Below are 67,962 nucleotides of genomic sequence, written 5' to 3'. Positions count from 1 at the left end.
GCAGAAGATTCAGGTTCCAGCACTCAGCCCAGTCTGGGTGGGCACACCAGCTCCACTCCTGTACACACACAGCCAGATGCCCACAGCATCCTGGAATCACTGACACATCCCTTGCTGGGGTTTATAAAACCCACAAAGGGCCTGATAGGAGAGCATAAAGGATTTCTAGAAGAGCTGAGGATTCTCACTGCATTGCTGAGTGTCCCATGCAGTTCACAATAAAAGAGGCCGACAGAATATTAGGATGTTAGAGACCCGAGCTGGTGCTGCCCTGGGAGGCCTCAAATAAAGTGAGCCAGTACTGACTTGGCCTTTGGCGGAGCCACTCAGAGGATTTGCATTTCACCTGCCTTAGCTGTTACCACACAGGCCTTCCCGAACCTTCAGAGTCCTGTCTACTCCGCAGGGTGAACTGCTTTAGAAACCAAACGATAAAGTCAGCAGCGACTCATCAGATCCTGCAGGGTGGCAGCGAGGGTTGCAGAAGAGGGAACAAAAGTAAGTGGGATCAGGGAAGTACCTTCCGTGTCCTATCTACGTCAAGAAGATGGAAAAAAAACACCTCAACAACACACACATGACAGTGAATCAAATGGATTCTCATTTTCACAGGGAAGTTGGAAGTCCAGCCAGTTTCTTAAGGCGTAACTCAGGGTAGTGGTTAAGAACACAGACCACATATCAGTCAGGCTTGAATTCAAATGTTCACTCCATCACTTACTAGAAATATGATCTTGGGCAAGTTATGTGACTTCCCTAAGCCTTGGTGCTGTCCTTACCATGTGGTGTGGCTGTAGTGCCTGTTTCCTGTTTTAGGTTTGTGAGCCTAAACGTGTGTATGTAACACAGTTAACACGGTGCCTGATCTGTTGGGTATAAGCCCTCAACAAGTAGTGCTTATGCATTATTTTTATAAGGCGATTTATCACCAAAGGATTTCACCAGTAAAAATTCCTACTCACCTGGGCACTTTACCTGTCTCCTCTCTCTACATCTCCTCATACTTTTGATTCAGGGCACAGAGGTGAGGAATTATATTATAGCCAGAAGTTACAAATTGACTAGAGGCTAGTGACAAAGAGACATAATGATTTCATGAGAGAGTTATGATTTTTATTTGCACTGAGTGGTAAAAGTAATTAGAAATCATCAGTTTAACGGGGCACCAGCTTCTAGAGCCTTCCTCCGAATCTGCCAAAGTAGATTGTACTTTTCTCAAGATTTTTGTAATGCTGTGTGTGAAGCAGGGGCGTTATGAATGTTTGTTGAATGAGTTCAGATGAGAAAGCGCTGGTCGTTTTCGTAGAAGTCATTCTTGGAGTGCTGGTTTTCCTTTCCCATACATATGGGAATAAAAACCAGCATTTGAGAGATTTACCCATCATCAGCCCTGCCTGACCTCGGGCTGGGCAGTCTTCCCAAAGCTTCTGCAGAAAGGATCTATAACCCCCTGTTTTCCCAGAACCAGCCTGAGCTCCACAAATGTACAAAGAAAAATTCAGAAACAGTAAAATGAAGCCAACTCTACTGCACTCCTCTCATACCTCCAGCCATTATGACCACACATATTTTCTTCTTTAAGGCTTATCTGTTGCCTTAAGGGACCCGCACCCTTCGTTTTAAGAGGACATTCACTCATGAGCACCTATAGTAGAATGATAAATTTGTCTTTTCTCAATGCAGATCCAGTAGTTCAACAAGAAGGCCCAAGGTGGGCAAGTGACACCAAGCTGAAGAGGCCAGCTCGAGAAAGAAGAAACTTAGTTCCATCCTCACAGTTAATGACAGTGATCAAGAATACCCATGAGAGAGCCAAAAACGGAGACCCGAGTGTTCTTTCTCAGAATGAGCCACACCCAGGCGTATCCCAGGCCTTCCAAAGACGCAACAGTCCTCAAGTATCGCGCAAGTCCTTGGGGCTACCACTCATAACCGCCACAGTGGGAGGGTCCAAAAGAGTGCCATTTAGGTTCAGAGATGAAGATTTGTATTCTGTTTTAGCATTAAGCCCTGGAGAAGAAAGCGATGACACTGAAGAGGAAACCCACATAGAGGAAGAACTTTCGTTGATCAGTAGGCAACCACCCTGTTCTCCTTCCAACTGGAAGAGAAGTAGATTTCTTGGGACATCAGCCACTCAGGCCAAAAATAAAAATTCTGAAGACAATCCTGAACATTGCAGAGCTAGTTCTATAAGAAGTGGTTCCAGTCATGGCTCACTAAGAATAAGCAATGCCGTGGAGCCAGTGACAGAACAGCCTTCTGTCAGGCAAAGGGTGTTCCAAGACCCCAGGCTGCCTGATGGGGGTTCTGCTAAGGAGAATGACAGCAGTGACAGTGAAAACAAGAAAAAGACCTTTCATTCATGGGACACCAAATCTGAAAGTAGTCTAGATGATGATCTCAGTGCTGAAGATGTATTTAGTGATTGCACTTCTACGGAAGATGGGCCTGGTACCCATGATTATGAAAGAGATGGGCAAACCTATTTAAACAATTCTAGTACTTCTCTTGATTATTTTCTTTCTGCCAGACCAACAGCTCCAAGATCATCAATAAATTCATCTTATTACACTCCTGGATCATTGTTGCATTCTGCCCTGAGAGATGACATTCCAGTGGACTTGTCAATGACATCTACTTTAGTTCACAGTTCAAGCTCAGAGGGAAACTCAAGGTTTAATGTTCGTCGACCGCTGTCCCCCATTAGAAATAGGAATCCATTTGCCAGTGCTGAAAACCACAGTTATTTCCCAGTAAACAGTGCACATGAACTTGATGTCAGGGGAGCAGAAGCTATTACTTTAACAAGGCAACCTCAGGGGGCTCCATTGCATACAGAAGATCTGTTACTAAATCCTCAAAGCAGCTTGTCTTTGGTGGAGTCTTCCAGCTCCTCTCTATCCAGAGTGAACTTACAAGGCCACTTGCATGGGCCTGGGTCCCTGCAAGAAAATACCTTTTTTCCTTTCTTTGCAGTATCTGATTTCCCAAATCAAAACAATAATGGGAACAGAATGGCAGTCTCTGGTTTCACAGATGCACAGGAAGCCACAAAAATAAAGGCAGACCCTGAGAAACTGAAGAAATTGCAAGAAAGGTGAGGCATTTTCATAATTATATGTAAATATGTATATTTTTATTCAATTTTTCCAATGCTGAAATAAGCCGTGCTTTCCTTAGAGGGTCATGGGAATTTTAAATCATAGGTAGGCCCTTCCTTGACATTTTAATGACTGCTTATATCAAGAAAATTGTCTATTTTGTTGCTCTTAAAAATACATTTATCTATAAAGAAAAGTTTGGTGTTCTAACTCAATTTCTTCAGTATTCCCAGAGTGTTTTTCCCTTGAATACCATAACTTTAAGAAAGGAAGTTTCCTAGATGTAAGGGTTTCTTACTGCTTCCTAGACATAAGGATTTCTTCCTGGCAACTAGGAACCAAGATTTTTCACGAAAAGGTTGCTACCTCCCCAAAGAATGAGACATTCAGCACTTGAAGTTCACCAGCTCTCCCTCACGGGACTTTTCGCAAATCTAACCAACAGTTCTAGAATTTGAATCTTCCAAACTAAAAGACTGGTCCCCAACTGTTACCATAGTTACCTCAGTTCTCGGAAGGGCCGTGCCAGGGTAACCACTGCTTCCATTTTATGTGCTCTTTTTCACGCATGGGAGAGAGAGAAATAAGATCTTTTTTTAATTACCCTTTTCTTTGATCTTTCCTTTCTTGTGAGTTGACATTGGGATATTTCACAACTATGAAATTTGATACTTTTTAAAGCCATCATTAAACATCATGTCAGGATTGTACCATTTCACTTATGATAGGTGTTACCATGCCCTGATCTTGGTTTACAGATCTAGAAATCAATTCTTTGAATTTGAGTCCTCTGTGTATATGTTAGCACGGCTCATTTGGGCCATTAATTATCTTATTGATATTTATTTGTCAGTGGGAAAATTACATAGCAATGAATTACAAATGCAAAAAGAAGGGAAAAAATAGGACATAGAATGCATACATACTCCTATACGACTTTTATCCAACTGCAGAAATGAAGCAACTTTCTAGTAAGCCTCACCTTTCTTTTCCTTATTAAACAAGCTACCAGAAAACCCAGCCATAGTTAAAAGCCAAAAGACCTCACACCCATCCGCTCCTCCCCTACCCAAAACTATAGCTTCAGACCCACTTGTATGGAATCTGAACTTCCACCATCCCGAAGTGATATCTTTGAGCTAAAAATGATTTTTTAAAAAAATGCATCCACTTCTAGGTATGGTAATGCATTACACAGCTATTATTTGTGCACTTTGTTTATCAGGCAGGCTCTCTTTTCTGTATATAATCAACCTTATGCTTTTCTTATTTCAAAAATACTCATTTTAGGAAACACTGAAAATATAAACTTAAAAGGAAAATCACCTGTAACCCTATAATACAATGATAAGCCCTGGTAAAAACTGCTTCCAGTCTTTTATCTTTGCATATAAATGCAATTCTGAGTGAACATTGGTTCATATTTTATAATATGCCTTACTTTAATATTTCAAGCCCATTATTCAATGCCACTTACATTCTTTAAAAACTTTCCCTTAGGTAGTTATTTTAATACCTACAAACAAGTATATAACACATGTACACTCTAAAGAACTAGAAACAAAACAAACCCCAGACATCCCTGCGCCCACCTTCCAGCTAAGAGAACACTGCTGGAGCTGGTGAACCCCTCACCCACTATCTCACCTCCCCCCTCATCTCCTTCCTTCCACGGCCTTCCACCCCCAGGAAACCACTCTTACATTGCATTTATCATTCTTTGCTTTTTATTTTGTTGTTAGTTTTTTCCTTTATGGTTTTACCATACGAATGTATGTACTCTGAAACAATAGTGTATATTTTTAAATTCTATAGAACTGTCTATTATTTGTGAATATCGATTCTTTTGCAAAATGAAATATCTATTCTTCTGCCGCCTGCTTTTTCCCCTTACATCATTAGCGAGATGCATTCTTGTTGATATTTTTGGCTTGAAATCGTTGGCTTTCACCATGACAAAGTATTCCATTATATGAATATACTCCAATCCAGCCATTCTCCTGTCGATGGACATTTGGGTTCTTTGCTGTTTCCTGCAAACAGTTTTGCATGAACATTTTTGTAAACGTCTCCTGGTACACATGGCAAGAGTTCTCTGGGATATTATTTATCTAGGAATAGAACTGCTGGGCTGGCGGATAGCACCTCTTCCATCATAATAATTAATGCTAATGTATTGTCTCACCAGTAATGTATACTGTTGTCCATCCTTGCCAGCACTTGTATTGACTGCCTCTTCAAATTGTTGCCAGTCTGATGGAAGTGAAATGATATTGTGGCTTTAATTTATGTTTTCATGACTGTTGACGAGGTTAGGCATTTCATATGCAGTTTTTTTTGTTTTTTTTTTTAATTTATTTCATTTTTATTTAAATTTATTTATTCTTTTTTTTTAAATTTATTGGGGTGACAATTGTTAGTAAAATTACATAGATTTCAGGTGTGCAATTCTGTATCACATCATCTATAAATTACATTGTATGTTCACCACCCAGAGTCAGTTCTCCTTCCATCACCATATATTTGATCCCCCTTACCCTCATCTCCCACCCCCGAACCCCCTTACCCTCTGGTAACCACTAAATTACGTTCCCCAGATTAATTTTCAAACCCCGTCATATGCAGTTTTGAAGGATAATGACCATTTGCGTTTCCTCTTCTGAAAAATATTTATGTCTTTTGCCCATTTCTCTTTTAGAATATTCTTTATTTTGGGAGTCTTTTATATATTCTGGCTACTAATCTAATCCTTTGACAGTTCTGTGTTGGAAATATCTCTCCTAATATGTAGTTTGTCTTTCTCTTTCTTGATGTCTTTTAATGAAAATAAATTCTCAATTTTAACATAGCCAAAAAAGAATGTATCCATTTTCTTTTGGATTGTGACTTGTACCCTGTTGTCTAGATTAAGAAATCCTTCCCAAACCTATTTTCTTCTAAAGTCTCTACAGTTTTACTTTGCACACTAGTGAAATGGGTTTTGGATTTAAATGTGAAGTGACATTTAATATGCAGTGTGAGGTACACTTTATAAATACACAGTTGTCTCAGGAGCTTTCCAGGCCAACGTGCAGGTAAGTCATGTAACATACCTATAAACATATAACTGTTTCAGGGCCCTCTGTTCTGTCCTATTGGTCCTGTTTGTTTTTCCATAATCCAATACCACACTATCTTAATGTCTGCAGCTTTATAAGTTTTGATAATTCATGGTACAAAGCTTCCCTTTCCACTTTGTTCCTTGAAAGTCCTAGACTATATATGTTGAAGAATTAGCATGTTGGGTTTTCATTGGCATTGCATTGAATCTATATGTTATCCTGGGGAGAACTGACATCTTAGAGATATAGAGTCTTTCTTTGATAAACATAGGATATCTCTTCTTTTGTTTGTGTCCATAATGGAAAACTGTAATTCTGTTCTTTTTCATTGAACTTTGCTTTCTTAGGGAGGAAGGTCTCTCAAGACACTGAGCAGTCACTTCTGTATACAGAGCAAGGCTCATTTCTTCCTCTCCTTTGATTTTAGTCTCTTTTAGTTTTCTTTCCTTGACCAGACAGTCCCCAGTCCCATTAGGATTCTAAAGAACCAAAAAGTAGCATTAGACTTCTTAAAATGAACATCAACCAGCTATTCTTCACTCACCACTTATTTGACACGAATATATTTGCTTACATTTTCATGAATTCCGTCTTCACCAGATTCTGGAATGTTGGCATAATTTGTTGGCAAATGTCCTGTTGTTGGTGAGCTCATGTTCTGTTCACTGGTTCATCATTCTTCCCGCCCAGCACCTATTGAGTGATCTCTATGTGCAAATACTTTGCCAGACACCGGATGCCCTTCCCAGTTTCCAGAACAGGTTTCCCATCCTCCTTGCACACAGCCCGCTCACTACCCTGTGTAGCAGGTAGCAGTAGTATCATTATTACCATGACTATACAGAGGAAGAAACAGAGAGCTGGGAAGCTTCAGTCACAGTGGCCATGGCAGGGAGAGGGACTCCTAGCCTTCTCCACAGTTCACCCCGGCAGCCCTTTCCCATGCTCCAGACTTGTGGTATCAGTGCTGGTTCTTCTGGCCAGCTCACCTGTATCAGGCTGATACAAGAATTCATGCACCTATCAACAGTAACCAAACCTAGAAGAACCTTCAGTAGGATCAGAGGGAGCAGTGGGGGAGCCCAGAGCCCTGATAGTCCGGGGGGTGGGTGGGGAGGAGCGGGGGTTGCTCCCTCTCCCTTCGCCTGTTAAGGCCCTGGGAACTGGTGTTTATGGAAACTGCATACGTGTTGACTCCTAGTCACAAGGGTTTGTTTTCCATTTAGTCTCCTGGAGGATGACTCAGAGGAGGAGGGAGACCTGTGTCGCATCTGTCAGATAGCCAGGGGTTCCCCAACCAACCCCCTCCTGGAGCCTTGCGACTGTGTGGGAAGCCTGCGGTTTGTTCATCAAGAGTGCCTGAGAAAATGGCTGAAAGTGAAAATAACATCAGGTAGGTGGGGAAGGAAGAGTGGCAAACGTGCAACAGCATAGAATTAATAAGAGACACCATGGTGTGGGACTCAGAACCTTGACAACAGCTCACTCTCCTCCACTGGGCCAGGACTCTTGCTCACAGCCCTGACAGAGTAGTAACAGGATGCTGTCTTTAAATCATGGGAGGGAAATGAATTATTTTTCATGTCTGAGAGAAGAATCCTGGACCACATGCTATTGAACGTTATACCTGCTCGACACCTGAGCAGAGCTGCTAAGATTGCCTCCCCAGAGGAAAGAAACTAGAAATGGGTCAGCGGTTGAACCTCAGCAAGCACACGGCCGCCATGCCAGCTAGTGGACACCCGGCAGAAACAGTTCTGCGTCTTTTGATTTGTGGGGGAAGTGGGGTATCACCGAAGAAACTGAGCAAAGTTGCCTTTTTTGCAGTAGGGATAGGAAAAGAGCACTGATTGAATTTTCTAGAACCATATTAGACAAAAAGGTTTCCATGTGCTGATTTTGTCAACGCTGTCTTTAACAGATCTGGTAACTGGGTGTAAGGCCCCCTTCTCAATGCCCTAGGGGAGGTTATAACCTAAATACAGCCACATAATAGGTTGGGTGTAGTTTTCTTGGCAGAGAACAGGAGGTTTCTTTAAAACATTGTTTTAGGAATGAGGGCAACTTGAACAAAAAAACATGTAACACCAATGCAGAGAACAACTTGATTAGAAAATAGTTGTGATGTCTTTGACATGCCTCTCCGAAAATTTTCACCCCATAGCCAGATCCTATTTCTCTCCTCTTCCACATTCTCTTCCTTAGTGGCCACCTTCCAGGCAGCCTGGGAGACCTAAGACCTTTACCCTGTCCCCATGGGGTATGGCTGTGCCCCCTCACCAAGCACAGAACATCATTTAATCAGAGGAATGAGCATGTGACATGATCACATTAACTGTCTCCTCCCTGAGGCTCTTTTACCATATATGCATCTTCCTGAGCATGAGAAATCTAGGACCACTGCCCACGCTGCTTAAGTCCATGTCCGTCCTTCAGAAAGCAAAGAAACAAGTGGATTTCAGCTGCTAATGCCTCTGTCATGCAATGTTTGATCTTACTAGAAATTTAGGCCAATTAATCACCTAGCACTGAAAAAAATTACTTATGAAATGCGTGATAAATGTGCTACTAAATGCTTATCAATACTGACAGTAGTGTGGGTGTGTTGAGCAGGATTAGACTGAAAGACACACGGGACACTCAATAGCCTAAAGCTTTACAGAATGATACTTAAGAAAACCGAGCAAACCAAATGCAGATAAGGGATCACTGTTCATCCTTGTCCTTTGAAATTCTCTATTATTTACTATTTCTTTATATCCCCAGTGGGGAAGAGTAGAACTCGGCTCTAAGACTGCACAAATCCTATCTTTATAAAATAAGTGCAGGTAACTAATTCATCCTCTATTCTCTAATGCATAAAACAAACACCAGCACATCATTAGCCAAAAGGCAGCAACTACACTGGGGACAAGACATGTGACAGAATGTTTGCCCAGACAGAACAGCCACAGGTCTGCATCTTCCACTTTTGCACTGGGAATAGGATAAGCAGAGAAAAAATGCTGATCTAGAATGCATGCTTAAAACACACACACACACACACACACACACACACACACACACACACACACACACACACAGCAAAGGAAGCCTTCTCATGTTTCTTTTCCCAAATGTGGCTGAGCTCACAGGCTGGCCCCAGATACTGCTGTGCTAGTTCCCACATATGGCGCCTGGCTCCCTCACTTTCCTCAGGTTGGAAGTCACCTGCGTGGGAGGAAAGGCAGATTTTTAAGCCATTGCTTGAGGATAGCTTCTGCCATTGATTTGGTCCTCACTAATTTATTTCCTTGGACCCATGTTAGGTCTTCAAGAAAAAAAAAAAAAACACAGCAAAAACATAGGTCCAGCATTTCCTCTTTTTGCAAACACCTGTGTTACAGACTCTTAGCCTCCATGTAGCAAATACAATTTTATGAACCAGGGTGTTTATATTTAAACTGAAAGCAAGACCTGTTATTTGAAAGTCATGGGATTTCACTTACATGAAGCTTGCATAATAATGAAAATGATTACAAAGGAAATTTTTTCCGATATCAGATTCAAGGTCATTTTCTACGGAAGCTAGCTGACTTCAAAAAGAAGGTCACTGAAACTCAAAATTCATAACACACACAAAGTTCGCTCTCAAAATGTCAACACAAAAAGACCCAAAGCGTCAACACAAAAGACCCAGGGTCATATGTAACAAAGAATTATTTCCTTTAAGGAGCGGATCTAGGCACTGTGAAGACCTGTGAGATGTGTAAGCAAGGCCTGACGGTCAATCTGGATGAATTGAACGTGACCGAGTTCTACAGGAAGCACCAGCAGTCCCGGGTAAGACACGCATGAGCACACCCACTCTGCCGCCACAGGCTTACATAGGCGAGAGGTGAGAGGTGCGAGGCAAGGGAAAAACTCTGTCCCGGATATAACGAATGTAGACGGGCTGTCTATGCATGGCATTGAGTTGGGAGTGTCCATTTAGCTCACTTCTTTGAGAAGATCTGTTACTAAATTGGACCCCTGGAGGACTGGAAAATCTTGGTCATCCTGGGTTGAGGTCCCACTGCTGTCAGGGACAAAATAGGAAACGTCTGGCAAGCTCTGAGCCCAAATTGGCTGAAGGAATTTATGTTTAGTAGCAACCAGAGAAAAAAACCCAGGGTCTTGGAGGAAATGGTCCCCAATTTATATATCAAGTAACTCCAGGGTAATAAGGAACTACTTAACTCAAGGGTAATGAACATGTAGTAGGCACCTACTGTGTGCTTTTTAACATCTAGTGAATTAACTCTCCTGGGACATTTGGATTACAATTCTAATACTGTGAAGGAGTTAGTTAACCTTGGGTGGGTGGGTGACTTATGCCCAGGGTAATAGTTAATTGCCCAATTCTCGGGCAAACAACCTCTGTTTAGAACTGCACTGCCCAGTATGAAGCTACGCCTCATGTGGCTGATGCACAGGCGGCTACTGCCAATCAAGTTGTGCTAAATACACACCAAATTTCAAAGACTCAGTACAAGAAAAAGAATGCAAAGAATCACATAAAGAAACATATTAATTATTTGTTGAAATGATAATATTTTTGATATATAGGGTTAAGTAAAATATATTAAAATTAATTTCACCAGTTTTTTTCTTTTTTCCTTCTTTAATGTGGCTACTAGGAATTTTCAAATTACAGGTGTGGCTGGCATTTGTAGCTCACATTATATTTCTATTGGGTGGCACTGATCTAGAAGGTGTGTTGCACATTATAAGTAGTCAATAGACATTTATCAAGTGAGAATAACCCACATTACCATTCTAATTTCAGGCTGTCCTCCCTCACAGTGTGATTAGGGAAAAAACGATTAATAATCACGACTGTAAAGCATGTAATTTAAAAACTATAAAATCATTGTTAACCACCAAAATGTCACCCTTCAGAGGAGTCACTCCGGTTCTCAGATCATTAGCCTATATCCAGACTTCTTTTTTTTCTTTTTCTTTTTTTTTTTTTTGGCAAACAGCACAGCTGAGTCAAAAGGGTGCATGTGAGTCTGGGCAATTCTGTAGTTACGTTTTTAAAATCCTAAGGCTGCTGCTAGACAAAAGAATGAACTATTGATAAGAATGGGGATCTCAACAGCGCGACTAAGAAGTTTGATATAATGGACATAATGCCACACCAGCATTGCAGAGAATGGGCACAGGAAGTGGAAAGGAGGACAGAAGGGAGGGAGGGAGAAAGAATTTCCTGAGAATTCAGTATTTTGAGTTCATACATTTTGAGGGTCTTGAATCACTCTGCCATAATCCCCAGGCACTGAGATCTGAGATGAGAAACAGAAGCAGTTCACATTCTTGGACCCTGAGGACACTGGAGTCAAAATATTGAAAGGAACCAGGCCCTCTGAGTGCCTGGTGTCAGGGTGCCAGCCTGGGTGCAGACAGATTCCTTGTGGTCATCTTGAAGAATAGATTATTTCAGGAAACAGAGCCTGTCGGACTTCCTGAGAAGGACGTGTCCAGACAAGGCTGGGTTACCCAGAATACTGCCAGAATGGTCTGTAGACATCACAAATACCCAGCCCAGGGGAACGCCTCGTCCAGTAAACACCCCTTTGGGCCCAAGCATTTCCACATCATTCTCCCTCTGCCAAGTTACTGCTGCCACCATCTACTGTTGGTTTACCAGTGATATTTGTAGAATTGACTTGCTAACAGCAAATGTTTCCATGTGTACTAAAACATTTGCATTCATAAAGCCAGGCAGCCCACCCCACTGAAAAGCATAGCAGCTTTGTCTAAGATGTGAACCTAAATCCTATTCCCTTCCTCAAAGTTGCTGTGTGACCTTGGAGAAACTACACAAGCTCTCTGGGTCTCAGTTCTCTCATCTGTAGGAAGTGGAGATGATAATTTCTATCTGACAGGGTTGGATGTTAGGAAAAGACCTGAGTCCATCACCTAATGCAGCGCCTGTGCGGAGAAGGCTCTCAGTAAATAAGAACCGCCATATTACAGCCACAGAGACAGCTAACATCTTCGGCACTCCAGGGAGAAAGCTAAGTGCACCAAGACCAGGCTGAAGTCCCTCCCTGAACCAAGCCAACTGGCCCATGAAGGGGTCATACCCATATCCTTAGCCTCTCTGCATCCTACCAGCTGAGATAACCGGCTATAAGCACATGCTAAGAAGAACTGTGAAAGTGATTGTGTCAGCCATTGTCCGGGCAGGAAAAAGATGATGGCACACTCACAAGGGGTGAGTGATGAGAGCTGAATGAAGGGCAGAAAATGTGAGCAGTGAAAGAAATGAACTCAATGACTAAGCATTTGAGACTGCCAAATGGGACCACCCCTCGGCCTGAACTGACACGGGGAGGGGCAGTTACCAGGATCAGGAGGGCGGTAGCTATAAGATCAGCAGCCTGTGACCTTCAGGAGAGGGAAGTAACCACTGCTGCACCAGCAGAGAGGGAACAAGGGGAATGATTACCCCAGCCTCTCTCTCCTCCTACTCTCTAGTCTCCTGCCAGGACCTCCCTTTGGCCAAACCCAATGGGAAGCCAGAGGATAAGGAGCCTAGTTAGTGCAATCCACTGAGATCAGCCTCAAGGCCACAGAGCAGGGTGGCAAGTGGACCTGAAGGGGAAAATGGAAAATATCCAGCCCAGTAATTACTCCACTTGGAAGCAGAAAAGCACTGAAATTAGTTTCAGTAAGAGCTGGACAGGCCACCAGAGCCTTTTGAAAATGCCCTTTATTATAATCACAGGTAGAGACAGATTCACAGACCCACCCTGGTGGGAGAACTACGGTCCCGAGAACCAATGAGCAATATTTATCTGCTGCTGGAAAGCAGTGGAGGGCTCACTTTGACATCAGTTCTGACTGTTCCAGTAGCCCACTGGGAATTTAACAGTGTCAGTCTGCTAAAAGTCTGAGTTAAACTTGAGACACTAGAGAAACATGACTTAGACAAGTTCAGGAATGCTCCATAGACCAAACCTGAAGTGCCTGTTGTTTAACACAAAGATACAGAAGAGGTACTACAACCTCAGCTGGTCCCCCGTTGGGGCGGCCCCCAGGCCCGGGCATGGAGTTGATGTGTACACCTGTGCTTCTGCGGTCCAGATCCCCCCGATTCCCACACCTGGGCTCCTCTGAACCCTCTTCACCAACCCTCAGTGTTGTTCACCCCTGGAAAACAGGTTCCTTTATTGAGGTAGGGTAGCCCATGCCAAATACAGACATGTACAAAGAAAGGGACAAAACCAGAAGAAACCTAGAACTTTAGCTTTAGCTCAGTCTGCCTCTCACTTGGCCTCAACTAACTAGCTAACTCACGATTTTCTCATGCATTTTTCCCATTGAGATTTTTATTTTGCTTTTAATTATAAAAATCACAGACACACAAAAACATCCCCTAATTAAAATTAACGTTTAGCTGCGTGTCTTCTTTTTTTTTTCTTATTAAAATGCTGATGCCCCAGAGATTCTGATTTAATTGTCCTGCAATGGGACCGGGTATCAATTTTTGTTAAGTGTGGCAAAATACACATAATAAAAGTTTAACTTTTAAAACACTTATTGAGTGCCTATCGTATGTTAGATACTGGAGATACTGTGGTTCCCCAAGACTAATAGTCACTGCCTTCTAACGGGGAACATTGTAAGTGAACGATGAGAACAAGGGACACGTTAGCCAAGCTGTTTGAACAGCCACAGTGGGGTCTGACCTGCTCTCCGGACCAGAGAAGTCCTTCCCGTGGAAGAGATTTTTAAGACCAGGAAAGAAAAAGAGTGAGACCTCTATCCATATGACTTTGAGGACCAAGTCTGAGACATCTGAGATAGATCCCTCAGTTGGGGTCTGACCACCGATTGGGGCCATGCCTGTTAGTCGGCATTGTCAGCCGTCTTGGGGGGGGAGGGGCTTAGGTCAAAGTATATTTTCCTGCGTTGGTTCAATGCGCCTGAGTAGGAGCAGAGTGAATGCTTCCCAAGGGCCCTACAGGACACTGCAATCTAACTATCCTTACAGCTCTCATTGTGTGGTTCCCATAGGGGCCCCGTGGGTCTCAGAGCGAAGGCTTCTTAGTAGGTTTTGAGTGACTAGATTAGGCTGCCCTCTAGGGTGTCTGGAGAGGGGCCGCAGGAGGCCAAAGCAGCTGTGGGCCCAGGACCTGGACTGAGCACTATGGGATGCTGGCAGCTGATGGCGCATGCGTGGGCCTGTCAAGGTTTGCTGTGGTTCCGCTTCCCTTCTCTCCTTACTCAAGGACGCCTGAAAATCAAGCCCAACAGGCCCAGCACACCCACTGCCCATCTTTTGGTAGTGTTGCCTGTGAAGCAACACTCCACATCTCCCCCTGCGTGTGTCGTCTTTAACCTGAAGTAGGCTCATACCTGCTTCTGGTTGGCACACTTGGTTTCTGAGTGGAAGCAAGAACTCCTGGCTGGTAACATTCCAGGCTCCAAAATGGCCCAGGAGAAAACAGGTCTGAGGAAAGTTTAGTTCACAGATTTTACACTCAAATGCCATAGAGGGCAGGCAGGTAACAAATGATCAGAATCGTCCAAGTGTCATCCAATAGGGAGTGCTGGCAAAATGGAGAGCACTCTCTCCAACTAAAGAGATCCATTTCCTTCCCTCTTTCCAGCCAGGGCACACCCACAGGTCAGATCCAGCTTACTGGCGACCCACTGTGGAGCCTTAGTTTAGAGCAGTGGTTCTCAAAAATGGTAGCATGAGTATCACCTGGAACTTCTTAGAAACGCACAGTCTTGGGCCCCACCCCAGACCCTCTGAATCAGAAACAGGGAGAGAGGGAGGCCGTGCCCAACAGGTATGTTTTCAAAGGCTCTTTCAGTAATTCTGCTGCATGTCAAAGTTGAAGCATCAAAGGTTATGACTGAGTTGGCCACTGCCTGGTCTAAAATTACAAATTTTTTTCTCCTTCCATCTGTACGTATATTTACTGAGCACACTATGTACTGGGCTCAGGGCTGGGCACTGAAAGCACAGAGGCAAACACGGCACATGGGGTCCTTGCCCTGGATCCTATCTTCAATTCTCGGCTCTTGTAGGACGTTTTCATTTTGTAAAATATCGTGCCCACTAGTGTTCCTCATTTTGCCATAACGCCTTGGAGGAAACAGGCAGAACAGCAGTGACATCTCCCCTTTTATAAATGGAGCCACTTTGGCCATGCACAACTAAAACTCTTTGCCCAAAATCGTAGCCCGTGATGGCTCCAGGCTGCCTATGCCAGGGCCCACGCCCGCTGAGAGATGCACAAGTGCTTCTGCCATCTTGGCACTACAACTCAGGAGGGTCTCCGCGGGGCTCTGGCTGTCACTGCGCCGAAGCACAGGCCTGGCCTCGCTCCATCGCAACCGCGGGCAGATGTCCTTGGACACACGCAGTCACCTAATCACCCTCACACTTGGGAGCATCTCTCGAACATATTTGAAGACTTGATAGAACATTCTGCCAGGCTGCCCGCTTCTTCAAGTGGATTAAATTGAGAATTTCCATCGGTACCAAATCTTTCTCGGTTGAAATGAATATTAACAAAATGAAGAGGGGGCAGGAGAAAGAGAAACATCTGGCAGGAGGGCCGAGCACTCCAGAGTTCTTGACCACTGTCACATGCTCTCCCTTTCAAGCCTTCCCATCCGCTTTTCCCACCCCCCCCTCCTCCCACCCAACACTGCACATGGACATCGAAATGAGATACAGTTGGGTCGGGGGAGAGGTAGGTCAGGAGGAGCCGAATAAATAACACTCCCGAAACCTAGGTCATTTGGCTCTGGCCGAACAAAACTCTTCGTGGAACTCTTTCTGATAACCAATCCCTCCCACCTGTGGCTCGGAGTATAAGGACGACTTGGCTCATCTCTGAAACGCCTGCCCGGATTGGCTGGCCCGGCCCCTTTGTGAAGCATCACACACTCTGCAAAGGGCCACATAAAGGAGCAGGGCCACTGAGATTTATGGCGCCGTGACAGGCTCCCTCCCACAGACCGGAGAAGAGACACAATCTGCTAGAAGTGACTTTTCAAATTATCTGCAGAAAACATTAGTGGATATTTTCCCATCTGCATGCCTCCAGGCCTTATTGAGTCATAAAAAGTAAATGATTTCCCTGAATGCTTTGACAAACCTGATAGTTCCAAGCCATTTTCTAGCTGATTGATTTGCCATTATGCTTCCGAGTGTCTCTGAGAATAAAAGGCTTACTGGCGAAGAGAGTGAGGGAGAGAAAACCATCGGCAGCTCGTAGAAAGCTACCACTGTCGAGAAAAGCAAACAGGGGACAAGGTTTGGTTTGTGGGGAGGAGCTAAAGGGTAGGTTAGGAAGGCTTCCCAGAGGAGGTGGCTTGAGAAACAGACCATAAAGTCGTCACCAACTCATATGGAAGGTGGGAGGAGTCAATTAAAACAGAAAAAAAAGTGAAAACAAGCAACTTCTCTGCCTGCTCCAGGCCAAGGTCAGGAGAGCACAGAAAACATGACGAAAGGCTAAAAAATAGGAGGTTGACTGCTAAGGACAATTGACGAGAGCCTTTAAAGATGCGTCTGCAGGGCGGTGGAGCGACCTTGAGCAGTGACTTTGGGGCCAGTGGTCACCAAGATCTGGAGTTGGCCCTGACTCAGAAGTAAGAGCAAGCAGATCATTCCTTGCTCAACTTGGGCACCTTTTCTGGCAGCTGTTTCATCCTGAATGAGGTGTGTTCTGTGCCAGCTTCCTGAGCTGCCCTTGAATGAATAGGAACAGGGAGATGGGTCTGTGAAGCACCTCAGGCTGCTGTGGGAGGAAGGAAGAGGTGCTGAGGCGGTCGCTGTGTCAAGTCCAAGCTTCAGTTATCCTGGGAAAACAGTCACAGTTTGGACCTTTCCCAAGGGGGATGTAAAGGGCCATGCCCTCTGCTGGGGTGCTTAGTCCCCTGGGGCTTCCTGAGCACCGTCTGGCTCATTCCCAAGGCCTCCCCCCAGTGAGGGTTTGGCATGAGGACAGATGGGGGATTGAAGTGGCAGAGGGGAGGAGTGGCTGCTAAAGCCACTAATTTATTGAAGGTCAACGAAGCATCCCCAGGGTGAGGCTTTGCAGCGCAGACCGCCAAAGGAGTTGAGGACAGAGGAGCCATGGTCGGCCAGATGGCCAGATCCTCCCCACGTCCTAAGCACCAGTGAGGAAACTAACACACAACCCACCCACCAAGAAAAGGCAAACACATTAACAAGTACGAGATGCAGTATGCGAAGTAAAAACAAACGCTTCAGAGTCGGGGGCTAAAGGAATCATTGGGACAATTGCAAGGAGGTGACAGTGTGACAGTGGTAAAAGAAGTTGTGGACACAGCCTGGCATTCAAACCAGAGGCACAAAAACAAGCCAACAGGTCAAATGAGGAAGAGTATAAGCAAAGGCCCTGAGGGTCACAGTGCCATCCAAGCCAGGCACCCGCTCTCTGGGGGTTAAATAGTAATAGACCAGCCTGGGCGGAAGGCCTTAGGTGAGACCATCATTAAGTCCAGTCTTAAAGGGAGATGCCCCCACGGCATCTGGGTCCCAGATTCTCCCATGGAGAAGTTTGCTTTCCTAAGACACGCATCTCCTCTGCTCAGAGGCCAGCAGCTACATACATGCATACAGCATGATGTCCACACTCCTTACTTCTGCCTAGTATGGTCCCACTTCATCGGCTCCCCTGCCCATGCCAAAACAAAAGTTTAAGTCTGCAACACCCCACCCTGGACTCCAGACACACCAGTGAGTAGGGAATTTGGCCCAATACACTCTCTGCTCTCTCCACCTCTATGCCTTCACTTGCATTCAGTATCTCCATTTGAAAGGCCCTTAACACCCCTCAGAGCCACCTACCAAAGTCCCATCCTTTAAGGACCGTCAAAGAAGATTTGTCCCATATCAAATTCAGTGAGTCTCTTTCTTCCCCTTGCATCTCCCTTGGAGCACTTGAGTATCCAGCTGATACAGGAGCTGTTTATGAACGAGGCACTCCCTCCCACATCTAGGGTTTCAAGGCAGGAATTCCCACCCATTCTCAGGAATCTTTTTCACTTTCCCGTTCCCGAATCCAGAGATATAAACTGTTTTCTGTTCCCCACGATGAATCGTTTCCACAAAGTGACAGCCGATACTACCAACCACCTGGGTTCAAGGAGCTGATTTTCCCGATTTCCCAACCAACTTTTCTCAGGATTCGGGAATGGGAAAGCGAAAATAATTCCTGAGAACGGGTGGGAATTCCCGCCTGGAAACCCTACCCACCTCAGATGATGGGGTCCCAGCAGGGAGCTGAGGCCTTTTGCCCATGTTCCCCACAACACCCAGCTCAAGGCTCTAACACGTTGCTGCTCAATAAATGTTCATGGTATGGAACTGAGTCTGGGGCACGGAGCTCTTCCAGGACGTCCTCCAGCAGGCTGTAAAAAATTCTCGGATGGCCCCCTGCTCTGTTCTCTGGCCCTCCAGGGTAGGCCTGGCCTTGGGACTTGCACTCCTGTCCCATGTCTTGTCACCTCTTGGCTTTATTACCCTCCACCCCATGGTTTAGATCATGAATATTTTGTAGATGAACTCAAGAACTTCCTCTTCCAAATTCAGGTACAGTATGAGCTGATGAATTCAGGCTTGTACCTGATGTTGCTGCTTCACCTCTACAAGCAGAGGTTCGCTGAGCTCGTGAGATGGAACTACAACCTGCTGGCGAGAGAGGAGGTAAGTCTGGCTCTGACCCGGACCAACCGGCCGCACGCCCCAAAGCCTTGCAGTGCTGTTTACTAGATGTGCAATCTGTTGAGGTCCTTACGGTCACTCGGTAGGACATGGCACTGGCATCAGTAGGACTAAAACTTAGTGGCTGTTGGTTAAAAAGTAAGTGACAATCACATAACTGCTTACTGTTAAACATGAGTGGTCGTTCAATGGTCATTAATGGTCATATAGGTGAGTGAGTCTCTAGGGATATTTGCCCCCAGAATAGAGGCCAGCAAGGCTGCTGAGGCTGGGTGAACATTATATGTGGGCATTTCCACTGCTCAAGCATGGAGGGCCCGTGAAAATCAGGGGCCTTGCCCCACAAGAAAGCTGTTTATTTCGTTTTGGATCCCAGGGTACATTATTCTAGCATCTGTGTGTGAGTGCATATGCCAAGAAATAAAGGTGCTGATGGTGTTACCATTTGTCATTAGAGAAGTGACAATGTGTTTACCAGGAATGGTCACCTGTGGCTATCTTTCCTTTAACACGAGAACCAGGGGCCCTCTAGGAGCTTCATGGTGTTGAGGGAGAAGCCTGGGTCTGCTACTCACTGGAGCCTGGCCTCAGCCAAGTCAACCAGAATGTAGGAGGAAGTGCACGGGCCAACCTCTGAAGTGTCTTGGTCATTGTCAAGTCAGAACCCTAAGTCCCAAGGGACTCTCCTCTTGGTTAAATATCTCTCTGTGTCTGGGCCCGCAGAGAGCACTGGCAGGTGAGGGCACCTCCCTTATCTTAAGGTCATGCCAGGGGCTGGTGTGCTTTGTGTGTTGGTTTCCCAGAACAGCCCCTGAGGCTTGGAACTTGACCTTCTGCAAGGTAAGCCAATGTGGCGGTGAGCAAGCCCATGGTGCCATGAGGCAGTCTCGGTGATACTCTGCCACACTAGCCCATGTACCTCTCTCCATCTCTCTGTCTGCTCCTCTAACCTCAAGTGGGCTAGAGGCATCTGCCAGCACAGTCACTGCCTGGAGACTAGAATCCAGTGATCCCACGTGTTGCTTACATTGCCGCAGACCTTGCATGACTGGAGTCTCTTGCGATCCATTTGGAGCCATCTCTATTAAAAATGCCTGGTTCAGACCGTTAGTCTTAAGAATTCTAGATTTCTCCTTACGTTTTTTTTCTGGCTGAAACCCTAAGCCCTCAATTAAGCAAAGAGCCTGGGTCTTTGCCAAGCTATCTCCTCAGGAATCTCACCCTCTTTTTGACCCAGGCCTGTCCTTCCTTTAACTCTTCCGTAGTTTTAATGGTGACATAAATTCCTCAGAGAAATACATTTTTTAAAAAAAAGTAAAAATAATGGTACAGGAAGCAGGAAGTGATCCTTTGTTAACATTTCTGTAACCTCATTTTCATGATGCCACATCTTTTTAATGAAGTTTTTATTGCACATTGAACTTCAAAGCTCCCAGGGTTGACATGGGTTACAGATGGCCACAATGTCAGCAAGCTAATGCCAGCAACAGCAGCCTCCGAGACAGCAAAGCAAACATGAGATGACAACAAAGCAGTACCACCCAATGGATGAAAACCAAGGCTCTCAAGTACTGACTCTGAAGAACCTTCGGGTAAAACTATCCTAGAACAGGAGTAAGGAGTAAGGAACACCAGGAGCGAGCTGGGAACCAGGACGGAAGAGAGCAGAAAGGATAGGGCAACACACTTCTCTCACCACAGTTTACATTTAATTTGAAAACCCTTGAGGTAGACCTCACCCACTAAACTACCAAGCAATTGCCAGTACAAATCACCAGTTAAGAGGTACACGAAGGATAGTAGGAAAGCGAAGGACTTATGTCAAATTCACACATCTGGATTTGAGTCTCAATATTTTCTTGTAGAAAATACTCAGGATCTGTGGGTAACATATAGCAAAAGAGAGGTACTACGGTTTGGAGAGAACCCTCCTTCCCTCTCGCTTACCTTCCAGTACTGGAGAACCCATTCCCACTGGGCTTTTTGATTTGTGCCTCCCTAAGGTGCCCAGTGATAAGTGCCTGTCAGTGGTGATGATCATTCATTCACTCATTCATTCATGCCCTGGCCTGTATCAGGTGCTGAGACAGGGATCAGGGAGACTGGCTACCAGACATGATGCCATGATGTCCCTTTCTCTGTGGAGCTTATGATCAAGTTGGAATTTATAAAACCAGGAAATACTATATTTAGAGAACCAGAAAATAATTGGAAAGTAGCACTTGGTCAAGAGAACCCGTGGACCCAATGAATTCCCAGAAGCTGTGAAATGGACAACTCCAGGTCTTCCCTGGCTAGATTTTCAATGATCCCATAAATGAAAAATGTGTTTCCCAGGTGAGGTTGTGAGCTATTTGAAGGCAAAGCCTGGCCTTCTACTCTGTCTCTCATGATGCTGTCACAGAGTGAATCATGTTTGACTCCTGACCATGTCCCAGACGCTATGAATGCCAGGAGCATGGATTGATTCCACAAGTGCTAAATGACTGCCCAATAAAGACTGCATAGGGGTAGGGGTGAGGTGTTCACTGGTTACTTGGGCAAGGAACCCTTATCTCTTTTGTACCCCTACAGTCTTCCAGTGCCTAGGAAATGCCTAGCACATAGTAGGTGCTCAATAATCTTTGATGTTCAAACAGTGAGTCAATGAACAAAAATCTGGAGGCTAGTCTTGAGTTATGTTTTAGAGAAAGTGATAGTACAAAACTGTGGCTAGAAAGGTACTCTAGGTAAAGGAACATCCAAGTTCAAGGTATATTTATTTATTCATTTTCTGTGTGCCTACTATGCGCCAGGTTCTAAACTAGATTCTGGGAATACAAAGATGATTAAGACACTCCTTGCCTATAAGGGATTCAGAGTCTAAAGAGAGAACAGACATGTAACCAAGAGCATCAGAAACGTGCCTTGTGTTATGCAGAAGATTGAGCCAGATGTGGGAGAACATAGAGCAAAGTTAGGTGATGTGAGGAGCCGCCATTCTTGCCCCCTCCTTCCATTCCTTCTCCAGGATAGACTCTCCAGGCAGGGTCTTCAGGGACACAAGCCAACATTTCCAAGGCCTTGCTTTTTATCCAAGTAGGTTGTATACTTTGCCATCAGTCCTCTGGCTGCGTTGAGAGCCTGGTGGCCAAGCTGCTTCCCTTATTGCTCTCTTCAGCTGATCAGCTGAGGAGGTACTGTTTGCACTGCATCGTGGAGATGGGCAAGGGCAGGCGGGAGGGAAAGGGCATCCCATGCAGACGGACCTGCAAAGGCTCAGAGACCTGAAAGGACGTCCGTGTTTGGGAAAGTCAAGGAGTCGAGTGTGGCCACGACTGGCAGGGAGTGAGCCTGGAGGTGTCGGCAGGGAGCAGAACGCGAAGGGTTTGTGTGCAGTTCTAGAAGGCCACTGACGGGTTTTTATCCTGGGATTAGCAGGCCAGGAGGGCTGCATTTTTGAGAGATAATTAGAGCAGCCATGAGGTGGGTGGGCTGGAGGGGGACGAAACCAGCTGGGTAGCTGTTGCAACCGTACAGGGTAAGGGGCTGAGTTAAAAACCTGGTCACCTATCCCAAAGTATGAGCAACTGAGGTGCTGTCATATAGAGAAAACTTGGAGAAGGGCAGGTCTGGATGCAGAGACTCTTCGCATACCCACTGCATGGGATCATTGGGAAAGCACTGGAGATGGGAAGGACAGACTTGGTGGGCACAGAGTGAGGGATGGGCTGAAAGAAGGACTGAATGGCATTCTCCGTAGTGCGCAGCAGGAAACTGGCCTTTTTCACTTTAGGTGCTCATGGTAGGAGCACCTCCAGAGAACACAGGACACCCCCACTCATGTGACCCCACTTGGCTCACCCTGTGATGGGGACACAGGGCTGGCCCGTGAGGTAAAGCTAAATGGATTTGCCTTCTCTCCTCTCTCCCTTTCAGCACCCACATGGGGCACTCCATTATTCAGGGCTTGCTCCCCCAAAGTCCCCTGTCCTGGGCATCCTCGGCCATGCCATCGGTCTTATCTCTACCACGCTCACTATCCCACCCAATGAAATGTACCTATACCCTGAATTTTTCTCCCTGCCTGCCCATGGCAGGTCCCCTGTACCTCTTAACAGCCTAATTCGCTAAACTCTGTAAAACAATAGAGAGCATCTGTGTCAGTGTGCTGAAAAGCAGAGGGACCCCAGGCATTCCCCACCATTGCAGTGCCCTCCTGGAGTGAGGCCCACCTTTGTTTCCTGACCTAGCTGTGCTTTGGTAACACTGCACCTACAGGAAAATCTTCTGTAAGAAACTAGGGGGAGGGGAGTGCAATGTCTGGCCTGGGAAGCAAGTAGGGTCTTTAAGTAGCTTTTGAATCCCATTCATCCATTTATGTGTGAGGCTGGGTGAAAGTTCTGTAGGCCTTCCCCATTCATACTGTTTCTACAAAACCCAAACTCTCACCTCAAAGGACCAAACCTACCCAAAATATGGATGGCTCAGGTTTGGCCCACACTCACCAAGATGGTGTTTCCTGGTGGAGTGTGAGAACTGGTTTAGATAGATGTGATCACCTGGCAGAGTCTACAGGCAGAATGAGCTCATCCCAGCAGCCCAGCCCTGAGACAATGGAAGCCATGGTTAGCGCAGTCCTGATATATAATTTACCAGGTAACTGGGACCGCTCCTCTACAAGAAATTCCATCCTTCTCCTGCCCTCTTCCTGGCCAATGGGTGACAGGCACCCAGGGGCCAAAGCTGCCTCCACACTGGCTAGGCAGTTGCCCCAGTAACAGTGTCCAGCACCCAGCCTGTCACAAAACCCCTCTTTTCCTGGGGGAAGAGCACCCGCCCTCTGCACTGAGCTCACATCCTTGCAGCCTGGCACAATGGGCTCCCACGGAGTACACAGTGTTTCTTATTGTGGCATAAAATGCCATAAAGTCAGAACAAAGAGGGAGTCCAGAGCCTTGATGTGCCTGCTGCTTCCTGCCAGGCAGAGAATACAAGCGATTGTTTAAAAGCCAGTGGTGAGGCAAGTGGCCAATTAGCACGGCCTTCACCCCCTCGGCCTATAAATGTGATTCGGACCATCAGAATGGGATTCTGCTACTCAGATCAATTGCGGAAAGGAAGCAAGTGTGCTCACACTGCCAAATATAGAAGCCCTGAACCAGCAAAGGTGACCTGGGTTACGCTGCGGCTGTCTTCAGGACGAGGATGAGCCCTGCAGGTGCTGAATATCAGCATATGCCCTCAGCACCTCCGCCCATTTCCTCTGCCCCTTTAAGGTGATGTAAGGGATTCCTAGAACATTCCTGAGACTAGGGAATTATACATCTGTTCACAACTGCTTTGGAAAAACAATTCATTTTTCATTGTCTTCTTTCTCATAGTTCTCAAGAAATTTCCCACAACCCAGTCCGGAAGAAAATCAAAGTAGGTTGGGGGGGGTCAGTCCTACCATTTGAAGGATATTTGCTAATTTACTCTTTTTGGGTCACTGTGTTGAACCTAATACCGTGGAAGGAAGTAATGACCACCTCCCAGAGGCAAAAATAGCCCCACAAGCTTGGGAAACTCTAGCTGCAGCAATCAGGAAGGCAAGTCCAAGTACTCTGGACGCAAAGCAGATAAGAATTTTAATTCATCCTGAAAGCAAGGAAAAGGGCCAACAGAAGGGAAGCCGGCATTGTGCTTGTAGGATGCCTTGCTACAGGTTTTTTCCTTTTCCTTTGCTGGAATTCTCCAGCTCTAGTACTTGGGGAGCCTCTCTGGTTATCTCCCAAACCTTGGAAAGGACCACTTTCAATCACAAGCTGGTGGCTTTCGTGGGTTTTTCTCACCATTGGGCCCAATCAAGTGGGTCTGCTGGATTCAGAGGCTGAACAAGAAAAACAGGTCTCCTGAGAAAGGTCCCTCAAAGGAGACAAATCTGTCTTCAGACAGGCTCATTATCCCATATGTAACCCAACCAGAGAAAAGATGCTTAATTTAAAGCAGGAGGACTTGCAGTCAGACTCAGGAAGAACTTCTCGATCAGTGGGGAGAATAAACATTACAATGAACCTAGGGGATGAGACAATTCCATCCCCAGAGGCTCTTCTGGGGAGAAATTTTACAACTGCCTGCCCCTGAAAGGTTTAGAACAGTGATTCCCACACAGGCTTTGCCATCAGAATCACCTGGGGACTTACCAAAAGCAGATTCCTAGGCCCCTCCCAGAGATTCCTGGTTAGACCATGGGGTGAGCCCCTGGTGATCCCGACGCAGCCGGCAACAGGGATGCTTTTGGGAACCCCCAATAGACCTGCCTGGAGAAGAAGCTGAACTAGCTCCAAATAGCACAGAGTAGGGCCCAGATGACGACCCTAGAGAACCCAGTTTACTATTCAGGACACGCAGTCCTGAGATCCGAGTGTGCGTGGGGGGCCCATTTTCAGAGATGCAGGGAGGGCCCTTGCCTCCGTTCACAAAAGGAACCCAGATTCCCAGTCCTGGGCGCGACTGTGTCCAACGGAGCCGGACGAGGTCCCAGTGCCCCCTCGCGTCCTCCGGCGGCCACTCTGGGCTGCCGCCCCCGACACCTAGCATAGTCGCCAGGGCCGACCCAGAGCGGCTGCTCCCCCTCCGGCAGCTGGGCAGCGAGCGAGCGGGAAGGGAGCTGCACGGCTGAGAAAGACCTTTGTGTCGCGGGCGCACACACCCCGTCTCGGGGAAAATGCCTCTGCGCCGCACCTCCCTGGTCCTAATCGCGGCATTTGGCGCGAGCCCCAGCTCCGGAAAGGGCGCGACATTAAGCCGACCTCGGGCGCGGGGGAGGGGGGGCGGGGGACTCCGGGCCGGAGCTCAGGGCAGTGTCTCGGCGCGGTGCCGGCTGCGCCCCTCCCTAGCCCCCCGCCCGGGAGGCGCCCGCGGCTCTCCCGGGTTCTTGGAAACCTGCCGCAGCCGGACCCGTCCGGGCGGGTTCAGCTGGGCAGGAGCGTCCCCTAGTGTTCAGCGCGTGCTGGTGCCTCCCTGCTGTCCCCAGAGGTGCAGCAGTGCCGAGCCTTCCCTCCAGGAGCCTGCAGGCCGGGATGGGAGGATGGGGACGGGACACCCCAGCCTCCAATCCCGGGCCCCAGGGGAAACTGATGTCTCTGGAGGGCAGGAGGAGAGCATCCCTGGGTGGTGCTTTAAAAGGAGTCTCCACGGACAGGGCTCTAGGGGCCCTTCCTGCAAGTGCTCTGCGCTGCGACGCTGCCCTCACGTGTTGCTCGAGAGAGATGTCATTTGTCATCCCTCTTCGGGAAGCTGGGACTAGTTCTAGGATCCACCCACTCTCCCACACCAGCCTCAATGTGGGGGCAGCCAGTTCTCCCCTGTATATGTAGGTCTAAGCTCTCTCTACCTGCCCCCAGCCTGGGCTCAATCGAAGTGGGGAAGAGTCCTGCACAGAGGGACGGTCCTGGCACGCTGGTCACATGCAGCCCGTGCCTGGCTTCCTGCTAGAGCCATAATCAAGAGAAGAGCCAAGGCAGCCAGAGGCAGATTCACATGCCTTTTGCCCTCCTGCGGGCCACACTTTCTTTGATCCCCAACAGTCAGGCATGACTCACCTGGTTGGCAGCACTTTAAGTTGGGTTGCCAGAGCTGAGTCACAGCTGTGACCTGCCACCCTAGCTTAGTTCAGGTAAACAGGGAGGGGAAAAGGCAAAACATCAGGGCCCACCAGGTGGCACAAAGCAATGCCAGCCTCTTTGTGGTTCTGTGGTGCCCATGCCAACCTCCTCACTAGCACCCCTCCCCTGCACCTGGGTACTGAGGCCACACACACATGCCACAGGTGGCACCAAGGTAAGAACAACTGGGGAGTGTCCCCGGGTGGGTGTGCCCAGATCTGGCAACCTGTCACATGGCTCTGACCCAGTCCCCCTGACAACTACTTCCCAGCTGGCATAAATAACTGTCACCACAACCAAGTCCAAGGCCAGAGAGGGAAACAATGCCTCCTACCGCCATCAAGACAGGTATGGATAGTCTCAGGCATAAGGGTCTTTAGGCCAAAGGCTGGGCCTCCCCACCATATGCACAAGTCAAGGCAACTAGCTTTAGGGGAAAGAACAGGATGGGTGAGGGAACGGGGGCAGCTGTGGGGCTGGGGTAGAAGCTGAGAGGGTCCAGGTAGGGATGGGAGATGTCGATTACTCCTGCTCCCTGTCCTTCAACAGTCAGAAACCGTTTGTTTCCTAATAGTCAGGGAGCACTCACTCAAGCCAATGGGAAAAGAAATATACTGAGAACAAGAGTTTCCCCCAAAAAATAAAGAAGAGCCCTCTCACCCCAGTTCTACCTTCTCACTTAGACTCCACTGCCATCCCAGGGCCTCTTTGCCCTCCCTCTCTGCCATCACCCAACCCTCTGCTTCCAGTCATTTGATCTCTGAAAGACTTCTTTAAAACATAGGTCAATTCCCCCCTTCCCAGCCAAGTTAAGGAAGTGAGAGCATTATGTGGGGCTTTACCCTGAGAGGTTCCTCCAGCTATTCTTCCTGCAAACATTTGCTTCACCAGGCCACGTGGGGATGTGGTGATGACTAAGGTGCTTTTGTTAAGGGACTTACAGTCAAGCTGCCCTGGCCTGGCTGAAAGCCCAGTGGGGCAGTCTAGGAATTCCCCAGCCCCAGGCTGCAGCTGTTCCCCACACTGTTCCAGGCACTGCAGCGTGTGTGTGTGTGTGCGCGCGCGCGCGCGCGCGCGCGCGCGCGCGTGCGCACACGCGCACACACTGCCAGGGTTGGGGGGCGGGGGGGCCAGGAGGGGCAGCAATACCACACCCTCCATAGCAGATCCTGCAGTCTGCTATGGCTCTACAGCCTGAGAGAGCTTCTTGCTTTCCAGATTCTGAGCTGGGAGATGGAAATGAAAGCAGCATTTGTCAAAGCAACAGCCGGGTCGTCTAGCAAGAGAGCTGGCCAAGGAGCTCGGGGGAGACCTCTCCCCCAGCTGCCCTTTCTACATCCCCATGTGACTCCCTTCCTCCTCCTTTTTACTAAAATTGAAGCCAGCGTGTCCACAGTTACCATTTTCACTTTATGCCACTCTCTTCTTGGGGTCTGGTTTGAGCATCTATGGACAGCGACAGCAACCAGCCCCGCCCCAGACAACGCAGGCCAAGCAGCCTGGGCTTGCTGAGCCCCTTGCAGGGTGCTCTGCTGCTGCCCCTCTGCCCAGAAGCCGCAGGGGACCCAGCAGCCCTGACAAGCCCAATGGCCTGGGGTCCCTCTGCTGAGGGTGCCTATTCAGGCCTCACTCCACTCTGAGTGGAACTAAAACCACATATTCAGTAAACTGTCTTAATTCACCCAGTTTTGCTTTGTTTACTGCAGTTTCTATGGACAAAGGCTCAGGGCCTCCAGCTGCAAGGAGGGGGAAGCAGTCCAATAGCCCCCACCCCACCTCCACTTCTCCTTGCTCCTCACCATCACTGTCACAAGGGATGTCACAGCCTGGACCCTCATGGGCGGGGACAGCCGGATGGCCAGCTTGCCCCTGTAGGTACCCACTTACATGGGACCTGTTTGGTGTGTGGACTCCATGCTTCTCTCCTAATTACATCTTAGGGCCCCCAAGACCAGATCAAACTTGGTGTGCAAAAATGTCAGAGAAGGTTTGTGAGAAAACTGTGTGTTTTTGTGTGTGTGTGTGTGTGTGAGAGAGAGAGAGAGAGAGAAAGAGAGAGAGAGAGAGAGAGAGGTCAAAAAATAATAAAAGGTGGCTGAATATCACTATGGTCACCTTCGAAGTACTCCCCGGGGGAAGCAATGCACTGACGCCAGTGCCTAGTCCACCCTTCAAAGAGATTTTGAAACTGTTTTTCTCGAATGGCCATCAGAGCTGTCATCATATTACCCTTGATGTCCTAAATGTCATTAAAATGTCTTCCTTTAAAATAATAATAATAATAATAATAATAATAATAATAATAATAAAAGGTGGAACAAATTAGTGATATATGCGGCCAGCCTGGTGGCTTGAGTGGTTGGAGCGCTGTGCTCCTAACACTAAGGTTGCCGGTTCGATTCCCACCTGGGCCAGTGAGCTGCGCCCTCTACAGCTAAGTACTGATACGTGCAAAAACATGATGCTAAGTGAAAGAAGCCAGACACAAAAGACTCCATGTTGTATGATTCTATTTATATGCAATTTCTCGAAAAGGCAAAACTCTAGACAGAAAGATCTTTGGTTGCCGGGGTTGGGACTAGGAGCGGATGTAGACTGTAGACAGCTCAGGAGGACTTTTGGGAGTGATGAAGAGCTTCTAAAGCTGGTTCATGCTAATGTTTATACAACTGGATGAATTTACTAAAGTTCATTGAACTGTGCATTTAAAATGGGTGAACTCTATGGTGTAACTGTAAAATATGCCTCAATTAATTTTCTGAAAACTGGAGGAAGGAACAGTGAAGGGTGGGAGAGAAGAGCGAAAGAGAGAGAAAGGTAAAATGAAGAAAAAGAGGTACTTCTCTCTCCCACACTTAAGACCCTCACTCCTTAGACCAGGAATGGCCACTGTAGATTTTGCTGTAAAGAGGGTTTCACCTGAGATGAATTATGGTGCCAACAAGGTTTTAGGAAGACTAGACTCGAATTACTTCAAAATCTTTGTCCCATCCTTCTATGTCCCACAGTTAAGCAAAGTGACTCAAGTACTACAAACAAGTAGATTCAACCAGGCAGCAGCCTACATCCAAGATCAAAGATCAAAACAGACGTCTTTGGTCTTTGCATGTTAATAAAGCCTAGAAGAGCCATTCAAGTCGAAAATATCTCATGAAGTAAATAAAATTCCTAAAACCTCAAATTCCTTCATTTACAAATGACGCCCCCAGCCCTTACCATTACATGAGAAAAAATGAGCCTTTGTTTTTTAACTGAACTTTAAAGTTGACTTAAAAGATCTGTCCAGGAGACAATACTGAGAAATGTCTAAGAAGGGACAATGCATATTTTAAAAGTTTTATAGAGAGCGGGATGGAATTTGAGTGGGCTGTGTAAACATCCTGACAGGTGAAATCCACGGTAAGATGTGAAGTGTCTGAGGCAGCTACACTGAGACCATCACAGGTTTACATCAGCCAATGTTGGGATTTTGAAAACTATGCTCTTTCTACAGAAAACTATTTTAGAGATTTGCCAGCACAAGCAGGAGTGCCTCCTAAGAGGTCTTATAACTACCCATGCCATCAATTCTACATTGCAGCAGCCCGCGGTCTGCCTACGGGGCATCTCATGGCCTTAGGTGCCATAAAGGAGCAAGTCTTATTTATTAAAAGACAGAGATGAAAAGGGCTATCTTTCCCCTCTACGACTGTATAAATAGTGCCAGATCTATGAGAGGCTGAGGCACAACGGCTGGGACACAGGGTCTTTCCAAGCCTTTGCCTCTCAGGCAGCTGGCATCATGACCCTCAAACATTTATCAACCATCCATCAACTGTGTGCCAGGTTGTGAGGATACAGGAAAAATGACAAGGCTCATCCCTTTGGAGATTAATTGGGTGACAGGATACATATAGAAAAAGCCAAATGGAGGTAACATGAGCCTCGGGGTGCTACTACCCTGTTTCCCTAAAAATGAGACCTAGCCGGACAATCAACTCTAATGCGTCTTTTGGAGCAAAAATTAATATAAGACTCGGTATAATATAATATAATATTAGTACTGGGTCTTATATTATAGTAAAATAAGACTGGGTCTTGTATTAATTTTTGCTCCAAAAGACGTCATTAGAGTTGATTGTCCGGCTAGGTCTTATTTTCGGGGAAACACAGTACGAGGTGGGCCTGGGGATAAGCATTTTACTTTATCTTGAATCTTCACAATAAACCTGTGAGGCAGATATTATTAACCCCATGTTACATAGGAGGAAATCTGTATTAGCGTTCTCCAGAGAAACAGAACCAGTAGGATACATCGAGATATATAGGAAGAGATTTATTATGAGTGATTGGTTCACACAATCATGGAGGCTGAGAAGACCCCTGATCTGCCGTCTGCAAGCTGAGGACCCAGGTGAGGTAGGTTCCAGTTCAAACCCGAAGGCCTGAGAACTATATGAGTCCATGTCCAAGCCTGAAGGTCTAAGAACCAGGAGCCCTGATGTTCAAGCGCAGGAGAAGATGGACAGCCCAGCTCAAGCAGAGAGAAAATTTGCCCTTCCTCCTCCGCCTTTTCGTGTATTGCTGCCCTCAATGGATTGGATGATGTCCACCCACACTGGGGAGGGCAATATTCTTTACTCAAGCTACCAGTTCAAATGCTAATCTCTTCAGGAAACACCCTCGCAAACATACTCAGAAATAATATTTTTTACCAACTATTTGAGCATCCCTTAGCCCAGTCAATTAACCACGACAAAACCCAAGCTCAGGGAAGTTACATGACAGGCTCAAGTTTACAGGGTGTAGTAAGTCTGCTGGCCACGGCCATGCTTCTGGCCTGCCTGAGAGGATTACCTCCATCCTTAACCAGCTCCAGAAGTCAGGGGAATAGGTGGTCACTAGGGCCAATGGATGCAGCAAAGATCTGTTGGGGAGAAAGGGCTTGAAGGATGGTGGAGCCCAGGTAAGCAGAGAGGCGAGGGAGGGAAGGACAAGCGAGGAGCACACACAGATGTAGGGTGTGTGGGAGCAGCTGGTTAGAAAGGGGTCATTGGGCAGGGGAGCCAGGCGGCCCCTGAGGCCAGGTCAGGGAGCTGAGGGGTCACACACAAGCTGCACGGAGCTACCAAACGCCACCAACCCAGACTGGTGAGATGGAGGAAGTGGGACTGGAAGAGCAGGTAGCAGGAGAGAAGGGGACAGCACCCTGTTGCTCGGCCCGCATCTCACTTCTATGCCTTCTATACAATTCTGTGCATCATATCCCATGGTCCTACCCAAGTCTACCCTGATACAAGTATCCCCTGCTTTTCCAAAGTTCGCATTACACCACCTCGCTTTTACAAAAGACCTACATTACTACCTGTTTTCACTAACCGAAAAACATCCAAAGTAGATTTTCACCTTCATGAAAAAAGACGAAAAGCGAAAATAAGGTACAGAGTTTTTTTTTGCCTCAAGCAATTTAAAGGCAGTGTGCCACCCCAGGCATCAAGAGTGGCTGAGCCAAGCTCCTTCCTTCCTTCCTTCCTTCCTTTCCTTCCCCTTTCCTGTCTTCCTTCCTTCCTTCCTTCCTTCCCTGGGAACTATACTCAGCGACTCAGCATCAAGCCTCCAGAGCTTTGAACTGTATCTGTGATCATCTGGACTTTATCTCGATTTATGCTGTGCATCCATGAGCAAGATGTGTCCTAAAGTATCAGAAGAGCCTGAGAGAGCTTGGAAGGGTGTTACAATTAGCGCAAAACTGGACATAATTAGCATTTTAATCATGGTGGACGAAATAAAGACACTGTGCATGCATTGAATTTTGGGTCTTAGAATGCTCAAAAATGTTTCCATATAAATTAATGGTAATTGCTTCTTTGCTTTACGCCATTTCCATTTATGAAAGGGCTCGTAGGAATGCCGTACTTTTGGATAGCGGGGGGCACGTGTATCTCTCCTCCACTGCCTCGGAAGGGAAGCCATCAGAAGAACAAAAGAAAAGAGATCATTTTTAACCCTTAAACTGAAAATAGGCTTCTGAAGCTCAGCAGAGATGACAGGTTCAGACAAAGTTCTTCAAAGAGTCTGAGTCTGACTGCACGATCGCAGGGGGGGCTTGCCAGTGCTTGTTGCCCATCCCCCCTCTCCCCAACACTTTCTATAGTGCAGGGAGGGTGGAGGAGAGGTGGCATGGCAAGTTCTCTTTGTTCCTCAGTTTTCTCATCTGTAAAGGGGGACAATCACACCTACCTCATGGTGTGTTGAGAGGACAGAGTTAATTCACAGTAAGCAGTGAGAACAGGGCAGCACATAGGAACTACTCAATAAATATTTCGATTATTACAATTATGGAGGAATGGCTTGTCTGAGGTAGTGTCCTAAGTCCCTTGAAGCTCACATATGGGGAAAGACACCATCCAAAGTTTCCCAAGTCCCTGAGAGAGATACAGACGGGCAACAGAAACGCATCTCTGCACAAGCCAGGAGGGACATACAATGATGAGGACCAGATCCCTGGACACTCAGAACTTAGAGGAAGAAAGGAGAAAACGCTGGCTGGATGAGAAAACCTTCGTAGACCAGGATTTCCCTGAAAGGGCTAAAACTAAAGTTCTGCCAACAGCTGCTTTCAGAAGATAGTCCATTCTTTGCACTGACTGCCAGCACCAAATCCATTTCAAGCAGGAAGTACCTGCTTGCTGCTTCACTCTGTTCCTTTCTGGCAGCCCACCTGCTTTTTCAGACAAGGACGGAAATCTGCAGCTCAAGATGGAAGTCAGCCTCTTCCTGGAGCTCCTAGCAGCCCAGGCCCCTAAGATAAAGACCATCAGGCCAGGCCTGAACAGCTGGGCACTTTCATCTCATGCTGGTTCCCCTTAGAGCTGCTCCTTTTCTCTTCCAACTCCTTTCTCTTTTCCTCCCTCTTCCTGCTTTCCTTTCTGGGGGTCTTCCCTCAAGCAGAAATCTTTACCTTGTGCCTGCAACGGACTCAAGCCTTAGTGCCCAAGGCAGCTTGGCAGGGTACGGGCAGCTCTGTTCCAGGCGAGCCATGTGGTGTGGCTGGCTGGCTCCTCACCCCTGCGGCCTCACAGCGCTGCCCACTGGGCCAGGCCAACTCTGCCAGGACACCTGGGAGGAGGCATCTCTGCCCTGACAAGAAGAGGTTGTGAAAAGCCTGACACCATTCTCTCATTCATTCATGGATTTGGCGAGCTGTCCCTGAAAGTCCAGGTGGCCAGAGCTGGGCCGCTTCAGCCCTGCCAGTTCCTAGCATACAGTACCCTTTGCGCAGGCCCATGGGGATGGGTCTCAGGGCATCCCCCACCCAACAAAAATGGCACGTGGAGGTGCTTAATGCTTAGTGAATTGAGCCAAAAGAAAGGAAGCTCTCTCATGAGCTCTACTAGAGCAGCGCTAGAGCCAGAGGCAAATAGCCAAGGTCCAGAGCCCTCCTCCTGCTCTGACAGGGCTGCTGGAGCGTCCCCTTACCCTCCTCTTGCAGCCCCCCCCCCAGCAAAGAGGCTGGGAACCAAGTCTGTGGGGCACCCCCAGGGCCTATGACGCTGTCTGAAATGCTTGCAGGTGAGGGCAGGGCTAGGAAAGGAGAGAGCAGTGAGGACAGGTAGTTCTGGAGTGATTTAAACCTCTGGACACTACCAGCCACTGCCCTCCAGACAGCATTGGTCATTTGGGTCCTCACTTCCTCAGCTGCTCCTGCCACCCCAGGAGTCAGCCCTCAGCTTTTCTTCACTCCCGGGGCAAGGGCTTCTGCCCAGGGTGACTCCCTGTAGCCAAGCTGTGGCCAAAGACTCACAGATGAAGCTGTTCCTGAGTTTGGAGAGAGAATCACTTCAGGGTGAAGCGGATTCATCATTACGGAAACTGACTGGATTGGGGCTCCCTCCCTAAAGTAACAGAGTCCTGCTGCTGCCATGGGGCTGCAGAGCGGAGAGTTGGAGGAAAACTGGAGGAAGGCCAAGCTGCTTTTCTTGGGCTCAGCCTCAGAAAAGCAGCTCACAAACCCCTGCTGGGGCTCCCTGACTCAGTAAATGGCACCCCACTCACTCTGCTGTCAGGCCAAAAGCTTTGGGGCATTTCCTGACCCCTCCCTCCTCTCCCACAGCACATCCAGTCCCCAGCAAGTGCGTCTGCTCTCCCTTCAGACAAATCTGTCTTTTCACACCAACAGAAAGATGCACAGAAACTAAGAAATCGTTACCTGTCGGGGCAGGGGACACAGGTTGCGTAGGGACAGGGTGAGGCTCCTCAGTGTGTACCTTTCTGTATCATTTAGGCTCTGAACCACGTGACGCTATTACCTATTCACAGAAGTAGAAACTTGTTTAAAAAAATCATGAACAAGGCAAAACACGCACGAACGCGCACGTGCACAGAATCGGACCACTGCTGCAGTCATGAGCCAAACCACCTTCTTAAAAGGTTAATCAGATTAGCCATTCCCACTGTACTTAAAACAAAGTCCACACTCTCTACCACTGGGCAAATGGCCCGCCCCCACACCTCCCTACCCCCACCCTACCTCCCTCCCCACCTCAAGTTTCAGCCTCCCTGCTGGTCCCCTGAAGCACCAGGGACCCCCACAGCAGGGCCTGGGCTATTTCACCTGCCTGACACCTGGCCTAGGTGTTCACATTGTTCACTCCTTCACCTCCCTCAGGTGAGACCCTCCCCAACCCATGTCCAAACTAGCACCCCCGCCCCTTGGGCTGCTTTAGCCCTCCTCACAGCACCTGGCTGACCTGGCAGAGCTGAGCATCCTCTGTTGGCAGGGCTGTCTCTTTGTTTGCTGCTGTATCTCCAGCTCAATTATCTGCTGAGTGAAAGAGCGGATGAGTGAAGCGGGTGTGTGGGGCAGGAGGTCCTGTGATCCATTCCCCTGCTCTGGGTGGTTTCAGAGCCCAAGCTCCCAAGGACAAGTGTGTGCTTTTGCGAAGCTCAAGGCAGGTATGATGGCTACTCTGGAAGGATGGTGATGGGAAACCCCCACCCAGGGCTGGCCTCGGCACCACAAATGCTCCCCCAGGAGCCACAGCCCAGAAATAACAATAACAGGTGGCATTTATGGAGCACATACTACAAGAGCTCGTGGCACTTGCTAGTCTGCTTTGCACAGATGATCTCACTTAATCCTCAAATACCCTTAAAGCAACCCTAGGCGGTGGGCCCTGTTTGCCCATCTTACACCTGTTGAAAATTGAGCTAAGTTGCACAAACTTACACAGGTGTCAGGTGGCTCCTGAGCTCTCTCACCCACATACAAATCAAGTAGAACAGAAAAACAGAGGAAAGGGTGAGCGGGCCCAGAAAGGTGAGGTCCTGGAAGAACAGAGCAGGGTGAGTGTCCCGTGAGGACCAGAAGATAGAAGCAAAATGGTGCACTGCAGAAAGAACGCACGACGCGAGCTCCAAAGACAGCATGTATCTCTCAAGCGATAAGAGGAACGAGGCTCACAACAGGACAAGGCAAGCATCCTCTCTCAAGCCTCTTAAAGGTGTTTTATTTGTTGCTTTTCTTTTTTCTTTTTTTTTCTTTTGACAATAATGGCACATTAAAAAATTAAGAACTACAAAAAAAGGACCATGTCTTTTGAGTCCATGTTCACATTGTCCCGCGCCGTGGCACCAGGACAGGTCGTACACTTCCACTGGGGCTGGGATTCCGGCCTCTTGGAAAGGCACTGGGTCAGCTCTCTGCATGGGGCCACTCCAGGAGCGTGGGCACTGTTCCTCTGGGCCCCACTAGAGGGCGAGCACCTGGAGCCGTCCCAAGCTACCACTTCTCTGAGGCCCCCAGGACTCTGGAAACCCCCTTCTCTCTCTCTCCAAACCAGAGCCAGGAGCTGGAAACACGAGGAAACTTATTTTGGTCCCCACAGGGGACTCTTTAGGGACAGAGCCCTCCCCCGACCGGCAGGAGATGACACCCCAGCCCAGCTCGGTCACCCCCAAGAGGTTGGGTGTCTCTCCCCAGTCCTGTCTCCAGCCCAGCTGACACCACAGCGGTGCCCTGGCCCCTCCTGTCACGCCCAAGGGCCACCCCAGCAGGCACAGGAATGATGAATGCTTGGACCCTTCAGCTGACCCCCCACCAAGAGCAAGAGGACTCCCCGAACCGCAGGGCCTTGGCTCAGAAGGAAGGGCTGGGTGAGAAGTGGGAAAAGGGGCTGGGGTGAGGGGCTCAGAGCTGAGGCTGCCAGGTGGGAAGGAGAGAAGCGACAGAGGCTGGCTGAGGGCTCAGCGGAGGCTCCTCAAGCTGTGCAGTGAATAGGGGATCCTAGGACATGGATCAACAGGCCTAGGCAGGGGGGGTCTGGGAAGAAAGAGGCAGAAAGAGGCTTCTGTCCTGCCTCTAGTTACTGTAGGGGCACAGGCCCAGGTGACAAGCCCTCAGGTCCCCCAAAAGGCAAACACCACGCTGCTCTCAGCCAGGTCTCAGCCCAGCCCTCATGGGAGGGAGGGACCCCACCAGCCCAGGCCCTGCCCAGCCCCACCTCCCATCAGCAGCTCCCAAGGACACCCCTCCATAGCCCATCTTGGACTGGTAGCTAGTGGGGGGCCCAGCTGACCCAGCTCCTCCTGCCCAGGCCCTGACCACGCCCTTGGCTCTACTCCTGCTGCTCGTTCATTTCCATGTCGGACACCAGAATGTTCTTCTCTGTGGCCTCGCCGGGACCGGAGGAGCTGCGGCTGTAGCGGGCGCCCTCAAAGGCCCCACGCTCCACGCTCTGTCGCCGCCGGTAGAGGATCAGGGCCGCGGTCATCAGGGCCAGGAGCAGCAGCACTGCCATCAGCACCACCACCAGCGCCGCCGGGTTCTCTGGCAGCGCTGCTGTGGCAAGAGGGACATTCAATCAAGAAACCCCACCACTGCCAGGAGCCCGCTGCCCACCACCCAGAATGAGGGGAAGAGGAGGGAGAAGGCTAGTCTTAGCCCTGCCTTCTACTCACCTGACGGGGAGAAGCTGCTCTCCTCAGCTGCAGGGAAGAAGGTGGAACCAGTTAAGAATAGCACTAGTAATAATAACAATAATAAGCAAAGACATATCGAGCACTTTCTGAGTGCCAGACACTTAATTAGTTCATTTCATCTTGTAGGTACTGTTGTTATCCCCATTTTACATACAAAGAAACTGAGGCCATAGAGTTTAAGTAATTTGCCCAGGGTCACATAGATGGTAAGTGGTTTGGCCGGGACTTGAACCCTGCCCATGCCCTTAACCACTACAAAATGATGGGTTTGCTGTCTATCTTGGAAATTTGTAGGAAAAGCTGGTCCTTCCTACAGACCAATTTATCCCAGGGGAGGGTCCCAGCAGCTCCAGACCTGTCTGTTCATTTCTTCACATGCACTGTGTCGCCTGCAGAATTAAACGCAGCCCCGAGCCACACCCCAGCACCAGCTTCGTGGGGGCGGAAGGAGGCTGAGCGGTGTGCCTGCCAGGGCACTCACCTCGAGGGAGCTTGCAGACAACACCCATGGTGATGTTGGTGCAGGCGCCCGGCCGCCACAGCCCGCTGCTGCTCTGGATCCAGTAGCAGCTGTTGTGACTCAGCATGCTGGGGCCCAGGCCAGGGGGCCCCCAGTTGGAATAGTTCACAGCTGTGTTGTCCTGCCAGACCAGGGTGCCTCCTATGGGAAAGAAGGCACTGAGGGGGTGCAGGGGAGGGCTCACGTGGTGGAGCAGAAGCAGATGGGAAAGCGCAGGCGTGTTTTAGAACCAACTCTCCCTCCCACAAGTCCTCACGCCCACCAAGCCCTGGTGGAGGGCATCTCCCCTATAGCCTGAGGCCTTAACCTCCCCACCCCACACACAGGGTACCCACCTTTGGGGTTGAAGTTCATGCCTAGCCAGGCGCCCCGACTCTGGCCTTCAGAGCTCTGCAGATGCTCCCAGACAAACACGTTCTCCATTTCATCCAGAATGGACAGGACTGCCCCACCCACTGACACAAGGGAGGTCCACATCAGGGCATACGGGTCTCCCTGGGGTACTAGAGCCCCCCCAGAGGCCCCAGCCCTCCTCTCTGGCCGCCTGAGTCAAGGATGGTGTGGAGTCCATGCATTCGTGTGTGCACGTGCTCACATTGTAGGGGTATATACGCATAATGTCACATATGGTCTCTGTCTATGGGAATGTGACAGGGCACTTATGTGTGAATGTCCACGGGAAGAGTGTAGCATGGGGACTGCTTTCATGGGGTCTGAGTGTCCCTGAGAGGGGTCACCACCCGAAATGCCCACGAGTGGGTTCTAGCCAGCCCTCACCCACCTCTCTGGCAGCGCTGCAGCGCCTCCTTGTGGCCCAGCAGCAGCTCCATGTGGAAGGAGTAACAGTGCTCCCGGAAAGGAATCCATGCAGAGTCGGCCAGGCCCTGGGGACAGCTGCCGTGGTAGCTTATTCTTCGAGGAGGAGGGGGCCCTGTAAGGGTGCGGGATTGATGAAGTGGCCCAGAGTCCTCCCCGGAATGACCTACGCCTTGCCCACCCCTCCATCCAACCAGGTGGGCGCTCACTATTGTTAACTTCACACATAGCTCCCTGCAACTTGGTGTCGCAGCTGGTGGTACGCCAGGCCCCATCCACATCCACATAGGCGCAGCCTCCTGGCTGCTGGGGCTCCCCGTCCTGCCAGCTCACGTAGCTCAGGGGCTCCTCTGAGACCCAGGAGTACCGCCGGGAGCCCTGCGCACAGGGAGGCTGTCAAGGTGAAGGGGACCAGCCACGGGAGGTGGGGGCAGGTAAGGCAGGGGGTTAGGAAGGGACAGGGAGGAAACTCAGGGGAGTGGGCCCAGTCTCGGTGCCTGGACAAGGGTTGGGAGCCCACCTCTTCACTGGCCAGCCCGATCCAGAGTGGTGTGTGCAGCCCTCGGGCAGCCTGAGTGAGGAAGGCCTGGGTGTAGGGGTCCGGCACGTGTGCCAGGCTGGTGTTGCGGCTCTCACACAGCAGGAGGGCATCATGCCAGCGGAGTGGCTTCTGCAGCAGCCGGAAGGTGCCACTGAGGTAGGAGAGCTCAATGCCCGGGGCAGGGGGCGATGCTGCTGGGGATGGGCTCAGCGAGGGGTCTACAGGGAAGGAGACAGGGCTCAGGCATGAGGCTGGGGGAGCACCCGGCATCGGGCAGAGACCAGGTTTCCATGGGGCACAGTGCTTGGCACAGACTAACACTGAGTGTTAGCCGCTGTTATGATTAATAATGCATTCTCGCTAATAAACCGAGGAACAAGTTGGAGCCTTGAATTCTCCTACCCCAGGACCCCAAGGCAGAGGGATGCACGATGTAGAAGCTCAGGTTGCTTGACACCATGTGCAATGTCTAGTCTTTCCTGGTCAGTCCTTCATTCCCCAAACCTTTTTCCTGATCCCCCTCGGTGCTCACGACTTTTCCCTCTGATTGGTAGCTGGCCTTTCTGCCCACCTGTTTCCCAAGCAGATACAAGACTCTGGGGGTGACCGCAAGGACCCCTGAGGTCAGGAACCATGTTTCATTCCTCCTGACATGGCCCACAGCATCTAGCCCAGTGATGGGGATCCCAAGTTCACTGGTAACATGTACCTGTGCCCTTCTGGCAGATGAAGCCGTGTGTTTCCTCCGTGCAGCTCCGATCATCCCAGCGGCCAGTGAAGTGGGCTGAGGGGCTATGCAGGACCACCGCACAGCTGGTCTGGGGGGAAGGAGCTGCTCAGGGGAGCCCCAGCAGCTGCCTCCACCTTGTGCCACTGCCCCCAAAAGGCACTATGAGTAAAGACGCTGGAAGAGGGGGAACCCAGGGAGTGAAGGCAAGTGCCACAATCTAGGGCAGCAGAGCAAGAGGTGGGTGGCACTGGAGAGTGGGGAGGGGCTTCCTCACCGGTATGTTGCCACTGGGAACAGGGCTAGGGCCAGAGGGTTCCCCCGGTGCCCAGTTGGCATACAGGAGAGGTTCTTGCTCCACCCACTGGAAGTCCCTCTGCGAGGCATGGAGGCCAATCCAAAGGTCAAAAGTCACATTGGGCAGGCTGGCTGTGATGAATGCTACAGTCCCCCAGAAGAGAAAGTTATGAGCAACAGGGCAGCCCCCTGCTCACTCTGCACTAGCCATTTTGGGGGACTGTGTCAGAGGATACTGGGACCTCCCCAGGGGCTGGCCCTACCTTGTTCTAAGGGGTTTGCAATGGTGACCAGTTGGGCCTCTTGCTGTTCACAGGAGAACTGTGCCTCTGACCACTTCACCTGGTCCTGGGGGTCCTGGCCCTGGATTCGGAAACACTGGGGGCGGAGGGGGAGGCATGATGTCCAGTTCCACCTCCCTGTCCCACAAACCCAGAAACTCCACTGCGTACCCCTCAGCAGCAGGCCCTGGGGAGGCTTTGGGGGCTGTGAGAAAAATATCAGAACCAGGACATCTGGGTCCCCTCGAGCAAGCCTCCAGTACCCTCTCAACCTGCCACAGCAGATCACACACACTTGCCCACACTCTGGGGAATTTTTAGTGGGAGGACTTCTTTGGGCCACCAAAGGCTCTACTACCTATGACAATGGCACCTGGGCCAAGCACTGAGAGGTAGGACAAGGTCTGTCTCACCCTCTGCTGAACATCCTGAGTGTTGTCTGAAATCTGTTATCTTGCCCTTTGAACTTACACGATCATCTCTACGATAGCTTTATCTTTATTTTTCAATGATCCGTGTTAGTCAACAGCTTTTAACACTTGTAATTTCATGTTTCTCTTTCCCACCTTCATTTTTTTCCATAACGTTAAAGGAAATCTTTATCACGTGAAGACTCTCTTTGAAAATGAAGGATGTACAGTAATTTTCTGCTCAGAGGCAGTGTGATGGGGAGAAAGAATATATGTAAAATTCATTCTGTTTTATATTAGGCGGAAGAACCCTTGAGAAGAAGTTTTTGGAAAATTTTAACAACATGAGAAAATGCTCAAAATACAACACTGAGAAAAAAAGCTGGATACAAAATTGCATTATTTAGTATGATCTCAATTATGCAGAAAAAGGCGGGAAGGGGAGTAAAAGATAGTGGTTATCTCTGGAGAGTATGGGTGAGTTTTATTTTCTTTCTGTATTTTCCGAAGTTTTAATAATACACAGGCCTTACTTTTTTTTTTTTAACAGAAAAAGTATAATATTCGCTCAACTATTCTGAGGAGAGTTCTATGACGCTATGCTCTATGACGCTCTATGACGCTAAGAGGCTGGTTGCACTCCAATGTATGACAAAGACTTATGGAGTATATTATCTAGGGTTACCTAATCTAATCCTCTCAGTCAGAACAAGTGGTCTTACAATATCCTGCAAAGAAAGAGTGGATGGAAGCTCACGCTAATGATGCCAGCACAAACAAGGAAACCTCCACCTTCTCTTCCCGGGATAAACTCCCTTCAGCTACTAATAAAAACAGTGAAGGTCTAATCAGGTCTGATCAATCAGCAGAAGGTGCAAACAGAACCACTTTTGGAAAGAAACTCATATTCTAGAAGAAGCATTTTGAAAACATGTTTAGAAACATATCCACTCTAATTTTATTGTCCCAAACTTTACTACCTGTACACTCAAAACACTTGAGAAGAAAATCTTCTAAATGTTATTTTAAAAAAATCTGCCAAAGACTTTTTTTTTTTAACCTACTTGATCAGGTCTTATGATTAATATATGAGGGAGATTAGTTTCAAATGCAGAAATTTACTAGCCAATTTTTATAGAAAAACCTTTCTTTAATCAGAAGGACTGAAAAGTGGAGAGAATGCCTAGGAAGCCCAGCCAATGATGGGTGAACATTTTTCGCTTTGATCTATTTGTCTTTGTGAGTCAACTTTTTAATCTGCAACAAGCATTAAATCCATGTTTTGAAATAATCAGAACTTCAAACAAGACCCGTGATTCATGAATCACAAAGTGTCGGACCAAGATTTTTAAAAAATAATGAGGAATATGCAACCACTGTGTTTTTTATAATTATTTACATATTACGAGTGATGATTGATAATTTTTGAGTGAGCACAAAAATTTTTTCATATCACTAATATAGAAAAATTTTTAAACTTAAAAATACTATTTTAAAATCTTTAGCTCATGCTGAATACTGTTTTGTTCTTGTGTGTATTGTCCTATATATAACATTAGTCACATTAGTATGGAATTAAATTTACACATAGATATTATGTACTCACACAAATACAGGGGGAGCCAAAAAAATGCATGCACATGACTCGTATTCATCTTTTGTTCTTGGTATATATCGAGTATTACAATTTTAATACAGTTTTTTCCTTTCTTAAAATGTGTATACATTGTTTTGGCACCCTCTGTATATAGCATACACACACACACACTTTGTATGTTCAATATTTTATTTCACTAATAGGAGTTCATTATAAAAATGTTTGACGACCACTGATCTATAAAACTCACCAACTCTTTGGACAATCTCAGTTCCTGATGGATCAGGTGTTACCACACAGAGTCATTTTCTAAGAAGTCTAGCCCTGGCTCGGGGGCCAAGTAGGAGAGGTGGGTGCGTACAGGCAAGAGGCAATGACTTCTGGCCTCTTGGTGTTGGCAAAGAGCCAGGACTTCTGAGGCTCAGCCTTCCCATATTCACATCCTCTCCCCAACTCCTGTGGGTGACCCCCCTCCTCCTACCTTGTTAAGGAACTGATTCCAGCCAGAGGGGCAGCCCCCCAGGGCCGTGGGTGGCAGGTCGGGGGGCTGCATCTTTCTGGTGCTATTGCTGCGTTTGCAGATGTAGGGCAAGGCTGTCAGGCACCTCTGGTCCCCCCAGTCCTCTGCAGAGAGGGGAGGAAAGGGCAGTCACCCCCAGTTCAGGGTAGGGCTGGCAGCATGCTTGTCTCATGCTGAGAGGAGGCTGAGCTGGGGCTCAGGTCCCTGTGCCCAACTCTGAACTCAAGTCCTCTGTGGCTGTGGGACCATGGGGACAGGCCTTCTCCTGTCTGGTCTGGCCCTACTTGAGTTGTGGGAACAAAGAGAATGAGAAGAGACTGAGGGTCCCTGCCCACGTTCACCTCACTGGCCCCAACATTGACCCTCTCCTCAGCTTCTGTTACCCCGTGCCCCCACCTTGCCCTCACCTCGGCTGGCTGTCATGTACACGCACTTCTTATCCTTGCCGATGGGCCGAGGTTTGCCGGGTGCCCAGGAGATGAAGTTTATAATGGATCCATCTGTCCACCTGCAGTAGCACCAAGCAGGGGTGACTCTAGCACTGGCCCCAATCTCCACCTCCCCCATATACAGCAGTAAAGGCCATGGGAAAGAGGGCAGGGAAGGGCCCAAGTTCAGGAGCTCGTCTGTAGGCTGAGGAGTGGGGCTGTGCTCAGTACAGGGGGAGACCCGAGGACCTGGTGCCTCCATAAGGCCCGGCCTTCCCTGGATACCGATTTCTCCAACTAGAGAAGAAGTCTAAGAATCCCAGAGCAGGGCTCCAAGCACAGCAGTGTGCGGATACCCATGTGCTCCTGGTCCTTCCTGCCTCAGTGCATGGCAGGTGGGCCCTGAATACAAACAGGCCCCTCTGGACTGTTGTCATGTTCTTCCCCATATCCTGAGGGGGACTTCTTTATGAGTGACTCCAGCAGAACGTGAGCTGCCATGATTTAGTGCCCAATAACGTGCTGGATTCTGTGCTAAGGACCTCACATATCTTATTTCTAATTCTCACAACAATCCTCCCAGGCAGACCTCATTATTCTCATTTTTAGATGAGAAAACTGAGGCCCAGAAAGGTTAAGTCACTTGCTCAAAGCAACACAGCCAGCAAGGGGCAGAGCTGGATTCAAATACAGGTCCATCAGTCTGTGTGTGCTGTGCAGCCTCCCGACCTGCAGCCAGGGGTTGGGGCCAGACATCCAGGCATGCACCCCCTCCCACACCTGCTCTCCCCACCCCCAGGGCTCCTACCTGAAGCGTCCATCACTCTCCGAGGTGTGCAGGCCAATCCACCAGTGCTGCTCCTGGCCCCTGGAGAACTGGGGAAGCCAGGCAAGCAGGGGAGGGTCGGCAGGGTCTCTCTTTCATGCTCCTGGGCCTGCCCTCCCCGCCCACAGCCCCATGCTCCCTCCCGTGCCCACCTTCTGCAGGTTGTGCCCCAAGAAGTCCAGCTCTGCCTGGCTGTGCACAGAAGCCAGCTCAGCCTGGAACCACGTGCAGACGCGCTGTGCCTGCGCCCACGTGGAATGGTGCTCAAAGAACTTGTACTCGGCCTCCTGGAAACGTAGCCATTCCCGCCGGCCTGCGCGGGCAGTGAGGGCGTGGGAGTGGCGGCCAGGCTGCAGCTCTCTGCCCGCCCATGGAGAAGGACAAGGCTGGTCCAGGGCAGAGTCAGGGCAGGTGGGCCTGCGAGCCCACCTGACTGATCCTGGCCAATACAGTTATAGGTGCCCCGATCCTTTTTCTTTTGGCTTGAACCCCTAACTTTTTTCATTTTTTCCTGGCTAGGCCCTGCCCCAGAGGTGACACGCCTTCCCCTCTCCGGACTGCTATAGCGAACAGGATGGGCAGGAGGGCCTCACCTTGTGGGTTGACATCCGGCTCCCGCACGTCCACACCTACCAGGACAATGTAAACAGAGATGATGCAGGGAAAGGAGAACCTCCCCTGGATCCTGGGCCTGCCGCCCTTTGCCCCATTCCGTCCCCCAGAACCACCCCCACCCAACCTCGAGGGATCTTGCAGATCCAGTCCAGCTGCGTCTCGCACTGCATGGCCACCCACTGCAGGGAGGCCAGGTCGAGCACTGCACAGCCCCGGATATCGTCGTCATCGTGCCGGCTCCGGTCGAAATTGTGGTAAGAGAACTGAAGACGGAGGTCAGAGTGGGAGAGGGTCCTAAGGCACGAGGCGCAGGCTGCCCCCATCCCCAGAAGAGATGAACAAGAGGCCTGGCCTGAGCTGGGAACCCCCCAACCTGGGCTAGACGACCCCCATCCTCCTTTCCGCTACCTGCCAGTTCCGGCCAGAAGCCCTACCTCTTGTTCAACCTCACCCACCTCCAGGCCCTGTGCGCCCCGCCCCCAAAGGACCCCGCCCACCATCAAGCCTCTCCCACGAATGCCCCGCCCACCTCCTCCAGGCCTCACCCCCAGGCCGTCACTCCAGCGCCAGCTCTGCCCCAGTCTGGGGTCTCGACGGTTTAGGCCGATCCAGAACCAGTGCTGCTCATGGATCTCAGGCTCAGATTCACTTCAGCACAACCCAGGGGTTGGGACAGAAGAGATTGGAGTGAGAGGAGCAGGGGCCAAACACACCCCCGCCCCTTGCAGCTCTGATCTGGTCAGTGTCCCAGGGCCTGAGGTCTCTCCATCTGGGTTTCATGCTCACCTGGGGTGGGGGATACACTGTTGGGGCCACTTAAAAGCTCTCTCCCCAGAGAACTGGACCAGGCCCCCAGCTCATGGAGTGGTGGGTGGCCTGGCTCCCTCCCGTGGCTTCCCTTTGGGTGGGGTTTGCTCTGCCAGTAAGGCTCTGAAGCTTTCACTTTAGGGAGTTTAAAAGCCGATAGGGGTGGATAAACCTGGGACTCTGGAATCAGGTAAACATGGATTCTAGGCCTGCTTCACCCATGGAGCAGCTCTGTGACTGTGGGGAAATAACCCAATCTCTCTCTGTCAGCTCACAAGGTCAATAATAATATCTACTTGCTAGGGTTGCTGAGAAGATTAAATAAGGATTAAATGTTTAGCACAGTACCTGGTACCTGGTGAGAAGCGATCAATATGAGCTATTATAATTACTAGTCAAATAATGTAATTGTGGTATTTGCTGGGAGGAGATGTCCTTGGAATTAAGACCTCAGGAAGCCTGGATCCACCTGGATTTTTCCCCGGGCTATAGATTACAGGTGTTGTGTGTATCATAGGATGCCTGGAGCCCACGGGACAGAGATGGGGTCCTGGAAGGACCTCCACTGGCAAATGCTCAGTTTTGTAGCCTTTTCCCCTTGTCTCTCAGGAAAAGCTTTTTATTGAGGAGTGTGAGTTATTATGGGATGGGATAGGGTGGTGGGAAAACACTCAACTTGTCTAAGGTTTTGTAATGGAGGACGAATGGGGAGGAGTTACTGTGTAAGTTTGTGAGTCTGAGGGGGTGTTGCTGGCTCTGTGATGCTGGTGGACAACACCTGGTCTCCAATTCCAGGGAGACCAGGGGTACAGAATGGTCCTGGCACTAGCAGCAGATACACAGGTCACTCCAAGCCCTCACACAGGCCACGCTAGAATCACCTTCGCCCTGGCCCCTGCCCAGCAAACCCAAGAGCCACACACACAGGCACGCACGCAGGCCACCACCCAGGCTCAGTACCCGAAGATCTTGTTGAGCATGTTGGCCACAAAGTGTTCTTCCTCATAGCTGGCCAGGCTCAGCAGCTGGGCCCCCAACTCCTGGCAGGCCCCCTGGGCCTGGACCCAGCTCTTCTTGTCCTGCAGTCGCTCTGAGCTGAACACCTACAGGAGCAGAGCCCAGCTGTGGAAGCTGTCCCCCCTGGCCCACTTCCCCGGGGGACACCTGCCCCACTATGACAGCAATGGGGGGGGCTGGGGTTTCACTGCACAGGGGATCCAGGCTAGCTAACAATCCTGCTCATCAGAGAACGAGCCTGGAGGAGGAGAGCCGGCACAGGCAGGTCCTGCAGAACGTCCCCTGCCCGGTCCCCCTGACCAGTGGCAAAATCTGGCTCTTATCTCAGCAGAGCCACAATTAGCTATGAGCAAGTCCCTCCCCCTCCCCGGACTTCAGTTTTTCCATGTAATAAAAGAGCCTGGACTACATCAGTGGCTCCCAAACACAGCCGAGTTTAAAAATACGGAATACCAGGCCCCACCCCAATCTACTGAATCCCCATCTCCATTGTGGCAGCCTGAAGATTTTATTTTTATCAAGCTACCCAGGCAATTCTGAAGAGCAGCCAGCCTGGCCCCCAACATGTGGGAACCTCTGAAACCAACAATCTATATGGTTTCTTCAATTCCTCAAATGTTTATTGAGCACCTACTATGTGCCAGGTCTCAGATTCCACTGACAAGTTTCACCAGAAATGCTCTGTCTGCCGCCATTGTGGGGAAAAGTGTTTTCGGGGCCATTGTCTGGATGGTAGGTGGGTTCTACTTGGACCTCCCACCCCCAACCAAGGTGAGGTGCCTCTTTGCTCTCTTCTCTCTCCCTCCCCTCATGCCAAAGGCTGTGTACCTTATAGCAGTGCCGGAGTTTGGGGTCTGAGGCCCAGCCCTGGGGACAGGAGCCAGTGAGGCTGGGCGTAGGGTCTGGCCCAGGCAGTTCCGGTGTCACTGGTGTACCCAGGCTCTGCCTGCAGATGTAACGAGCCCGGAACATGGTGCAGTTCTTCACCTCCCACAGCCCCATGGCGCTGCCCGTGGCCAGGGCCACGCAGCCCCCACGGCTGTACCCTGAAGGAAGGAGAAGGGACACCCTTATGCTGAGGAGGACTCATGGTCTGGCCCTCCCTCACATGCCCGTGGGGCACCACCACAGCCCTCGCATTTGGAACCAGCTTGGCCAGCTCTGCAAGGACACACTGTGTGGGACCCAGGTGGGAAGAAGGGAATGGAGGCAGAGTCATAGCACTATGTTCACTCATATGAGGTCTTAGGCAAGTTGCTTAATCTCTCTGAAACTATTCATCATCGACCTCATCAGGTTATTGAAAGTGTTAATAAAAATAATGAATGTAAAATGGTAATAATAATAGTAGCAAGCGCTTATATTGTGCTCACTATTCTAAGAGCTTTACTTGTATTAACCCCTTTAAGCCCATATCAACCCCAAGAGGAAAGCACCATTATCCCCATTTGACAGATGAGAAAACTGAGGCTCGAAGATGCAGCTAATAAACAGCAGAATCAGGATCTGAGCCGGGCGGTTTGGCTCCCGAGCCTGTGCTCCTGATGGCTTCACCGTACTATACAAATGATCAGTTCACTGGGTCTCGGTCCTGGCAGGGCAGGTCCACCGAGGCAAGTCACAGAAGGGGGCTGACCAACCGCGGTTGAGGAGGGGCTCACCGGGCTGGTCCCGGTTCCAGTGGGTGTACATGACCTCATCCCCACTGAGCCAGCGGAAGGAGCCGGTGCTGTTGAGGTCCTGCAGGGCGGTCCAGAAGTACTCGCCATCCCAGCTGTAGATGAGGCTGCTGACAAAGGCCTGCTCGAACCTGTGGGGAGAAGGCTGGTCGCTCCCCACCACTCCTCGGGCCACAGGCTAGATGCTCTGCCCTAGGAGTTTGGGTGCTGTGTCCGACCAATAACTTGCTTAGGGAAGTGGGGACCCCTGGGGACCCTGCAACTAACACATAGCAACCCAGCTCCCCCTCTCCTGTGTGCACTTCTGTGCCTGACTGAGAAGAAAGTAGACAAAATCAGACAGAGCCAAGGCCTCTCTTGGGCATCCAGCCCACGTCTACACCTGTTCATGCCCCTGCCCAGTGTGCCCCTCCCTGGGGTGGCTTAATAGTCAGATTCATTCTGGTGACAATATTAGAAAAAGGCCCTGGAGTCAGTTGAGGCTCAAAGGACTCAGGTCCCTCTGTACTTGATAACAGGATGCTGCCCCGTTTGGCGCAAGGGCCACATTAGGCCAGGACATGGGTGAAGGCTGGTCTGTGTGCCCACCCCTCCTGTACCTATTGGTGATGGTGACCAGCTGAGAGCCGTAGTCGGTGCACAGGCGCCGGGCCTCACTGTAGGTCACTTGGTCCTCTCCCAGCCAGTAGCAGGATGGGCTGTGCCACTTCCAACCCTGGCTCGAGAGGGGGCAAAAGAGGGGTGTCTGTGGGGAGGATGCTCCTCTGTCACCCATACATCCGGGGGCAGGGTGATGCCATCAGTGGCATCACTGAATGTGCTGCAGGCTTGGACACAGCATGGAAGGGACTTGTTTGACACCAGGGATGGCTCTTCCTACGCTGTGTTCTACTCCATACTCTCCCTCTCACCATTACCCACAACTGCCAGACCCGGGGTGGAAGCATGGCCTAGCAATGGCTGATCGGGGGCAGCCAGTGACCTGGCCCATGGCCTGGTGCAGAAAGATAAGTGGCCCATAACACTCCTCTCTTGAATATTTAAACCAAGAGAAGCAATGGGAAAATTGCCAGTTGGCTGAGAAACCAAGCCAAAAAGCTGGGAGAGTTGCCAGGATGTGGAGGGGCCTGGAAAAGTGGAGAAGCTGGAATAAGTGGAGGACGCGCCTGGCCTGAGGGTTGAGGGGGGAAACAGACCCTCAGCGAGGGGTAGCAAAGCTGTGGAAGAGAGACCACCACTCCTGAGCAGCTGGCTCTCCACTACCCAGCCCCGACATCCCCCAGACCCCCTCCCTTGGGCCACCCTGAGGGGCTCTCTGCTCCTGCGGTTCAGATGAGGAACTGAGACTCAGAGAAACTACGTGATTAGATTTTGTACACAGATGGTACAAGGTGGAGCCTGGACTTGAACCCACACCACAAAGGTTGTGCCTGTCCTCACCACAGCCCTGCTTCCCCTAAGATGACACCAGATGCCTGCCAGGGCCTTTCCCTCCAGCAGCCCTTGAAGTGGGAAGCCTTGGGGTGGGCTCGAGGTTGGGAGAAAGAGACACAGCCCCTTGGGCAGGAACCAGGGCAGAAGAGAAGGAGGGGGTGTGGGGGGCGGTGTGTGTGCATGTGCGTGTGTATGTGTGTGTCCCGTATGCCCAGCAGGGCTGTGCTAAGACCCCCTAGCTCTCCTGGGGTGTTAACTGTGGCTGCTCAAACCCCACACACACTCTAGGCCAACCCTGGTGCCACAGTCGTGAGTAGCAATTCCTGCCTGTCCCCTCCCCCACCTCACCCAAGCCAGGACAGAGCCCCTGGGCCAGTCCCTGACCAAGCTGGGCCCCCAGACTCTTCAGCTGGGCCTGTCTGCTCTCGCCCTCCGTGACTGGAGGTCATGCTTTTTGGTGGTTCCCGTTCCTCCCCTGGGGGGAGTTTGGGTGCAGGTGGGAGGGGTGTGGTAAGGGGACTTAATCCAAAGGAAAACAGAGTGAGGAGCCAGTTTGGCAGCAAGGGGCTGGTGGGAGGAGCGTGGCCTGGAAGACGGAGCTGTCAGGGGCCAAAACGCCACAAAGTGTCCTATATGAGCAACCTCCCCATATACAGCCACACCATTCACACCACTGCTCGGCGGGGGGCTAGAGAGGGGGCGCCCGGAGGAGGGAAGGGACATGGGTTGACCCCCACTGTTGCCCTCTTTCATACACTTCGTCCCTCACTCACTTATTCTGCCATTCGGTCCTAATCCCTGGCAGGGAGAACATCTTTTAGTAGCCCCCCCGGGTCTAGGAGCATGAGGAGGGAGACCCCAGAATGGCCTCCTTCCTCCGGAGACAGACACGCACCCACTATGAAAGACGGCATGATCTGTGCCAGCCGTGCTACAGGTGGGAAAGCAGGTCTGGAGGTGCGGAGGACACAGGCTTACACCAGCAACCTCCACTCAAGGAAAGGCTGGCCAGACTCGGGAGCTGCCCATTGTCACCTCCTGTTCTCTGCTGCCTCTGGAAAGTGGCTTCCCCACGGAGAGGGGGCTCAGGATGGGGATGGGGAGCTCTGCTTCCTCCCGACAGCCCCTCTCCCCCACCCTATGCAACATCACTCCTTCTGGAAAGGAGCAGTTTGGAGAGCGGAAAACGAAGGGTGTGCCAAGGAAGGGAGAATGCAGTGGGAGCCTGCAGGATTTCCATCTCCCCCTCCGCTGGGGGCCCCTCTGGCTGGCCCCACGCAGCACCCAGCTCCAGAAGCACCCTCACCTTTCGGCAGCCGTGGTCCTCCTCAGTGGCCCCCTGGTTCAGTTGGCCTGGCTTCTTGCAGATGGACGGCAAAGACTGGTTACAGGGACTGTCATTCCAGCGACCTTCCTGGGTATACAGGGTAAGGAGTCGTCTCAGGCCTCCTCCCCTAAATCTCCCAAACCTTTCCGCAAACCTGATTTCCAGACATGACCCTGCCTCGGCGTGCTGTGTGATTCTGAGCAAGAGGCTTGACCTCTCTGCGTTCCAGAAGATAAAATGGGGAGAACAGGGTTAGTTCTATAAGTCGCGTGGGGCTGATGAGAGCACAGAATTGATGTGCAAATGCCTTAAAAACTTCAACAAGCACTGTCTAAAGGGAAAGAGGCACTCTTTTAGATTATTTATAGCGCATTTCATAATCATCAAGGACACACTAGCTGAGACTGTTGATGTAACTGATGGCAGGACAGACAGATGACATTCCCACTTCAAGGCGTCCAGCCAATACCTGCAGATCCAGGCTGAGCAGAGGCTGTGTGCCCAGACCCGAATCACAGCTGATGGAGCTGAGGAGGAATTCAGTGGTCAGCCCCTCCCAAAACCTTAGCCCTCTTCTGTCCACAGCCTCCCAGCCAGCAGTTTGTCTGCCTTTTAGCTCCATCCGAGGGTACAGGTGTTTATCCTGGCCCCCAGGAGAATGCCTGACATGTAGCAGACACTCAACAAATAATTGTTTATAAATTTTAAAATAGCATCCCCTACTCTAGATGGCTCTATCTCTATGGTCCCTGGCACTGTTTGTGGTATCTCATGGCACGGTATCCTCTCTGTCCCTGGAGTGGATAGTCTATCTCCATAGCTCTGTCCCTTTTTAAAAGGTCTCTTATCTCTGCCTGAAGTCTTGCATGAATTCCTCTATCTACCCACACTGCATCTGAGCCAACGACATGGCAAATAGTCATCACCCCCTAATTTCTTGAGGAGACAGGACTCCACAGAGCAGCCCGACCTGTGCAGCAATGTCCACATAATGTGGGTTCTGATGCCACCTGCTGGCAGGGAGAAGCATCTGGCAGGAGACCAAGATGGCTCCAGGCCACATCCTAAAGCTTCGGGAGAATTAAGTCTTTTATCCTCCCAATGACCCTCTGAGGTTGGCGCCAGTACTGTTTCACTGACAGATGAGGAAACCGAGGCAGAGAGGTTAAGTAACTTGCCCAAGGTGATCCAGCAAGTTGGGGGAGGAGAGGGGCATCAAACACCAGCAATCTCTCCATGTGGATGTGGTTGGTGGGGACGTGGGGGCTTCTGAGAGGCCATGGGATGGAGTTACGGGCAGGCGCCGATTATAGGACTGGGGTAGCACCGGGAGGCTGGCGTGTATTAGGGGCCCTGTGATAGGGAGAGGGATTCTCACCGGCCCCCAGATGGTAACACAGTCCTCCAGGCTGTCCCGGAAGTTGTTGGGCTCAAAGGGGTGCCAGTGGGTGAAGCTCACAAGGCTCCCGTCAGACCACTCAAAATTCATCTGCAGTTTCAAATCGTTGAGGCCAATCCACAGCTCCTCCACCTCTGGGGGGTGCCGTGGAAGAGAGGGGAGAGAAGACATGGAGAGGTCAGCCTCAGCCACCAGCAGGGGAGGAAGGGACAGACCCTGAGTCTCCTGGGAAGGATGGGCTGGGCTTCGGGAGGCCCTGCCTTCCACCCCAGACTGACAGTGGACAAGCAGCCCCTCACCTTGCTTGATCTGCTTGGTGATGAACTCCAGCTCGGCCATGCTGTGGATGCTGAGCAGGTCGGCCCCGCCCCGCAGACACGCCTTCTTGGACTCTTGCCAGCTGCGCTTCTCTGCCTGTAGTCGGTAGCAGTGGCCCTGGAAGGGCTGCCAGCTGGGCTCACACTCCACCTTCACATTGGCCCACACATCTGCAGAGACCCACGAGGTCGGGGCTCAGGCATTGAACCACCCGTCCTGGGCACCAAGCCACTGGGTATTAACACAGGCAGGGCCCCAAAGTCACTTTCTCCCCAAACCTGTCCCACATCAGCCCTTCTCACCAAGACAGGTCTGAATGCTGAATGATGCTGAAAAGAGAAAATCCTCCAGGGCTGCTGGAGGCCCAGAGGCAGAGCCCCAAGAGATGGTGGCAGATTCCACCCAAGACAGGACAGCCCCTCCAGCTGGGGCCCTCAGAGATAGATGGGCAGGATTCAGGACAGATCAGCCCCGGGAGCCTCCGTTTCCTTTCTCTAAATGGAGTTTCCTGCTATAAGGTTCAAACGTAGCTCATGCCTGCCATGCTTAATAAATGAAACCACCATCATTGTCTCAAATAACATCTATTGAGTGAGGACTCTGTGCTGGCCCTGGCAGTCCAGGATGAAGGCAGTAAGGAAATGGAGCCCCACTGTGTTGGCAGCACGTAAAGTCCTTGCTCACTGGATGGCATCCCTTGGCTGGGATTTCTCCTCTTGCTACTTCCCCCACCCCCAGCTCCTCTCCCTGCACCCTGGGGCTGAGGAACTGAGTAGTCATGGGCCCTTCCTGGCCCCCACTTCCGTGTATTTCAAGTTCACCCACTGGGGATCGTGGTCCAAGGGCAGCTGAGACAAACAAGCCCTCACCTGAGCCTTGGCAAGAGAAAATAAGATTTTACAAAACCACCCACAACGTCAGGCTTGGGCAGGATTCTGCCTGGCTGGGCGGGAAAACATGTACCCACTCGAAGCATCACTCCGGACTGGGATTCTGGGATCCACTCCATTCTGGGAACCTCTCCAGGGTCCAGCCATACTGTTTCCTAGTGACCCAGCAAAGTAGGCAGGGATGAGAGCCAGAGCGGGCTTGCTCCTGGGCTCCAGAACTGTCAATCATCTCTGTTGGCCACTGAGCTAAGATCTGAGGCTGCTGCCCTCCAAAAGAATAGGAGCTGAGTGGGTGTTCAGACCCCAGGGGACTTGCTTTGGGCTGTGGGAGGAAGGGAACTCAGGAACCATGGATGCTTTGGGGGCAAGATGGTGGCTGCCTTTGAAATGACATGGCTTGAGTGACGAGATGAGGAAGGCAGAAGAAACGGCCTAGAAAAATGCCTCTACAGAGAGATGTGGGTTGGGGTGAAAGAGAACCAAGGCTATGGACACATTTGCAGGTCCATGAGAGGACTCGCCACAGGGCCACACCGGGGAGACCCAGGAGACCTTGGTGAGGGTCTGGTCCCCAAGGAGGACCACAGTAGGCTAGACCTGCCCACACCGGGCCCTCCTTCCTTCAGAAAAGCAGCTTCTGAGAAGATCTGGACTTGGTGCCTGCCCAGGCTCCCTCCAGCTAGAGGTGAGGTGACTTAGTTGGGGGGTGGGGCGGCGACAAGGTTTTAAGCCTTTGCTCCTGAACCCCTAGGACGTCAGGGGAGAAAACAGAAGCTGACGGCCCTGGCTCGGTCTTTGGCAACACTTTAATAGTCAGAAACAGAAGTTTTACTTTCTGTGGATTTATGGTTTTTTTCTGGTTTTGCTGCATTTTACTTATAAAAATCCCCTCTTCACCATTCCCAGGGCTACTGGATTCCTACAGGGGCCCCTCCAGCCTAAACTAACAGACACCCTCCGCCACCTATGGAGATGCTTCTCTGGCCCAGGCCAAGTCGCCAGCCTAACAACAACCCTGCGAGGGGTGTGAGTTTATTCTCAGTTTGCACCTCAGAAACAGCTGCTTGCCCAAGGCCACACACCAGTGAGGGCAGAGCCCCCAAAGCAGTGTCCCGCCCTTTGCCACCCTCCCAACTCCTCTAGGGGACAGTAGAGCTCTTTCTATGAATCATAAAAGTCAGCAAGACACTCCCAGATTCAAAACCAGCAAAGGCTCCCCACAGCACACCTGGTTCCACCCAGACTTCACCAAGCAGCCAAGCCCCTTCAGGAACTGGCTGCACCCTGCCTTTCTGAACTGTTTTCTTCATCACACTCGCTCAGTCAGTGCTTCTTAAACTCGACCTGCACATGCATTGCAGGTACAGGATTGTGTGAAATGCAGGTCCTGATTCAATCAATCTGGGATAGGGCCTGAGAGTCTACATTTAGGTCGTCCCTCGCATCTCTTTATGCCACTTTAAACTTTACTCCACTTGAAATGTCACTTCCACGAAACCCTTTTTCACTCTCAGAAGCCTAATCAATTCCTTCTCTAGGCATTTCTTCTCCTGTAACATTTACTACACATATTTTTGTAACAGTGCGTGACTCGGGATATTTCAGTTGTGTGTTGAGATGTCTGTCACCTCCAGCAGACTGTGACCCCCACTAGGACAAGGTAAGTCATACCAGCATTTAACACAGTTCTCAACAAATCCCCCAATGAATTAATAGCACGTTGCGCGTTGTTCAGACTTTAGCTGAGCCGTTAAATAAGAACAGGGAGGATCCGCGTCACCTTGCGCTGTGAGGCTGTGCTGTGGCTGTGACACTAAGCCCCTCCCTTCCACACACACCCCCTCCCCCGCGCTGGGACCACCACTCACCAGGAGACGGGGGCTCGGCCGTGGCATTGGGCTTCTTCTTGCACACATAGGGCAGCGCGATGCTGCAGTCACGATTCTGCCAGCCTCCGGAGGACTCCGTGCGGATCACTCCACAATTCTCCTCGCTCGGGTTGTCTGGCTGATCTGTGGGGAAGGCAGGGCACCAGCACCCCAGGAGCGAGACTCACACCCTGGCCCCCGGAGCCTTCCTCCTGGCCCCCGAACCCTCTGCTCCCTGCGAAGCCTGGCCCAGAAGGAGATGCCCAGCGCTCCGCTCAGCCTTCCCCCATTGGCCACGCCAGGGCTCACTGCTTTCCCTCCTGGGTCCACATGTCCTGAGCCCTCTACTCAGCAACAGGTACCAGCCCCACTCCGCCTCCCCGGCCAGGCTGCTGGGGCACTGGGTGCACTGGTGCGCGGGGCTGGGGCTGAAATCCAGCCTACCGCCCGTGCCCTGTGCCCTGTGCCCTGAGCCCTGAGCATTTGTTTATAATTCACACAGAGGCACTGCACGGGCCAGTGGGGCCAGTCCAGGAGGTGGGGGCATCCGCCCCTACCCGGCATCCCTGCTTGCCTGGAATGAGGTACGAGGAATAAATAGGAGGCTGAGTGCCTGTGGCGTCCCCAGGCCACCCTGCACCCCAAACCCCACGCCTCACCACTCTCCCAGTTGAGGTACTTGAGGGGCGAGTTGTCCGACCACTGCCAGCCTCCACTGGTGTCCAGGTCATTCAGGCCAATCCACAGTGTGGAGCTATAGCCAGTGAGGAGCCCTGACAGCAAGATGGTGACAGTGAGAAGCGGGGGGCCCATCCTCGGCCCTCCCACTCTTTGCCCCCACCAACACCATCCTTACCCCCACAAGCAGAAAGGGCTCAGGGTCCTCCAAAGGTGAGAGCAGGTCTCAGGCTCCTGGCCCCCTGCCCTGTCCCCAGCTGGGCAGGCCCCAGCCAGCCAGCCCCACCCAGGGCCTGCCTGTCGTCTCACCATTGATGTAGGTCTGCTCATGGATCTCGGTGATGCTCAGCAGATCCGCCCCCTGCTGCTCACAACTGGCCCAGGCCTCCCTCCACGACAGCGTGGACTGGAAGTTAAACTGGTAGCAGCTGTCGGTCAGCTGGTCCTTGTCCCAGAACGTCTCACAGTCGTTACCTGCCACCATGACAGCCGGACGTGGGTCCCTCCCGGGTCCTGTCCTTCAGGGCCCACACAGGGGTCCCTCACGGCGTGCAGAGACCCCACCCAGGCTGTTCCGTGCTGGGAGGGAGGGGCCACTTCTCACCAGTCCCAGAAGTTCTGCCACCCACACCCTCTGGCCAGCCTCCTGCCAGGAGCCCCCGGCTCTCACTCTTGATGGGGCAGAAGCCCCAGCGCTCGTCCTTGCCGTAGTCCTGGGTGGTGGCACACCACAGGTGTCCGTCCTCACGGCCTGTGCTGGTGCAGCCATGGAACCACTGGTTGTCATACTTGAAGGGGATGGTGCACGGTTTCCCATGGGAGTTCCCCTGGATGGTGTAGACCTCTGCAAGGAGGAGAGCCAGGCCTTGGCCTCTGGACGCCAGAGGCTGCCCACCCCTATAACCCAGGGAGCCAGGGGTTGGCAGGGGTCAGCAGACAGAGAAGGAGGCAGTGGTACCAGACTGTGGCTTTACGTCCCCCTCTGTCATCAGATCAGCCCAAGAGCCTGGGAAGGTTTCTGCTGCTTATCCCAGTGGCTGGGAAGGGGACCCTAATGCCCCAATGCCTGTCCAAACTCCAGCTGGGGGAGGGGCCTCCACGTCATCCATAGAGGTCTGAGCCTGAAGGAATCCTGCTCAGCTCCCCAGCCTGTGTGCCCCTCCTCCCAGGTTCCATCCTGGAACTTAAGGCGGCTTCCAGGAGAAGGACCCCAGGATGGAGCTGCCCACCACAAAAGGCCCCTTGCTGGGTGACCCTGGTCCCTATTCGCCTCTGCAAAATGGGGATCAAGGCACCTCTGGGGCTTACTCTGGAGTCTCCCTGGAGAGTGGGCCTGGGGAAGGGAACTTTCATTTAATTTTGTATTATGCACTTTTGTACTGTTTGAGGTCTTTACAAGTGTGTATTTTATTTTTTAATAGGTAAATTAAATGCTTTGAAGTTAATTTTCTTATTCAAAAATGCTTCCTATTACAATTAAAGATGTGACTGCCAAAGGTGTGTAGAGGCCAAAGGCATTGTCACCCCAGAGACTGTCCCTTTGTGGCTCCCTGACAATAGGGACCCTTCCCCTCCCCTGCAAGCAGCCTCTCACCATAGTAGGGCCGAGCACACAGATCCTCGTCACTGCCATAGATTCGCCACTGGCCACTGCGGGTCTGGTCGCCGCGCTCGGGTGTGCCAGCCTTGGTCGTGTTGCCAGCACGGCCCCCCAGGAGCAGGGAGAGCTGGTCACCCAATGTGCGACAGTGCCAGCGAAGATTCAGTGCCTCCCGATCACATTCGTACATGCCCAGGGAGGCGGTGCTGTTGGTGCCCGGCCAGCCTGTGCCCAGGCACTGCATGGTGCCCAGGTTGAAGAGCCGGTTCCGAGAGACCCACTTCCAGCGCTGGGCAGGAAGACTGGCATTGCAGCCTGGGGAGACTCTGACTTGTCCACCCTGGGCCTCCAGGCAGCCCTGCAGTCCATGGCTGAAGATGAGGAAGACGTTGGGCTCTAGAAGGGGAAGGCAAGGCATGAAGCCACCACAGGGGCTCTCCTGGCTGGCCCTTGATGGCCGGTGCCACCTACAGACATGAACCATGAGCCCAGGGCTGGGTTGTGAGCCTTCTCTCATATGTCAAATCACTCAGTCCTCAATACTAACCCCTTTGGGAGGGTGGTGAGAAGCACTGCTACACCCGTGTCCAGCTGAGGAAACATCTGCATGCCAGCCTCTGGGCTGGCCCCATGCCACCTGGGGGCAGGACTCAGCCCTGTGCCATCCCAAAAGCAAACCCAATTCTATATGGCAAGTTGACTACTGTAAACTTTTCTGAAGATCTTAATGGGAGCGGTGGAGACGTGTACATCACACACCACATAACTCTGTTCTGTAGCGTGGTTTTCCACCAAAGGTCTTCTCCAGCCTGGAGTCATTTTATCTCACTCTTCCCCGTTGCCCTTCAGCCAGTGGCTCCATCCTTTCCCCCCATCTAGAATCTTCTCAAACCACTCACCACCACCCATACCCAGCCATTCATGCCCTCCATAACCATTTCAGTCCTATTTTTCAGGCAGCATTTAGCTCTCTGGCTTCCCCAATCCTACATCTCCTTGTCCATCACCTCTCCGAACACTCACTTTACAGATCAAGGCTTAAAATTATAGAAAGCAGATTAGCAGTTGCCTGGGGCTGCACTGAGGTGAAAGACATGGGGAGTGATTGCCAAAAGGTACAGGGTTTATTTTGGGGTGATGACAATGTTCTCAAATTACCTTGTGAGACAGTTGCACAACTCTGTGAAAACACTAAAAGTCCAATTAATTGCACATTTTAAATGGGTGAGTTTTACAATATGTGAGTTATCTCAAAGCTGTTATATCTTAAAGTTGTTATTATATTTTAAAAGGGGAGAGAGAGAGAGAGAGAGAGGGAGAATGAGAGGGAGGGAGAGGGAGAGGGAGAGGGAGAGAGAGAGAGAGAGAGGGAGAGAGAGAGAGAGAGAGAGAGAGAGAGAGAGAGGGAGAGAGAGTGAGAGAGAGAGAGAGAGAGAGAGAGAGAGAGAGAGAAACTTGAGATGAGTTTGGAGACATAAAGTGACCTACTCACAGTATCACAGAGCCAGTAAGCAAACCCAGTCTCTCTGACGTTCACATTTCACCCACCCTCTTCCTCGTGTTCCTCGATTTAGTATACAACATACACGCAGACACATCCCAGTCTCCAAAGAACTTTTGCATCCATTAGCCACTAGCTCCACAGGATAATTTTCATGCCTTGAAAGCATGAATCTAACTGCTTGGGTTCAAATCTCAACTCTGCCACTTAATATGTCACTTAGGCAAGTTGCTTAACCTCTTTCTGAGTTGGTTTCCTCATCATAAGACTGTTGTAAAGGTTAAATGAGGTAATACATGCAAAATGTTTGGAACAGGGTCTGGTACATAGTAAGAGCACTATATATGTTTATTATTATTATTAGTAGTAGTATCGTTATTATTATTACTCTGTTACAGGTAAAGAAATTGACTACGGGTGGCAAAAATATTGGACCAGAATCACAGGCTGGTGAGAGATGGAGCTGAAATTGGGTCCAAGTCTTCTGATTCCAAACCTCGAGCTCTTTCTGTTCTGCCATGCTGGCCTTATCATCCCTTGATAGGTCATTCTCCATGGCCAGCCAAAATGATCTCTTTTAAAGATGTAAATACGTTCTAAAATACTTTTAAAAACCATATTGGAGTGTTGAAGGTCATAAAGAAAACAATGATGGGTTCTGTGGGTGAAAAGGAGGCACTGTATAAATTTAACTGAAAGTAACCTCACAGGGTGATCTGATCATAAATTCCTAACTGGCAGGTCATGGTGGGTAGTCCCGCCTCAGGCATATAACTTCTTTAGTAAAAGGCTTATCTTTGCCCCAGGCAAGCCCTGTCCACTGTTTCTGTGCATCTAGATTAATATACTTTTGAAATGCCTCTTTTCCGACCACTCCTCCTAAAGCCTGACCACTCTCAAGAGAGCACAGTCCTGTTAACTATCCTGTAATCCAATCCCTGCCCTCATGTAATCTTCCTTACCTTCCAAAGTATAAAAGAAATTGCAAAATTATCATTCTATGGAGCATCTGAGATCTTGCTTCCTGGCACTGTCCTCAGTTTGGCTCAAATAAATTCTTATAAAAATTCTCTATAGGTTTGGACGTTCTGAAGTTGATAACTCAATGACATAATTTTTTTCATGGCAAGAAAAATGCCATAAATGAAATCAAAATTCAAATGATAAAAAGATATGTAACTTATCAGAGGCAAATAGTTAAGTTCCTAATATAAAAAGAATGTCTACACAAAAATGTTTTAAGAAAAATAGCAACAATGCCATAGAAAATGAGTAAAAGATATGTATAACAGCTAAAAAAAAATGAATTGGCTTTTAAATATTTGAAATGAAAACCTGACTCCAGTAAAAGAAAAAACAACCTAAACTGGGTAAATCTCTGTCCTGCTAAGTCTTTCAAAGGCAATCAGCACTCTTCAGATACAATTCAAAGTCTTTACTATGAGCCTCAAGATCCTACATGGTCTGGTCCCGCCTACCCGTCTGATATCAGGTCACACTACTCCTCCTTGCTCAGGTCACACTGACCTCCTCACCCTTCACTGAACAGGTCTGACTCTTTCCTGCCTCAGATCCTTGGCACTGTTTCCTCTGCTTGGCTTTTCACATTTTTCAAACAAAGTCACATCTTTAGAGAGGCCCCCCGTGACCTCCTATTCTAAAGTCACCACACAGTTTACTCTCTAGCATATCATTTGACTGTAGTTCTCTTCACAACATTTATTATTCATTGATATTTTGTTCAACATCTGGGTTATCTGTGAGTCTGTGTCTAGTAACTATTTTTTCTCTTGATTATGGGTCACTTTTTCCTGCTGCCTGCATGTCTAGTAATTTTTATTACATACTGGACATTGTAGATAATGTCATAAGGAGTCTGGATTTTTTTTTTAATTGTATACTATTGTGTATGGGACGTTGTAGATGGCATGTTACAGGGAGTCTGGATTTATCTTCCTAAAAAGAATGCTGAGTTTTGTTCTGGCAGGCAGTTAAATTACTGGTGGATCACCTTGATCCTGTAGAGGCTTGGTTTTAGGCTTTGCTAGGGTGGGGTTGTTTGGGTTTTGCCTTTAGTCTTAGGGTGTGGTCCTTAGCCTTGGCTTTAATCATATGGTGAGGCCCTTCTGGAATTTCAGAGGAAAACCTTAGGCAATTACCAAGCCACTCTAAATTGGTAGAACTTGAATTCCGAACTGTTTCCTCGGCACTGGGAACAATGGAAACCTCTGCCTCCCAGCTGCTGTTTCTTCCTGGGTTCCTTAAAGCCTCACAGTTTAAACTGCCCATGCACAGTTCAGCAGTCACCAAGGATTTGAGAATCTGTAGGGGACATCTCTATGGTTCCTTCCTTTCCAGAATTTTCCTTCTTGATTTTTAGCCTTTATGGTAGCCCCAAACTCTAACCAGTAAAACTGCCACTTTGCGTTTGAGCTCCCCTGTGGACAAAAAAGGGCTTCTACAGAAAGTAACTTCACATGGACAGCTGATCATAAATTCCTAAATGGGTAGGTCACAGTGGGTAGTCACACCACAGGCAGAGAACTTCAGTAAAAGGCTTATCTTTGCTTCAAGCAGCCCGGTCCTTTGTTTCTGTGCATCTAGGTTAACACACCTTCGAAATGCCTCTTTTGGGACCACCCTCAAGAGAGCTCATCGTCTTGTTAACTATCCTGTAATTCAACTCCCACCTTCATGTAATCTTCCTTACATTCCCCCCTTAATTCCAAATGCATAAAAGCAGCAGCAAACTGTCGTTTCTTGGAAGCATTTTTCTTAGTCTGTAGATCTTGTAGATCTTAGTCTCTTCGATCTTTTTTCCAGGTGTATCCTCTGTTTGGCTCAAACTATTTTTTATTAAGAATCTCCACAGATTTGGATGTTCTTACGTTGACACACGTCATACGGGGAAGTACTCTTGTGGGGGGAGGGGGGTAAGGGGCGGGGGGGGGAACCTGCTTAAATGAGCCACTCACCTCATCTGCTTCTTTTCTTTCAAAGGCTGTTTCCTCCCCAGCATCTACCCGTTTTTGACTGCTCTCAAACCACCGTATTTTATATTTTATCCTTAGTCTATAAGCACTCTTGGCTAGCGAGTTAGCCTGTGTCGACATAAGAAACGTCCAAACCTATAGAGAATTTTCATGAGTTTATTTGAGTCAAACTGATGACAATTACCGGAAAGCCAAAGTTCAACAGCTTGAGAAAGGCTCCGGAGAATGGCAGTTTTGCAGCTTATTTTATACATTAGAATCAAAGGAGGAGTCTAAGGAGGGTTACATGCAATCCACTGGTGATAGATTAGGGAGGCGGGAGAACACAAAGCGAGGAAATCTCTGGGATTGGATAAAACGTAAAATGGAGAGACACACACTTCTTGTACATTGGCGGGTACAGGATAGTTAGTGATGAACATCTACAGCACATCGAGATAGTATGAGGAGCGTGGTGGTAATGAGGGGTTTGTGGTCTTGGGCTCTGGCAGTTGTGCCTTGGAGGGGATCTGAAAAAGAACACTCTGAAGGTTCAAAGGTATGTTATCTCTTACAAGAACAAAGACAATAAACAGACTCACGTAAGGTAAAGATTGACCTTTGGCAAGGAAGATACAGGCCTAGGACACTCCTTTTAGTCAGGAGTTGTTATGTTCAGACTATCCTATGTCTCAGACTTTTCAGTCTCTCAGTTTGTAGGCCCCACCGTGCTGGCCCCCCTTGAGCTTGTCAGGTTTAGTTTGTGGCCTCTGTTTTGTCCACAACTGATACAAGCCATCCTGCCATTTTCAGAACTAGAACTCATTACCTGACACATTTTTATTTTCTGTCTACCATCTTGTTCAAACTTCTGAGGACTTTCTCTGTCTTCACCATTCTATCCCCAGTACCCATAATTCTGCCTGACAGACACACAGTGGTGCTTAATATATACTGAATGAACAAATGAATGAACCTCATGCCAGACTGTTTTTCTCTCTTTGTCCCAGCTGCCCGATTTTCCTAAAACAGAATGTCCACAGCTTCTGTCACTGAGTGTTCAAAACACCCCGAAGGGCAGGCTGATAGAGCTGGGACACTGCTCATTTTAGTCTTCCACAGCACCAAAACACAGGTAAATTCCTGAAGGACCTCTAGGGCGACTGCCACAGCTAATCCTTCCCCCTTGGGAACCCCTCTCCTCAACCTGCCCCTCTCCTCTCCTTCCAGCCACCCTCCAAGAACAATAAACTGGCCCCAGGACTTGATCCAGACCTGCCTGAGCCTCCTCTAGGGACTGGGTATTTGATTCTCAGAAACTCCATTTCAGCAACGAGTCAGTGGTAACAGAAAGTGGCCCTTGACAGGGGACAGAGAAAGGGCTTGGGACCAGAAAAGGGAGGAAATCGTGCTTGCTTTTATAGATGCTTCTCAGAGATGGGACTGGACAGTGCAGCCCAAACCATCACAGGAACCCACAGCAGCCCAGGGGGACAGTATCTTCCTCTCTTCAACCAGAAAACCCATACGTGGGCTGAAGCAATTCTGGCCAGCCTGTACAGTCGTAACACATGGCAAATGATGGGTTTGAAAGGGATCCATGTCCATTGGGAGAGGCCATCCCAGGATAAGGCCACCTTCCCCTCACTCAACAGATGAGGAAACTGAGGCCCAGAGAGGGAAAAAGATGCCCAACCCAGTACCTCAGTTTCCTCCTGTCACATGAATCATGGCTGCAAGTCCCCTCCTTCTTCTGACATTCTGGGTTCAAATAAACATATCTTCTTGGAGTGCCTGCTATGTGTGTAGCATGTCCCAGGCAACGCTGGGGCCACAAGGAAACACACAGCACTGCCCTAGTTAGAGAACAGTGGGTTTGGACACAGAAGGACACGAGGGAAACAAGCCCTTTAAAATCCAGTTGTCTGGGGGCATAGGAGGGGGCTGTGCCTTCCAAGGGCATGGAGATTCCCTGAAGACACAGAGGACCTGGAAGAGGCAGAGGGTGACGAATGCAGGTCACGGAACTACCTTGGCAGCAATGAGAAAAGGATGAGGCATTTCGGAGCCGAGGAGAGGTACAAAGTAAAGGGGAGGCTGAGGGGAATTCTTGGAGGTGGATCCCCAGGTCTCTGCCAAGCTGGGGGCTAAGGGGCTCTTGGGGGAGCACTTTGTACCCAAAGTCAAGGGGTGGGCTTGGGCCCTCACAGAAAGGAAGTTCTTTCTCCAGGGCCCAATGGAGGAAGACAACAAGCCCAGCCTTGGCTGAGCTGGATTTGCTAAGGGGAGAGAGGGAAGGGAATGGAGGCATTGGAGAACTGTGTTCGTTGCATCCATGCTGTCAGCAAGCTCACAGAGTAGCCGAGGGAGCTCACAGGAAGGGCCTGATGCCCGTCCCCCATCCTGAGAAGGCTCCTTCCAGCCTTACCCACTCCTCTAGCCTCACTCCACACACCTGGGAGCATCAGGTATCAATACCGGGAGGGAAACTGCCCCTCACTAGGATCTTGGTATGGTCCTTACCAAGGACAAAGATGGCCTCTTGTATTGTGTTGGCGACCACGCCACACCTAGCACAGGGCTGTACGCTAAGTTGTGGCTCCCTATATACTTGTTCAGTGAGTGAATAAATGAATGAAGCCACACAGGGAGCCATGCACTGAGCACCAACTGGATGTCATCCAATCATTCATTCAACAAATCTTTGTTGAGAATTTCATAGGTATCAGGCAGGGTCCCAGGCACCAACGGTATAGTGGTGAATAGTAGAGACATAATCCAGCTCCTATCGTCACACGGTCTGGGAGGCACTGGACAATATGGAGACGATAGAATCCTTGACTTCACTGACTGCCCACAGTCTCTGGCCTTTGTTTTGTCTGTACAGCAAACTTCTCATCCCCTTCTTATTAATATTTATAAAGAATTTCTCTGCACCTCTGGCTATGTGAGTGGGCACAAGGCTCACTCTTGGCCAATCAGTGTCCATCCCCCTGGCCACAGTGATTGGGCACATAACTCACACGGGGCTGATCAGTTGTCCCCTGGAATACAAGAAGTTTTCTCTCTCTGTTGAGATGGCTAAACTGGGGCTGCCAGTAGCCATACTTCCTACCATGAGAAGACCTTTCTTCTACAGGCAAGTATGGGGATAATATAGAAAGAGACGCAGAGCTGAGAGATGGAGAGGAAGGGAGTCCTAGACATGTTCAACGTCCAGTCCCGGTCCCCGAGTTCCTGAGGCCCTTCCTCCATTTTGTGAATCACTCAGGGTCATTTGCAGCCACGTTCCTTTTGCTGAGCTTGTTTGCATTGGGTTTCTGACCTTGTAACCAGAAGAATCCTGATAAACACAAATCATGTTTTGGAGCCAGAGCCCTTCTCGGTCTGGAACACTGGCCGTTTCTCCTTATTCCCCTGGAGGCTAGTGTTCCAGGATCCTCTCTGTCTGTCTGGTCAGTACTGAGCTTCCTGGGCTGCTACAGGCTCTGGGCCATGTTGGAGGAAGTGCTCGTGGGCTGGACCCCACCCTATCCTCCTAATCACCCTGCTGCCTGCTCCCCCAGAGGCTTTCTCACTCATGCAGATGACATGCATTTGCAAAGTACTGTACTAGGTACTACAGGGAAATTAGACAATATGGCCTCTGCCCTTGGGACGTTTACAATGCAGCTAGAGAGGCAGAGAACTCAAGAAGCCATCCATGAAAAAGTTACAAGCAACACATCAACAAGTGTACAAAAGAGTCAAGTCTAACTTATACTGACTGCATGGTTGGGGGTGAAGCTATTGGATAGAAATGGATTTTCCAGATAACTGAAATGTGACAGGAATCTTTCTGATGTGTAGCCCACAATTCCTTGCTTTTCAGACAACCAGGTCATCACCCTGGAAATTTATTCCTATGCTCAGAGGTAACTGGGTGTTAAAGCTACTTGCTCTACACTGAGTAAGTAACCCGTCTCCTCCCTGTCCTGTTGACGGTCACTGTGGCCTCCTTCCCCATCTGCTACAGTGCACGCACTGCTTTGGTGGAGTCCTGAGGCTGAATGCAAAGCCTCAAGACTCGCTGCCTCTCAGGAGCAAAGCTCTCCGCTGTCCCTGAAGCTTCCCGGACTCAGCCCAGCAGCGAAGGCAGCCCGAGGTCTGACCTCAAACAAGACAGCTGCTCTCCATTACACGTGAAAGACATCATGCTGAAGACAGTGCAGAGGAAGTTAATTCTAGCACAGTGCCTGGCTCGCAGCAGACTCTCAACAAGTATCTGCTGAATGAGAGGCATGTCAAACAAAACCCTGAAAGGCGTGAGCAGAGACAAGGACAAGATGGGTGTTCCAAGTTAGGGGAATGGCAGGAGCAAAGGCTAGAGACCCAGCAACCAGCCTGGCTCAGCTCCTAGAGAGCTGGAGACTAGGGCCAGCTAGCGGGTCCCGGGGGGTTGACTACATGTGGTCCCCAAGGGTAGGGCAGGGTGGCCTCCAGATGCCGAGCCTCCCTGCAGTCGGCCCCCCTTCCCAGACGCAGGCCTCCTTCCCCAGACCACGCAGAGGCAAGAGGTCATCCCAGGGAGTCAGGGGCCGCCCACAAGGCCACCAGCCAAGAGGAGCAGCTGTTTTCAATGAACAGCTTGGCCCTGAGGCCAGGCCTGGAAATGTCCCTGAGTCAGCAGAAGCAGCCAGCCCCGCCCTGCTGAGGGGCTAACCCTGGGGACCTGGCACCCCACCCTGTACCACCTCTGCTAGAGGCTATGTACCATATCCATGCAAGCACATTGGACCTGAATAGTGTGGGCACAGCACGAGAGTCACATGACATTGAGGCCCAATACCACGTCCAGCTGTGGAATATCCCCACTAAAATCCTGGGCTATTGTGGGCTCTCCTCTACCCTCCAGCCTCCAGGCCTTTCATACTCTCCTCCCGCCTCCTATACAGCCCCTCCATTCCAGCCAGGACAAACTGCTAGCCCTCCATTGCTTACAGTGCCTAAACCGAACACATGGCCTCATCGGTCTTGCTGTCATATGCACGTGTGTGTGTGTGTGTGTGTGTGTGTGTGTGTGTGTGTGGTCTCTCTCTCTCTCTCTCTCCAGTCCTGGTAAGCTTCCTTTATCATTCATTCCTAGAGAAGTTTCCCACCCCCACCCCCTCCGGTTCAAGCCGTTGTTTCTCAGTCTAGTTGTGTAGGATACAGCTCCCTGGCCCATGCTGGTGTTATGAGCCTGGCGCTCCCCCCAGCTGAGGCAGTCGTGTCCGACGGCTGCTCACAGCAGCTCATGGCAGCTCTTGCCGACTGCCGGCCGCTCACAATGGTTGCCGGCCACTCATGCTGGCCGCTAGCCACTCACATTGGCCACT

The 67,962-nt window shown here is 50.0% G+C and overlaps 1 protein-coding gene across 1 annotated transcript; it reads right to left on the bottom strand.

Moving 5' to 3' along the window:
• Window positions 1-36,040: 36,040 nt before the first annotated feature.
• On the bottom strand, window positions 36,041-58,531 carry MRC2 (mannose receptor C type 2). The gene is made up of 29 exons (XM_033091108.1): window positions 58,127-58,531; window positions 57,203-57,376; window positions 56,842-57,006; window positions 56,514-56,627; window positions 55,855-55,998; window positions 53,078-53,266; window positions 52,758-52,912; window positions 51,359-51,466; window positions 49,218-49,333; window positions 48,601-48,749; window positions 47,768-47,985; window positions 46,883-47,025; window positions 45,661-45,763; window positions 45,240-45,378; window positions 45,094-45,129; window positions 44,653-44,813; window positions 44,483-44,550; window positions 43,654-43,754; window positions 43,208-43,350; window positions 40,702-40,816; window positions 40,419-40,582; window positions 40,124-40,232; window positions 39,394-39,632; window positions 39,083-39,251; window positions 38,839-38,988; window positions 38,393-38,512; window positions 38,019-38,198; window positions 37,517-37,543; window positions 36,041-37,397 (listed from the first exon to the last, which is right to left on the bottom strand). Exons 1-29 carry the CDS (start codon window positions 58,374-58,376, stop codon window positions 37,174-37,176), a joined length of 4,173 nt encoding a protein of 1,390 aa, XP_032946999.1. The 5' UTR covers window positions 58,377-58,531; the 3' UTR covers window positions 36,041-37,173.
• Between the last annotated feature and the right edge of the window lie 9,431 nt (window positions 58,532-67,962).

The sequence above is a fragment of the Rhinolophus ferrumequinum genome, chromosome 21 (assembly GCF_004115265.2).
Source record: "Rhinolophus ferrumequinum isolate MPI-CBG mRhiFer1 chromosome 21, mRhiFer1_v1.p, whole genome shotgun sequence".
NCBI lineage: Eukaryota > Metazoa > Chordata > Mammalia > Chiroptera > Rhinolophidae > Rhinolophus > Rhinolophus ferrumequinum.
Note: the sequence above shows the minus strand (reverse complement) of the source record. Positions and strands in the feature narration are given on the sequence as shown.

What these genes read in the sequence shown, in the direction of transcription:
- MRC2 (XM_033091108.1), bottom strand. Translation starts at nt 58,376, where the DNA reads ATGCAGTGCCTGGGCACAGGCTGGCCGGGCACCAACAGCACCGCCTCC. An exon ending in GAGAGTGATGGACGCTTCAG is followed by an intron (nt 43,755 to 44,482) that starts GTAGGAGCCCTG and finishes GTGCTACTGCAG; the next exon opens with GTGGACAGATGGATCCATTA. An exon ending in GGAATCAGTTCCTTAACAAG is followed by an intron (nt 40,817 to 43,207) that starts GTAGGAGGAGGG and finishes CTCCGCCCCCAG; the next exon opens with TGTTTCCGAATCCAGGGCCA.